Here is a 65,436-nt window from a genome sequence, read left to right as displayed (position 1 = left end):
CATGTTAACTTGAAACATAGTTTCACAAAAACTGTTTCTTCCCCATCTGTCTTGCTCTGTGCTCTGCAAGGAGTTGCATACATTAATGAGCTGGTCCTTAGTAAAAACACATGCATGTATATTCATGAAAACATTAAATATGGACTGAGGGAATTTATTTATTGCTTGGAAAATGCACATACTAACCAACTCTAGCTGTTTGTTTTGACCTCTGTCTCTCTCCTCCCACATGTTCCACTTCTCTACACTGGGGCACTCTTAAAACAGATGGCTGGCTGGTGGAAGGAGGAATTAATTGCTGGATGTTAAGACATACAGCAAGATACAATTATGACCTTGAAAAAGGTCAATACTAAGGTATAAAAAACCTTAGTTTGGACTCACATTCATATCTTCAACTTCTCCAGGTTCTTTTGTTGTCAACTCACCATTCTCTCCTGTTTTACCCCCCACATCATACAACCCTCCCCTACGCTGAGCCCTCCCTCAGCAATCTGATCTCCTTCCTTGTATTCCATTACATTTGGCCATCCTAAGAACTCTCCAACCAAATGCAAGCGTCCCGCAAGAGCAGCTTTCTCGAACCTCAGCTTTTGTTACGGAACAACCTGAGCCTGTTTCTCTCTGTCACTGCTGCAACACACTTCCAGAACATGGAGGGGAAAACCTTAGGGAAATGGAACGATTGATCTCATCCCTGGCTTTTAACCTCCCCTTCCAGTCCTTTGCCGGCTTCCCTCTGCATATCAAACAGACACATTGATTTGCCACCATCATTAAGAATTCCATCAATGTCAATTGAATTCGTCCCTACACCCGTGTTCTGTAAACTGAGTTGGCAGCGTAAACATTTCAGACCCTCAGTGTCTGTGTTTCTATCATTTCAATGTTGCTTAAAGGCAATTTTAACCAACTCTTTATTTTAATTTTCTGTCATTATTCTCCTCATATGATGAATTGACAACGCAGGGCATATACCCTCCCTATATGAATAATCAGCCTTTGGTCCAATCGGTTTTGCAGCATTGCGGTCTTGAGAAGCAGATGAAAATCAGTCTGCTGATACTGTGTTTCACTGGTTGCAGCAAAGTTGCACAATTATGTCTCTATTTGTGACCTGTCTGCCATTGAGAATATTGTTTTTCAGTCGATACAAGCTCAGTGTGCACTTACAAGGATATTTCCTTACATGCTGCCTAAATTAGATACAGTAGTTTGATCTCACCCTTTCTCTCAGACAAACCTTTGAAAAATACTGTCTCACAGTACTCTAAGCTACAGAGTGTCAAATCAGACTGTTCAGTGTGATGTTTTAATGTGGGGGTTTTGAGTTCAAAAAGTCCCACAACAGCCCGAAGATTCAGGAAACAGGCACACAGATATGAATATTGGATGTGCTATTTTAAACTGCATCCAAATTCAATATTTATGAAACATTTTGGCCCCAGTTTATTGTTCATGACAAAAGCAAACACAGGGCATCTGAAAGTCTATACGGTACTTGTATGTGTTGTAATGTAATACCCATCAGTTACACTCTTTCCTTTGCTGATGTGGAGAGATGCCTTGTTAAGGAAGGCGTGTTCTGATTCATTACATACAACCTTCCTCACACAGCCTGTCCAGAACAGCTGTGTGTTGAGTGTTGTCTGGCTCCGTGCCCGGCATGTCAGTGAGAGGTGTGGAATGTGGACCGGGTGCCAGCTTTATAATCTTATATCAGGACCCCGGCTGAGGGGTCACACTAGATATGAAAGAGGTGCCATGTCAACATACTACACATCATCTCTACCTTTTACTCTGACTCTGTGTGGCACACACACACAAATACACTCTCTCTATCCCTCTTCCTCCCCCACCCTACCTTTTGTATGTACACACATACAATTGTGTGAAATCGTGGGTTATATTTGTAATGTGTTTACCTAGTTACAAGAGTCTTTGGCACCAGTGTGTGTGGCCCTTTGCATGTGGGGGGCCAGTGCTATTGTGACAGGCCCTATCAGGTAGTCCTATGACACCTGCCCCTCTCATTGTTTGCTTCCTCCAGAGGGCTACTCAGGGGATCGCGTTGCTCCCCACTGTGCCTGTGGAGGATCAAAGTGGCGGGGGGGGGGGGGGGGGGGGGGGGAGCAGCTGTTACTAGAGAAACCTGTAGGGTAGAGTGACAGGAACAGGGGCCCCCAGGGGGGCTTTATGGTACACGGACAGGCAGCAGACACTGCCCGACTGAGCAGCCCAGACAAGGAGCAGAGGGGTCCTGAGACCGTACAAGCCTAGTTTGGTAAGTTATCTGCCAGAGACCACGGAGTGGAGGGCGATTCCCAATTTGGAAAAATGGGGTGGTGGTGGGGGCTTCTATGAGGGGTAAAGATGACAAAGGCAAGGTTGACGTGATAGTGACATAGGAATGATTTCCCCCTTTCAGCATTCACATAATGCTGACATTTATACCTAATGCACTATCATTGTTGATTGTTAAATGAATGTTAAATGAAATTGAAAAGTATGTAGCATAACTGTAATTAGAGGAGTATAGCCTTTTGTTTCAACATGTTGCCTTTGGACAGTGATTAACTCAAAACATAACCAGCATAGATATCTTATAATCTCCAAAGATACTTCCTCCTTGTTTTCCGATCAGTTTTAGGGAACTGTGTATCCGTTCTAAATTCCTTGCATGCTGTATGCTCATAAATACATGATTCATAAACTCATCCAGTGCTCCTCAAGCACTCCTCCAACCATGCAAGGTAGCAAGCAACATAGCTAGAAAGTGTCAGGGCTGTGAGAAGGTATGACCGAGCGTGACCCAATCCCTGTCAGACTACAACAATTCCTGTGGTATAGCGTTTCTGAAGGCAGGACTGGGGGGCCTTCAAAAGACCTCCCCCGCATCGAGACAAGCCCAGGTTCCAGCCTGACCATGACTTCCATCTCTCCCTCATCAGCGAACAGTCAACCTTCTATTTATACCCACATACTCACACAAACACTGGGTCACGCGGGAGGTCTGTTGCCAGGCCCCAGGGGTCCTCGGCTGAGAGGGACGCCCGCTGGCCTTGGTGTCAGGAATGTCTGGGTGTGAAACCCCATCCTGGGCATGCTCTGGGTTCAGGGCCTGGGCATGATGACGAGGTCAGACTGTAGAGCACAGAGCAGGAGAAGACACTGGGTGATTGGGTTGACAGAAGGTAAAGTTCTAACATACTCTGTTCATCTGTTGAACAGAAGATTTTAAAGGTACATTTAAGGGGTTTTATGTTTGTTTTTTTTACTATCATATTCAAAAGCGCTAGGCCTTAGCCTTTCAAGTCTTTAAATATATATATATATATATATATACAGTATATATATATTGGTTAACAGACAAAGCAACTTTACTCTTTGTTGAAATCCTTGTTACATCCAAACACTAGTTCTACCACCCACACACTGTTCAAAGTTCCACTCTGTAAACTTGTCACGCAAAGCACGAATCTCAGTGAACTGTCTACATATTTAATGTGGTTAGATTATTGAGGAGCTCGTGAGTGTTGAGCAGAGTCGCTCGGCGTGTTACAAAGAAGAATAAAACCATCAAGATTCGATACCCACATGGATTTTGACATTGTCATTGCAGTTTAACCAAACGTGGTCTAGACCTGCTGAGAAATGCTCTTCATCTGAACCCACACAACCACTCTTCAATGCTGCAGGGGAGTGACATTTTTTCCAGGCTCATAATAAATACATAAGCTCCCCCTCCCCCAAACTGTCTGATGTTATTTTAGATCTGTCTTGAAAACGAGTTCCACTAATGGTAGACAGGACCAGGATTAAAGGACCCCTGAGTTGGCCCTCAAACTTCCATCCACACAGGAAATGGTCCGACTGTGTAAACATTGAAGACTTGAAAAACCTTTTAAAGAGTGCTGGCATGTCAGGCATACCCCGAGGCTCACATGAAATAGGATTCATGCAATCGTCTGAATGTAACTAGCATGGTAGGCTGCTGACCAATGTCTGCAAAAATCCTGAATCCACAAAAATGACAAGAGGAGAAGTGCATTTTCTACTGGATACATACAGACTACGCACAAGCAGTCATGAGCAAAATACCTTTCAAGACCCCAGCTGACGAGGATGTATAATACAATACATAAAAATGGTTCGTCAGGAAAAGGCCACACCACTACTTTCATCTGCCTTGATCACACACCATATACCAGATAGTACTCAGTAGGTGAACATGAATACATCCATGCCATGTCACGTTTGATGTTGAGTGCCATCCCGTCCCCACCTCTTCTCCTCTCCAGCTCCTCTCTCTGCCATCCAGGCACGTCTTGTCAAGTTCGAAGAAGCCCAGCTGAGACCACACCAAGTGTTCTACTTGGAGCACTCGTTCAATGTCATTTCATCAGGTAAAACCACTTAATGTATTCAATTGTTTTACTTGTTCATTAAGAGGAGTGTTACAGCAGATGGCTAATATCCTCTCTCACACCCTTTATATCCTCTGACCAGACCCTGAGCATCTAACCTCTTAACAATGCCCTTATGCCACTTGACCATTGTGGTTCACCGATTAAATGAGAGTTTTTGTAGAGGTCAGGATGGGCTACTAGTGGGATTAGGTCTATGTGTACATCCACTAGGCCAATGTCAGAGATTATATTGTCTGATAATCATGCCTTGACCTATAAAATGTAGAGTTCTGATGGCAAAGGAATCAGGACAAAAAACTACTTCAAGCTAACATAACAATTACAGTACATTACACAATTAAGATAAATAAAGAATAGCGCAGACTGGACTTTAAAGCACATTTATAAAGAATACATGTCTGTATAGCATTAATCACAAGTTATTAATGTATTCTAGAGCTGTGAAGTAAAGGACTGCTTATACCTGTATCTAAATGAATATGTCATTCACAAGGTTTGGGTATAATGGCACAAACACAAATACTGCCTCTGAGATGTTCCAAAACTATAATTGGAGAGAGCCCAATGAAGATGTAAATATCATCATATTTAGATACATTTTATAAGGATTATCATCTCAAAAATGACTGAGGGGCATTAAGTCCCACAGAGTGAACAGGCTTGGACACAATATGTAAAACATGATTTACCCACATATCCCAAATCACCACAACACAGGCTTGAACAAACTGCAATAACTGTGTTTTTTTGCATCTCACACAAAAGCATCTTCAACAATCACTGAACATCAGAGATATTCAACCATCCTGTTCCGCACATTTCACCAAACCAAAATGCAACGCGTTGCTGCCATCTTGTGCAGAGTAGTTGAACTACAAACTAAACTGATGTCACAAACATGGCACTTCATAGGCAACCGTACCCTAGTTCTGTGAAAATAAACAATAGATATTGTACATTACACCAATATAAAATAGCCAATATGAAATCATCACAGTTCACAAGAGTAAGTACCTAAATATCAATTACTCTATGTACAAGCGTATTAATACTCAAATATGCTGATTAAAATGCATAGAACACACAAAAGTCTCCATCTGCTCCAGAGATATGTAGAATCAAACATATATAAAAGGCAAACCGAGATAAAGTATAAGGTTCCTAACAGTAACAGTCCAGGCATCCAGAGCAGACGCTGAGATGCTTTACTTGTGGGTCTGCAGGTGGGTCTTCAGATGACCAGACTGGGTGAAAGCCTTCTCACACACGCTACACTGAAAGGGCCTCTGGCCCGTGTGGATCAGGTAGTGTCTTTTCAATTTAGAGGGTGCCTCAAAGCTTTTATAGCAGATGGCACACTGATAGGAGCTTGAGTGTCTTTCTTTCTCTGAGGGTTTCTGGTCACACTTGTGGAGGGAGAGCTTCCTTTTGGTGGTGAAACACTGACTACAGCCTGGGCAGACATGGAGATCTTTGGGTGGGTCTGACATGTAGGCAAGATTCACCTCAGACCTTAATCTGACCTCCATCCTTTCTTCTTTAACCCCATAGTCTGTGTGACAGTACGGCGGAGTCATGGTGGACTGGTAAAGGTACAGCTTGTGATCTGAATCGTGAGGTATTTCATGAGATTCAGCCAGGCTATGGTCATTCACAAGAGGAGCATGGTGGCTAGGGATTGGATGCATATGTTCATTATGTGCCGTTTCTTGTTGACTGAAATAAGGGGTTTGAAACTGGGTATGGTGTTCCTGTTCATTGTATTCATCTGAAGGGATTTCCGCATGTTTTTCCTCTGCCATATGCCAGGTGCTCTTGTCCGATTTGGAAGTTGAGATACATTTCTGATCTGGTCTGCAGTTGCTTTCTGACTTAATGTGATTGGCATCCTCTGCCTTAGGATGGAGAGTAGAGTCATAGTCGAATGACAAATTTAAGTTATCCAAGTTGGATGGACCTGATGGGCAATACTGGGGATATGACTCATCAACACTTTGTTCGTAATGTGGACAATTCCTCTGCTGGTCGCCATATGTCTCATCAGTGCCCGCTTCGTCTTGGTGAGGAGCTGTGGGGTAATCAACATGTCTCTCTGGAACAGAGTCTTCATTGGAGGATCTCTGGTCCTGTTGAGCCAACAATGACATGTCCGCTTCGTTTGGTTGACCCTCGTGCCAAGAGCTCCTATTGTGAACCTTCTGGTGGTTCTGTAGATGGCAGAGCTGCCTGAAAGACTTACTACAAACCTGACATCTGAAGGGCTTGATGCCCATGTGGATGAGCAGATGTCTGGACAGCTTGGATGGATATTCAAACTTCTTCAAGCACAGCGCACACTGGTAGCCCCTTGATCTACTCTGTGAAGTGGACTTGACTGATTTGTTTTCCGGGCTGCTTATTGTGGCGTGACCTGTTGAAGTTGCTGGGTCTGTCGCGAGGAGGTCCTTGCCATTTGAGGAACTTTGTTCACATACAGGTTCTGTCTCTTTATCTTTCAGGGGACTAATGGAGTATTTCACATCTGTAGGACAGTGGTACTCCTCCTGACTCAGTAAAGGTTCAGTCTCTCTTTCCTCACTTAGACCGGGAGAGAATTCAGCCTCATCCCCTTCATTGTGGAAAGCCATGTGTGTCTGCAAATGAGCACTTTGCTTAAAGGTTTTGAAGCAAACAGGACACTGAAAGGACCTCTGTCCAACATGAGTCAGGGAATGCCGCCGAAGTTTGGACGGGGCGCTGAAGTGCTTTGAACATACAGGGCAACAATAACCCTGCCCCCGACCAAGAACTGGTTTGTTTTGTGAGGCAAGTTTCCTTCGCTTAGGCATTTCATGTGCAGGTCTGGCATCAAAAGCCTGGCTACTATTTCTATAGTCAGTATTTTGGACTGGCCTTTGAGAAACTAGTTCCCCAGAGAAATGTGTGTCCACAGTACTGCAGTCCAGTCCAGGCAACATATTTCCATTGTAGCTCCAGGCAGGGATTTTAGTAGCATGACTGTACAGACCTTCAGTTGAGCGCTGGTCACTGTCATGTTTTAAGTCTGTGTTGGTTTTCAGAGGTTCCGAGTCTGACTGTTGATTCTTTTTTCTCTTCATCTGAGACGCAGGTTTATTTTTCACCTGTTTTGTAAGATTGAGGCCACTTTTTAAAGTGTGAATCTTCTGGTGGTTGTGCAGGTGACAAAGCTGTCTGAAGGACTTACTACAAACTTGACATCTGAAGGGCTTGATGCCCATGTGGACAAGCAAATGTCTGGACAGCTTGGATGGATATTCAAATGTCTTCTGACACACCATGCATTGATTCACCTTGACCTTTTTTGTCAAAGAGGACGTCTGTCTTTTTTCACTGTTCTCCTTGCGATTATGCCTTGTTGTGTTCTGATGTTTCTCTGATGCGCAGTCACCTGGAGAATCATCTTTTTGTGTTTGATCACTAAGTTGCTGTGTCTCATTAGCATCCATATTAAGTATTGCAGAACTTTCAGAGTTCTGTGAATCAGACGGGACTTGAGAAGCAGTGTCTCCTTGAGCTAAAGGGTAAGGAATACATCTATCTTTCTGCTTAACAGGGTGTAAAGAGATCTCTGGAACTTTATGAGTTTGCTGGTGGACGATCAAATGTCTCATCTGTCTGTATTTCTTCCCACACATGTTGCATACATAGTTCCTTGGCCAAGTTTGAGATCTCTGGGGTTGTGCGAAAGATTTTCGTTTTGGCTGTGAAGGACTTCTCTTTTTGGCAAACACAGAGTGAACAGTAGAGTGTGCCTTCAGGTGGGAGAGCTGTCTGAAGGAACTGCAGCAAATTGTACAGTGAAATGGTCTCTGACCCGTATGAATGAGGCAGTGTCTCTTCAGTTTGGATGGAGCGCTGAAGCACTTGAAGCATTCAGGACATTGATGGACTGTCCTTGGACAGTTCGATTTCTGAACATCTTTGACAACGGTTTCATCTGGGCCAGATGTGTCCTCATCCACAGTATGTTTACAGGATACATTTGAGTCTTGGCCATTCACTGGTTCCACGTGTATGGGCAGTGACCCAAAGCTTTCCATTTCAGGATGAAGAGACGGGACTATTGGAAGATTGTGTTGACTGACATGGGAGGAACCCAGAGTACTGTCTGGCATGCTGTTGTAGCAAGCAGTTGGACTGACACTAGTAGTTGCAAATGTGTCCTCTACATTGAGTCCATTTGATGAGTCTCCGGGCAAACATGCCTCTGTCCTTTTTGGAAATACCTTCTCAGGGTCAATTCTATGCGAGTCAGAACCTGTATTAATTCTCCTTAAAGGTCTCTGAGCAAAGTGTGAGTTGATATGGAGTTTCAAGTGAGCTAATTGACGATACGCTTTTTCACAGAAGTGGCAACCGAAGGGTCTTTGTCCTGTGTGTGAGAGGATGTGTCTCCGCAGCTTGGAGGGAGCTGAGAAGCTTTTGGAACATGTTACACACTGATGAGGTCTCCTGGGAAGATTATTCTCTGTGTTCCCAAAAACCTCCTGTCTGGTTACCACTGTGCTCACTTCCGGCATTTCCACCTCCATGTCGGGTTGAAGATCCTTGGAATCAGAAGGTTGGTATGGGTGATCTATGAGTGAGCAATAATATTATGTAAGTATAGTGTTGTTTAAAAGCATTAAAAAACAAAACACACAAAAAACTAAATTAAAATAATAGCAATGTTAATCTGCGGCTAACACAAATAACTATTTAAGATAATGTTATCTGAAAAGACTGAAGAGATCTATTCAACTTATGCTTAGCTACATTAGCTTGAATGGTAATACCCGTGCGTTTGGAAACACTGTTACTCGCATACGGCAACTCTACGGCAACTCACCTCATTTATATATCTTATTGTAATAACCACACGTTAGTCATAACCAAAGTTGTAAATCAAATATAACTATGTAGTTACAGAATTTCACCAAAAACATCGAAAGCTACGAGATATATCTCCTTTCAGCAACACAAGCCGTCGTTAATTCGGCACGTCCGGAAACATTCCACAATGTCGTTAGTTCCGTCTACGCAGTGACAATGATGAATAGTCTCAGATTTTTTCAAAACGATCCACATTTATCATCAATTATATTATAATATATTTACTACGATACATTTTGGTTATAAAATTATAGATGGTGTTCATATTCTGAAGACGCATTACAAAGATGTTTAGCCTACTTATAGGCGCATCTATTCAGAGAATTTTTGCAGATTCCCACTTCTCCTTAAATGTAATTTGTCTGTGTAAGAATTTTAATATTGGAATATATATTTAACTTGATATGACTTCCCAACAACAATTTGTTATCAACTACATCCTATTCAGGATCTACCGTACAATTGAAATTAAGTTAAAATTAATTGCATCCCCAAAACTACAAAGCAATTGCTTCCTAAGGTAAATAAAAAAAAAAAAAAAGTAGAAGCAGAAACACTCGAAATGAGCTGGACAATAACCGTCGAAATCGGTTGCATAAACAGAGAGCCAAGAATGTGTCAATTTCCAAAGGGGGACTTCCCCCATTACGTTATTTACATTATATATTCAGAATGAACTTAAACAATGACTAGGCCTATGAAATACTGGAGTATTCCAATCCACATTGAGGAATTGTCATCTTTATAAAAAAATGGCAAATCAGATTAGTGTATTGTGGATGAATGGAGGAGCCTTATGACAGAATATGAAAACATACATATCAAATAGGCTAAACCAACAAGATTTGTTCCCGTTTGGCTACAAACGAAGAACATCTACCTTTTTAACAGGCAAGTGTCTGCCTCCCTTACATTTAATGTTTCTGACAAATCCAAAGTGAGATTTTTGTTTGAACTACACTCCCTCTGGAACCTGCCCGTGGGATATGACAAAGCATGGCCCCATCTCTCTCTTCGCCCGCAACTCTGTGGAATGATGCAAATGATGACAAATTCCTTCATCCCTCATCATGCATGTGCAGCTAATCGGCATAACACACAGGGATGGGCATATCTCGGCACTTAGCTGAGGGGCAAGCTGCCTGATTGAATCACTCAGAAGTGGCTCCCTCAGACGTGGCCGTATCATGCCGCTGTCAGAGTGCTGAACAGTCTCCTCGAGCGCGGCTCTATTGACTTACATTCGAAACTTCGCTCACTGCAGTCAGCGCGTGAAGAAAACACACATCCTTCTCAATTATCACAGAATCAGCTTGTCGATTCCGTTTGACTCTTTTCTCGTTGTTGACCAGCTGTCAAAATCGTGACAGGGACTGTGCACTTTACTTTCCTTTGACTACATCATGACATTGAGGGAATCAGGTGCATGGAAGCCACATTGTATTTGAACACAGTAGGCCTGAAATGCGAGTTTATGACAGAGGAGTGGGACTTGTTAACACTAGGTGGCAGTAGTAAGTCACAAAGCGATTCCCCACCATACAAATACACTGTTTTATTATAATGATAGACAAAAGTGTTTTCTGATTCTCAACACCTAAGCTACATCTAAAAAGCAACTATAATCTTAGAAAATATAGTTTTTATTAATAACATAGTCTTATACAATTGTATAACCTTTACACAGACAATGATGTGGCTGTTTAGACATTAAAAAGGTCAAAATTCAAAATGAATTATGACTACAGTTGAACCAAGAGAGTAGACTCTTGACAGCTTCTCAACTTCTACCCACCCCTCCACCCCCCCTACCCCCCACCAAAAATAAAACGAGGAAACCCAATGCAAGCTGGGGACGTTTCTTCAGCCTGGCCGCTGCATGGATCAACTCGCTCTTGTCCGTACAATTAATTCTTACCCACGACCAGTCTCATCTCTCCCGACATGGCAGGACAGGGTTGGCCGTGATGGATGTGACATTAACGGGAGATGAAGCCGGGGAGATGCGACGCCCCAGTCCAATAGTGGCATTTGTCACTGCCCTGGTCATGCAGATTGGGCCAGCCTTGCCCGCTGACTAAGATTAATGACGACGGTGGCCCTGTCTTTGTCTCTCGTGTGGCTGCCCTGCGCAAAACACAATCCCCAAACATGACCCGTCTCACATTAACCCCCACCGAGCTGCTCACAACACACATCATGATACTTCAATATTGGTCACTAATGCAGCAAATCCTCTCAATGTTAGAGGTTACATAGGAATAATAACTGAGACAATCTTTTTGATTAATAAGATAAGAAAGTCTATGCAATGAACTGTCCATATTTGTTTATCACTGTAAAACAGATAATGGACATAAAAAAATCATGAAACATAAACCAAGCTTCGCAAAACAAAATTGTTTTCTTATTATCTGCAACCTGTCCTCATTTTTTTCCCTTACAACCCAGTTACAGTAAAGCCCTGTCATTAGACACCTATATTACTCTATGGGTCTTATCTGTAGGCCATGAAGCCAGATTGTTGTGCAGTATAGTTTTGGGTGAACCAAGTATCCCAGTTTGTAATGAAGAAATGAAATAACCTTAAGCTCAATGCACTGCTGCACAGAAAATGGTTTTTCCCTGACAGATGAGGTGGCTGGGGCAGGCTCAGATGGATGGGGGATTGGGCTGCTTGTATCAGACTTCTGGGATCCAACGCGTTCCCTCGGTCATCCATCATCTGGTGACACATCCACTTATATCTGCACTGCACATACATACAGATGTAATCCTCTGTTTGATCATGGATCGGCCTATTCCTACACAATGCACGTTCTGCTGTGTTTGTGTGTGTGTGTGTGTGTGTGTGTGCGTGTGTGTGTGTTTTCTGTGTGTGTATATACTCATGTTTATACACCAGTGTGTGTGTGTGCATGTATGTGTTTGTGTCCTGTGGGCTTGTGTCTCTCCTATCTAGGAGTTTTTGTGTGTGTGTGTGTGCATGTGTGGGAGTGTATGTTTGCCTAAAATCTAAAGCAGAAATATTATAGAAATAATTTCACAGTTGATTTTATTTTAATATTACTTTACTATTGCGATCGTGCATCAGCTTTAAAAAATCCACAAAATCTACATCACACTCATTATACCAAGTTTCTACAATGAAAACAACGTTGACTGGATCTGTATGAATAAATAGCTCATTACCATCTATGCATATTTGTAAGTCTTTCATGCATTGCGCCAGCACATCCCAGATGCTGTGGAGTCATCTGTCCTCCATGCCTCCCCTGCTGTTGCCCCCTGTGGAGAGGGGAAATCAGTCTCCACACTGCTGTCACTCCCCTGCCCTCCCTCCATGGAGCAGCCTGTACGCTGGCCGTGTCCAGCCTGCTCTTGACCCTCATCCGAAGGGGGGCCGGGTCGGCCTAGCTCGCCAGGCCTGCTAGGGTGTGACAGAGAGGTGAAGCCCCCAGGAAGGGGTCTTAGGGGGTCTTGGTTCGAAATGTTTACCCCAGTGTGGTAGGTGGATCGATAGCCTGGCTTGCTCCCAGACAGAAACCCCATGCGTTTGATTTGGCCTGCCCCGTGTGGGGCTAGTGAGATGACACTGTCTCCAGTGTGTTTGGAGGAGGGTAAACAGTGGAGCCTGCCACGGTGGCCCTGGGGAAAGGCCCTAATGTGGCCGGGGTGGCGATGCAGAGCGCTGCCTCCCGTCCCAGCTCCCTAGGGGATATGAATGTTGATTAAACATGTGCTCAGCCTTGGATATTGAGTAATTGGACGTGGAGCAAATGTCAAGCGTTTGTTAATTTCGCAGTGGCGCAGGGTTTATGGTCTGTGATCAGTGGAGGGATCGAGACTGAGAGCTGATGAGGCGTGACCCAACAGCGGGGTTCAGAGGACCTGGCCGACACACCCTGCCTCTTAGACAAGGCAACATTTGGCTGTGTCATTAAAAAGAGATACCAGTATATGAGTATGTATTGTGTAGTTCAAAGTCTTAGGTCTATCCCAGTCCCACGGCTGAATCCGTAGCTGAGGAGGACCCATGGAGGAATTCTTCGCTCCTCAGTACCTTTCGATTATTGGACTACACGGTCTCCAGGTTTCCATCTCCGTGTTGTCTCTCTGCGGTGTGTTCTGAAAGTGAACCTTGGGCCTCCTTTATTTCTCCCAGTCCAATCTAATGAGCATCATCTCTGTCTCAGGATGCAGGCTGTGGCTCCCCCTCTCCTTTGTGAGGCTGGACAGGTGTCTAACTGAATGATGAATGTCCCTGTTTCTCCCCACGTAATTGGCTCCTCGCTGTTTGGCCTAAGTCTGGCGAGATGTCTGCCGGGCAGCCACCTCCATCTGTCAATCACCAACCTGCTGCTGCCTGGCTGGACCTCTGATAGCTATGCTAATGTACAGCCCCCCCTCACCCTATTGGCTGAACCTGTGCTGGTCCAAGCTAATCCATTACAGCTCTGACAGTAATAATCCCCCCCACCCCCCACCCCCACCCCCAAACACAGGGTCCCGTGTGCTAAACGTTATTTGACCGTTCCTGTCACGTTGGCGCTGCCAGGCGGACTGGCCATGGTGATGGATGACCCAGGCCAGAGCCCTCTCATTCATCACCCGCTGACTGCTGTTTGTGTGTCGTTTCTATCATTTCAGCTTTCAGTGATTTTTAGATTAGTTTTAATTAAGATGTGTCCGCCCCCTATCAAATGTACTGGGAGCTCTGTGGAAACAGACAGTGTACCTTCACTGTATGAATGTGTGTGTGTGTGCACGTTTGTGTGTGTGTGTGCAGGTGTATTTTTGTGTCTTTGTGTGTGTATGTGCATGTTTTCCCCTTTACCTGTGATGCACGGTGAAGTCCCGTCAGTGCTAAAAATTATACTTGTTTGATGAATTATCAAAAGTTGAGATCAAATGTTCTCGCTGGCAGTGGGGGCTAGTGGGCCCGTGTTTATTTTGGAGAATAATTGCAGCGGCTCACTGTGATAGATGTGATCAGAATCAAACAGTCTCACCTGACAGGGCCAAATATACAGCTCCTGCACTCTAGAGCACACCCATTAACTCATACCATTTATTTTCTTTTCTCACTCAACATCTGAGGACACTCACGCTGGTCCTCGGCTTGAATTTCAACCGAGGGAAGCCACCCCTTTGCCCAACTGCGAAAATTATATTTTAATTCGATGATGGATTAGAATGGATACATACATATGTGTATACTGTACATATACTGTATATACATACAACTATTCCTGACCTTGATCAAATAGGAAATTAACGGTGTAAGAAGAAATCATAAAAATCAACTAGAAGTAAAAATATGCCTGTGGAATAAATGCTTGGTTTGTTATGTGGGCTGTGTGCGGTGACTGTTTATGTGATTCCCCAGTGAGATTTATGTGATGCGAATGGTCTGGGCGCGTTTCCTCCCTGTGATGACCCTGTCAGATCTTGTTGCAAGCAGAGGGCAGAGGCATTTGTCACCCGTGAGAGATTCTCACTACAGGTTTTCATTCTATCCAAAATTAGACCATCAAGGGCCTAATGTTTTCTAGCATGCATTGATCTCTGATCCCTGTTGAAGAAGAACAGCATTCTCCACTACGAATGGGCAGGGTTCTTTTTCTCAAAAACAACCAAATGCTAAAATGTTTTATTCAAATGGAGCTTCTGTCTTATTCCACTTGGTTAATATCACCTATGAGAATGAGATGATTGTGAACACTACTCTAATCTCAGGGGTTAAGAGGGACAAGTTCCTGTTTATAAACACAGCCTAACTCAGTCTTCCTCGCCGTCGTGTCCCCTGCCTCAACTCGGTTCTTTCCCTGAAGAGGCCCAGCGTTACCTCTGCCTGCCCCCGACATCCGTCAGGCCTGCCCCAGACTGGGCCGGCGTAATGGAGAACCAGATGAGCTCAGCCAGGTCGCTCAGCCTATCACTCCTCTCCTACTCCCCTGTCAGATGAGTTTGACCTGAGGAGGGGGGCGATCACGGAGAGACCCTATAGGCTCATTTTGAGTTGTTGATGTTGGTTGTGTTACTGAATTCTTTACTGAGTTCTTTTCATTCATTTAGTTTCTGATGCATTTGCTGCTTTGATGAGAATTGGTGTTGTTTCTGAGCACAGGAAAACTTGTCACTGGATCAGATTCATCCTTTTCTTTTCATGAATGGATACGATGTAGGAAACATATGGAGGCACATTGTGCCATAAATCACTTTCAATGTTCTTGAACTGGTCATTGAACTGTGAGATGAAAATATATTTTTTCTTCCAACAGCAGTTCTTCCCTGTAATATTCATTTGTCTTTTCATCATCACGCCTTCGACAGTGTACTTAAACAAATCTCACTTTTATGGTTATCCAGCTCTGAATGACTGCATGATGGCTTGACTGTTTGTGACAGTTGTAGCCAAACAGTACAGCCCGCTAATCAAAGTCATGTGTGAGGTTTTAGTTTTCCATTCAACCAAGGTTGCCTGTTGGATTGGGTGCTGATTGTAACCTACTCTGAACCCATGGGAACCATTATTATTATGTTAAACTTTGGAACCTTGTGTTCCGTTTTCTGAGAAAGGTAGTCTAGTATCAAAGTAATCTTTACAAAGTCTTGCAACATTGTAATATTCAGCTATAAGAATCTTAAATTTTACTACGGTTTTTTGAATTCACAATTGCCTGTGATTTACGGACAAGATATTATATGAAAACATTTCTGGATAAAGATCCATGACTTAATGTACTTAAATGCCAGACATGAGCTGCTCCAGACAATAAAACAGGTTTTAAATGTGTCCAAATGCAGGAGGACTCACAACACCATGTGCTAACTATAGTGTGAGATCTGTCACATAGACTGGACAACAGTCCAGATAAAGTTGTCAGGTGAAAAACCTGGGACGACATGTGTCACTTTGATTCCAAAGAAATGGCCTGTGCTGCAAGTTCACTGTCCAGCGTGCCTGTCCGAATTCTCCTCTCTCTCTGGCTAATCTAAGTGAAAACACTTGTGTCCAGACCCAGATGGATGGAGCTGGAGGGAGAATAATCTTCAAATGGTGAAATTTGGGGATTTTTGTCCTCAATCTGAGAGGAACGGTCACTGCTGTTCTTAATCTATGTGCAAACAGTTGAGATATGATTATGTTGCTACACTATGTACCTCACTGTAAGCTGTTAAACATCCTTATTTTCTGAGAAGGAAAAAAGTGTGAAAACATTGGTATTGCATACCCATGAGATTTTTTTTTGTGTAACTGATCCTTTTACTTCTCACAGTGGTCTGAACTAAACATAAGATGGACAACAGTTTATTTTTCCCACGTAAAAAAGCTCTCTGCTGAGCCAAGAGGTTCCCATCTGATACAGGATGATGTCATCCCATACCCCAGCTTAATGCCATGAGGCATTTCAAGGCTGATAGAAGGAGGGAGTGTTTAGAAGACCTGACACATCAAACATCAAAGTCAACCTCCTCAAAATCCAAAATGCTGCCCAGTTGTCCTCGCCTTCAACTTTGACCCCTGAACCCATCGCATGTATTGCTGTAAATAAAACTGACGAGAGGCCTCCGTGCTGACCAGTCCCACCTGATTTTCCTTATCCCATATTTACACACCAATCGCTTCCAGCCTGGAATCCAACCTCGGAGTAAACATCCATCCATGTCACTTGGAGTCTTTGAGAGGCCAGAGTGAGATCCAGTGGGAGGAGACATACACATGTCAAATTGTGTTTGACAACCCTGATTCAGGGGTTTTGTCATGGCATGTCTGTAAGTATTACTCAGATTGTCTTACCTGGGATCAGTCGTTGGGTGAAATGATCAAGGGGCACCCAGTAAGTTGATGCTGGAAATGTGAGCATTACCAGTATTAGAGCGCAAAGGGATTTGCATGCTGGAATTAGGGACTCAAAAATGATTACCATGAAATCATCCAGAACACATTCGCTGAAGGCTTTGACGGTGTCATCAGGGTTAAACTTCAATATGTCTTCAATAGGAAGACACACAATCATCACTTCTGGGGTGAAAAGCTAGTTGTTTTCATAACCCCTGTGCATTCAATACTGGTAAAACAGTAAACGTCTCTGAAAATAACACCCACCCCCCCACACACACACCTCCCCCCAGAGGCTAAATCCATCTACACAAAGCATATTTTAAGCAATGAGCATGGCCGGAGCCTAAGACCTCCACAGACTGCTTCGGATGACGTCAGCTTTAAGTATCTGGGACATGGGTGGCTGCTTGACAGGGGGAAGACATGATTGAGAAGATGAGATGGGAGAGTATGATTTTGTTACCAGAGGGTGAAATAAAAAAACACCCGCATCACCCTCCACCTATCTCTCCATTCCTTGATTTGGGAGAGTTGAAGGGGAGGGGGACAACACAGGGGCTTTGGGAGACAACAAGATTAGAACTGGCATTTGATGTTATGAAATCAAAGTGTGTAAAGAATATACATTTCTTCAAAGATCTCTGCCCAGTATACTTTATGATTAAATTGTTAATATATGGTATCTGTACTGAATGCTATTGTCTTGCAAACTGATATGTATATATATATATATATATATATTAAGAGTATATTACAAAGTATACATAACTGTTTAGCCAATGTAGATATTTTTTTTTAAAGGTGCTGTTTTTTTTGTTTGTTGTTTAGACAGAGAAAGGAAATTGTAGCAGGCCTTCTCTCGCTGGTGCGTGAAAGAAGGCCTGAAAATAAGAGCTCGATCCACCACGTGATGTTGCTTTCTGCAGGAGGGATGACCCATATTTCATTTCGATAGGCGCTTGTTTCCGGCAGCCTTCAAAACGCATTTATTTTAACTACAGTGAGGATGGCTGGCTGCTCCACAGATCCACTCTTTATATGTACACTGTGAGAGCTGAAATATGGGATATTTTATTTACAAACAATGCCTATATTATAAACCCTTAACAGGTTTATTACACTAATACCGACATGTTATTCAAATACATGTATTGTGTTTTAAGCCTACATAATGTAAAGTTGAAAGTGGTCTAGAGTCTATATATAATAGAAGTTATACAGTTTAATATCTATTCTCATTCATATTCCATGTAGATTTTTATCTTACGTTTAGCCTCCCAGCTATTGGGTGGAGAATAAGACAATTCAGTTGCTATCCTGGTTTAAAAGGCTAGCCTCGGGCTTGCCCTGAATGCTTGACATTTTTACACGTCGATTTAACATGCTAATTGACACATTAATTAAAAACAAGAGACATTATCCATTAATGTTGTAAGTAAAACTGTCTAATAACTGTAACAAGTCACTGGCATTCAAAAGTGTGCATGGTCAGATTTTGCACATTACATTAATGATTGGATTTACTTAATAGATTAGAAAATGCAGCATGTAGCCCAATAATAGGCTAATATAATATCACAAAACGAAAATGTATGTTTTAGATTTAGATTTGAAACCATGTCGAATTTTTTAGTGAAATATACTGTTATAACGGAACTCGACGTCTACGATAAAATAATATTATTTATACAGTTATTATTATTGTTTAACAAAAACTGTAACACAAACTATAAAGCATAAGAATTGGCAGTATAATAATAACAATAATGGTGATAATAAGAATAAAAGTGATTCATTATTTTCGATAGATCACTCATGTAGTATGAACAATAGTCCTACTTAGGCTATTTCCTTCCTATGAGAAAACGCATGTTAACTCATAATTGTACATTTACCGTGTCCACGAGACTCTCCTCTCCCGTTAAAGTAATTTTCCTCATCAATACAGCAGCACACACACGATCGTTATGTGGTTGACATTGATAAATGATCCTCCAAGTTGCCTACAGCATTTTCCAGTGCTCAAACCCGGGCAATGAAAGTCAAAAAAAGGTGCAAAAATCTTTGAAACAATGAAAAGAACAAGTGTTTTCAGGTAAATCTATAGGCACAAATGTATTTCAATTCATGATCGAACTTTTAAAGCTCGCTACATTTCCTCCCTGTTTCTCTTGTGCAATAGTTCTTTTGTAAGGCATTCATATTCTTTAGTTAAAAAAATATATAACCTGGAGTTGCATGTGTTTTTTATCCCTGAATTTTGAATTGGTCATCCATCATTCCTGTCAACATAATCGAATAAAGAGAAGCGACTGCAATTTCGCCATATCGACCAAACGAGCGTGACCCGGTATATTAAAACGTATAGTTTTTGGTTATTGTTAAACCGTATAACTAGTGGACACAGGGGCCTACTGCAAAATGTTAAAAGAGCCTCTATTTACCACTACGCATCCCTCAAAGAAGTGAACAATTCAGAGTCGTCATAGATCTTTTTTTAAAATTAGTTTTTATTTTTGGTTTTTAGTGCAGAAACCATTCCCTTTTCTGTGCTATAAAACTATTTGAGCAATATCTAAATGGAAATCGGTCTATAGTGTTCTCACCATAACCTATTTCAGTATTTTTTGACAGATTCCAGGAGAACACAGAATAAAATGATGACAGAGTTAAAACTGAATTTGATTTAGTGCATGATCAACAAAAACAAACGGGCAACATTCAAAATACAGATGAAAGAGAGCTTGGTCTTTGTTGGGAGGTGAATTAAGCTGCAGTCCTGTTGCAGCACAGAGATATTTCATCTTCCACAGGATCTGTCAAACTCTCATTCTAAAAACTAGTGATCACAAGAGCAAAGATAGACACAGTCAAATGAAGAGCACATTTACACCACAACAGTTAAACTCTTAGAGTCTTCATCAACTTTTTTTTTGTTAATCCACAGTGGTTGATTTAAAATGTTTTATAAAAGATTAAGCGTCTAGAGTGTAAATATGTGTTTCTCTGTGTGTGTGTGTGTGTGTGTGTGTGTGTGTGTGTGTATGTTGCATGTGTGTGGTTGTGTGTGTACACATGTATGTACAATTTTGTGTCATTATATCTTTGGGAAGACTAAAAAGTTCTTGTTCCCATGGTCCGCCGTTGTAGAAAAATAAATAAATAATTTAAAAAAGAAAAGAAAGTCCTGTTAAACTGTAGCCGAGGTCACATCGTCTTCCGTTGTTCAGTTAGAAGTCTTTAATATTTTGGAAGACATGTCTTCTCTGTCACTGTTGATAACTTCAGCGTGTTCCTGGGTGCTCATCATCCTCCAGGCATGGGCGTTACAGAAGGTCAATGTGGGCGGAGTCTGTGCAGATGTGGGTGTTCCCAGGGTAGGTGTGGTCCTCTTTTTTTCCAGTGGGAGTTGCGTTGAAGTGGGCGTGGCCAGGTGGGTACAGGTGAGACTAGGCTGTGGCATGCTCTCACTGGACCACTGGGCTGGATGGAACTATCCCTGAGCAAACCATGGAGGCCTGGAACACACACAACAACACATGGTCAGACTCAAACATACTCATGTCCTTATGACTATGTCCGTAGTCCATCTATTGGCTGAGGGCAAGAACCCACATGGCAGGGTTTGAACTGCAGCCTACACAGAGACTGGACAGCATGGATTCAGTCATGTATTTCATAGTGCCTAAATATTATTGTTCCTCTGGCTCTGGCTTGATCATGCATAGGATATCCACATATTACTGCAAACAACCATATGTGCTGCCTGTGGTAAATTTACTGCAGCAATCAGCATACGGTCTCGTCACAGATCAAATTAGGGGAGGGCAACATGCCTCTATATTGAGCTATTACAGTAACTGGTCAATGATCACTCAATGAGAAGTAATTGGATTAAATATATAAAAAATTCTTATAGACAGCATTTTTATTCACATTGAGAATGTGATATCTCTATGCTGCTCTTTCTTTAAGAATGGCCGTTGCTATCTGCTCTTTCATTAGCAAAACCAAGGGAATGATCCCTGGGAAGGAGGCTGTGTTGGCGGAATTGGCCCCGCTGAAAAGTGAGGCAAATGCGGCTCCTATTTACATATAAAGAGCTCTATTAATCAAGGTAAGTGTCATTATAGCGTGGCTCATTGAGCAGTGGAGTGTGGGTGTTAAATAAAATTTGGTGTGCTCCAGTGCCTCCGGCGGGCGATACGTCTTGATTTGTGAACTGTCAGCAGCCAGGAGAGCTGATAGGACTGGAGGGGGTGAGGGAGTATTACCAGCCTCTTAATCAGATTGGGCCCACGGATGAAGAAGAGAGAGAGGGGGGGGGGGGGGGGCAGAGAAAAATGAAGAAAGAAAGAGAGAAGGAGTGATGGAGAGGAATAGAAGAGTATAGAGCAGGGGGGGTTGGTGGGTGAGAAATGGAGTGGAGGGGAAAGAGGTGCTACTTACATCACCCTGTTCAGTAGGTTGAGCTTCAGGGTTTACATGTAGTGCCACTGTCCATCCATGCCCATGTTCATACCCATGCCGCCCATCGGTCCTGGGGGGGAAGCAGAGGGAAGGTCAAATTAAAAGTGTGAAAATGTCTCGCTGACAACACGTTATAAATAGATGTAAAGGCAGACTGAAACAGGGTGTGTCTTGAGGGACCGTGTGCAGGAAGGAAGGTTGCTCACCTCCAGGTCGGATCCCCATGTGCTGCTGACCGTCCAGTACGAAGCCACCCATTGGCTGTCCATCAGGGCTATAGCCTGTTCCCTGACTCACTGCACAGGAATAAGACAGAAGAGTTGAGTCAGTGTACTGCACAGCTACAGCACATTCAAAATATACATATTTAAACATGTGACACCCAAGAGTTTGGAAATAGCAAAGTATCATAGATTTCCAATTTACCTGTTCTGTTAGATTGGTCAATCATAGGCTGTACTATTCTCCTTCTGGCATTGATGAACCTGGATAAACATAAAACACCTCTGTTAGAGAAGATTTGAAACATTATTTACTACATATGGTTTACTTTCAAAGATTGACATTTCAAAATGACTATTCAGTCACTTCTTGCTGAATGATGTACTCTCATTTACAATACCAAATGATTTTGCATCCATATAGACATGTCATATTCCTTAAATAGTTTGAGTGTAAATTAGGATCTTCCATGTCTTTCGGGATTAGCCCGTTAATCTGGTTTATTCCTACTGACATAATCTAGGGTATTAGGAGAAAGTCACATGGCTCAAAAATCTATTGATTTGGTTTAGCTTTTTAGCCTCAGGCTGCGATAAGGTTAACCACTTTGTCATTTTCTTTACCATGGATGTAGGACACAAATGGACAGCTAGGTGCCCTTGCCCACTTTGATAAGTACATAGAATAGAGTCATGCCTAAAATCTGGGGTGCTCTTAAATCTGTGGATTAGAGGTGCACGGCTATGTAATTGGGTCTGTTGAAAACCTGATACACTTAAAGCAGAGCCCACAACGGCTTTGGGGAGAGGATTAATGGAGTACGCCAATGTCATCACAATTAATCCAAACCTGACTCGGAGTAAGCTGCAAGTCAAATGATGCTTTTGAAGATACACCCAACTGTATCCTCCAGAAACTAAATCCTCTATCTATTCTTTTTTTGGCTGTGATCATTTCATTGGAAATTATTCCAGCCATGATCCCCCCCCCTTCACAATGGCTTAGCCATCTACAAAGGAGGCTGGGTGCCCTTCCTAAAGATGCTTTAATCCATTTTGTCATACATGTTAAAATGAGTCTGGGGGGAAGACTGGGGAGAGCGGTCATCTCCTCTAAATGTTCCAGGGTGTCCCAGACAGGGAAGATAGACGATTGACGTTACATCTACGACAGAAAAGTTCATCTTTGAGCATCCTTTCCTTTCACAAGCATGTCTGAGGACAGGAACAGGAGCTGTGCCGCAGCGACGAGGGGAAGGGGGGGTGGTGGTCGGTGTGCTACCATGTCTGTACTCACCAATTATTGACTTGGAGGATGGTGAGGCCTGTGTCTTGTGCGAGCTGCTTCTTCTGCTCCTCTGAGGGATATGGGTGCTGTGGGCGACAGAGAGATGGACAGACAAACGTCAAGACTGCAGCCAAAACCAGCGTTCCATAAGAATACATGTCTAGATTAAGGTCTTTCACATGAAGGAAAAATCCAACTCAGGAAATATAATCACGCTTTTTGACAGATGAACATACACAGGGACTACCGCCAACCTGTGCACAAGTCAGTCTCTCTAATTAGCATATTAAAAGTAAAAAAAAAACGACTGACCACTGATTGGCCCTGAACATTCTTGTCTCACAGCGTGTGGCATTGTGTGACATTATTTGACATTATTTGACATTACTTGACAAATGATCGGGTGGGATACAAAGGGACACAATGCTAGCCTTTGTCTGTGTCTGAATAGGGCAGTTCCCTGTCCTCTGCCTTTCTACAGGCTGTGTGACAGGGGGAGGAGGGTGGCAGATGGCAGACAGAGGTGACCCATGTTTTGGGTGCAGGGTCGTGGGTGCATCCCCATTTTGGCGCTGTCAAGAAAGCAGCCACCTCCTGTGGTCAGTGGTGAAGGATGAGCTTCCAAGCACTTCATTTTTTAACTGCCTTTCATCCATACACACGAACGCGTCCGACTACACATTCGGGCATATACGACCACACATATGCGTGCACACAGCACACACATACTGTACACACGCACAGAAATTCACAAAACGGACACATACATGTACAGACACTTATGACAATCACATACACACGTACACACCATACATGCATGCACACACTCAAGCACACACACACACACACATCCACACAAATACACACATGCACTGTTGTGACAAAGCCCATTGTTGCTACAAGTGATCCTCATGATCACCTCCCAGCTTGGTGGCTGACAGTCCAGTGACGGATGACTCAGTGCTCCTCCCAGAATCCACAACCCCCCTGATTTACTAAAACCCTCCTCCATCACCAGCGCCTCTGTACCAGTCCCAAATCCTACTGAGTGTTGCATCCTAGCTTGTAGCCTTTGTGTAGCGTAACACTCACTTGATGTGTTATGTTACTGGAAAACCCAATGAGCACTGCAGGAACAAGAAATACCTTTAAGGCGGTATTTCAAGATGCAACAAACTCTGTCAGTGTAATGATGCTGAATATTGCCACAAACAGCACTTTATGGAGACAGACCTCTCAATTAGCATGTAGGTGGATGTCAGCGGTGAATGCATGGAAACCAACAGTTATGACCAGGCTAATGGGCTAATAATGAATAATATAATGAATCTAAACCTTTCACAGCTGCTTTCTCTTTAGCTTTAAAAGGGGATCTTTTGAAGGGCCCAAAATGGGCCACAAAAGCAGGCGGCTAACACTAGTTACAGAGGGTAAAGCCCCCCCCTCCACCACCTACCCCCAGACTAACACCCTAGTGCACAGTGGAGTCTGACAAAACATAATTCCACTCCTTTCACACCCTCTGCGGCCTATGAATGCTTGATCGCTTGGGTGTTGCAATGGGCCTTTCACAAGCCAAACTCCCCGAACACACTTTTCAGGGGCACATCCTGCCATGGCAAACACTTGTGCTTAACAAATTAGCTTGAAAGGGGATGGGGAACAGAGAGGGGATAATTCAATTAGCCTCCTTTTTTCTGGAAAATCTAAAGGTTGGTTTGGAGGAAGGGATTACTGCCAGTACAGGACCTGTGTGGGCCTTTCACCGGCCAAACAAATAAGGAGCTAGGAAAACAACACAGAGCGGTGAGAGGAGAGAAAGAGGGAAACCAGCGGCGTCCTTTAGGGCTGCAGATAAAAGGTGAAACTCTCCTTATGGGGATTCTCTCGGACTTTGAAATAGTGGCACTCTGATGCCGAACAGAAGAGCTGAACTCTGGGAATGCCTGTCCTGTTGTGTGAAACACGGTTCACTTCTGAGTAAAGTGGCATCATTCCAAACAAGGACTGAAAGACCAAGAGGCCACGTTTGGACAACACGCTTCTCTCATGTCATTTATCAAGCTCAAAGCAGCGCCGCGGGAGGGTTTGTTGTTAGCTAACGGAAAACATCACAGGGAAACGACTGGCCGCTTTACTACAAAGCAGCCGTCCTCCATGTACAGTAGAAGTGCAAGATGCACAGAGGGAGCCTCCTTGGGCTGGCCTATCTTACCGTGAGGTGCTGGAAGAGCCAGGCTCGCATTATATTCGTGGCCACTTTAGGGAAGATGCCTCTCTTCTTCTGTCTCTTCTTGTCCTGGTCATCCTCGTCTCCTGTGCCCGGTGACGCCAGGCTGTTGTCAAGGCCGTCTCCTGAAATCAAAGGAAGAGAAGGGAAAACCGAGAGGAGTCAGGTTAACAGAGGGGCTTTAATTTAGAGCCATCACCTCCGTCCCCTGCAAACACACAGTGAAAGGTTAGCGGAGGTCTTGTGTGGACGGCTGGGGAAACCCAAGGTGGGAGTCGCACCTCCCAGCCCCTCAGCTGCAGGCTCAGGGAGAACAGAGCAGAGTGAGAGAGCTCAATATAACCTAAAGCTATTAATCCAATCTGAGCTGCACATTTGACATGAGGTAATGACTGCAGGAGCTGCTCTCTTGACACAGAATAATGAATGTAGGAGCCACAGCCCACTGGACACAGCGTGCACCACCCCTATTTAGATACTTCCTCTGCTCTACATAGACTAATGATTTGCTCATGGGAAAAAAAGAACAATAACAAAAACAAAGCTCAAGTTTGTTGAGGAATGAAAGCATAATTACCCCCTACCTTGTGAAGTGTGCAAGGTGCTCATTTGACTGTGCGTGTTTTGTGCGTGTGTGTGTGTGTGTGTGTGTGGGGGGGGGGGGTCACCACCCTTGTGCCCCCATGTGTTCACTGACCAACCCCCCAACCCCCCCACCCTCTGCCCCCCCCACCCCCACCCTCAGCCACCCCCACCCCCACCCCCACCCATCCAGACTGTCTGTGCAGGATCGTCTGCTCCGCGCAGCCGTGCATCGTGAGCTCCCCCCCCCCCCCCCCCACACCACGAGCGTGCATCCTCGTTTGATTGCGATGCGAGCCTCGCACGCATCGAGGCAGGAGGCCCCCTTTAAACTAAGGTTTCCGCCGATGCTCTTGCGCCCTTCTCAACGCAGGGGCGCTCCGCCAGCTCCCTCTCCGCCATTAATTGTGCATCGGCAGAGATGATTTACTTTTAACAGTGGTGGTTATTTTTCTTGCCCTCAGGGCAGAGATGCCTTGAAAGCCTGCCTGCAGGGCATGTGAATTATGCATCTGAGGGACTCCTCCCTCGAGGCAGGACAGGGACCCCACTTTTCTTAAGATTCTCCCTGGCACGTCTTTTTGTTTTTGGGAATGCATCAATCACAGGGCGGCCTATATGCGCCATATTCATGCATAAATATTTCAGCTAATGAATATGGACATTAAAAAGAAAGAGTTCCGGGGTCAGGGACTGGGGGGAGACGGAGTGGGTGGGGGTTGGGGTGGTGATGGGAGTTGTTACTGATGGTGTAATCCAAGTCAAGGACAGGACACTGGTGGGGTACTCTGTCTCTCCACTTAGATACTTCACTTTGGTCGTTGACTGTTTCTCAAACTCTAAACACACCGCTTCTGCCAGTCTAATGACATAAAGTTCGGTGGGAACTTGGAGATGAGCCTAGAAGTTCCCTGTCATTTCAAAGAGGGACGGTTAATATCCTGTCTCCCTGATAGGGGAAGACAGTGGAAATAGAAGGAGCAGAGTGGAAAAGTGATGCCAATCTAGCAGTTATGACTTCAAATTGTAGGGGTGAAAAAACAAACACCTTTCAGTCCTCCAACTCAGCTATCATACAAACCATATGTAAAGGATCCTTACAGTATATACAGCTACTGACATATTTTGGAGAAAGAAATCTTTATTTCTAAATGTGAATCTCATATAACACACTCAGAGTAGTAAAAAGAAAGTATGTAAGTCAGTGAGAAAGAAAGAAAGAAACTGACAGAACTCACTCGGCCTAATTATATCTAAGGAGCCCCCCTCCCCCCAGCCCCATGCCCCTCCACTCCCCATCCCTTCTTTCTTTCAGCTCCAGAGAGGGAAGGCCGCAGGGCAGATCCTCCACCACGCTAATCGCTTCTGACTGTTCCCTGGCAACTCGGCCAATCTAACCAGTGTGACGGTGCACTCTCAAAGTCGTACCCGTGGAACGCACCCATGGCCTAGCCTCCTTGCCTGCCTGCTTGGCTCTCTGCCCCAGTGTCTGCACGCGTGACACAGAGGGGGAGAGGGGGAGGAGAGTGTGTGTGTGGGGGGGAGGGGGTTGGGGGGGAGGGGAGGGGGGATTTATGCCACAGGGAAGGCTGGAGTATAGCCCCAGGCGCTTTAGGAAAAACAGCACCCTAAGATATGAAGAGAAGACAGCAGGCAACCTTGGTTCCTACATCCCTAATGCCCCTCTACCGCTTTCTTTTTTTCTCTCTCTTTCTCCTTCCTTTCTGTCCATTTATGCTTTTCCCCCACCTATTCTTATGTTATTTATTTTCTATCTCTCCCTTTCTTTTGTCTCTCTCCTTCCCCTTGGTCTCTCTCCTTCTCTCTCTTCCCCCCTCCCCTCCTCCCTCTAGGTATAACTGGGACAGCGACGGGGCTCGGCCTCGGCTGATGACATGTCCATAAGACAAAGTGCAGCCTGGCTGGCAGAACTGATTGCTGTATCCCAGTGTGCATCAGTGATGCAAACACAGTGCAGCTCGCCTAATGAGCTCAGCGGGCCCCTGATCCATCACTGGTGACACCTTTCAGGCCCGCCTGTTATTACCTATGATGCACACTGCTAAATGGAAGTGCCTGGAACGTCTCCAAGAGACGGGGATATCTCCTGAGTAGGAGATGTTGATGATGTTCTCTCAGGATGCAGAGTCCAGTCTAACCTGGCCTTGTCTAGCCTTGCCAGTGGTTAGCTATTGATCAGGGTTAGTGATAGGCTGAAAGCCGAAGGCCAGATTGAAATGAACACCCCCCCCCCCCCCCCCACTTCCCTATTTCTCCCCCCAGAGAACCCAGCTTGACAGGTTCCAGGAGGACATTAGTGTCAGTGGACTGTGATGTCATTGGCATGTCACCACTACCAGCTTCACATTCCATGTCGCTGTGTGGCTCATGATCTGTGTGACTTAGAGGGGACAGAAAAGAAATGGCACATCCTGCCAGATCTATTTAACACTGGTGTACAGGAGCTTCACAGATCAAACAGGCTCCTTTTGTTTTATTTTTGCCTTTGTAATGGACATTCCCAGCCCCCAGCCCGCCCTTTCACCAACCTCCACCCCACTCCCCCAAAAAAACATTCCTAGGATAGCTCTGCCCTTCTATCTCAGGCCCTCGGAGAAGCCTCCCTGGGGGGGGAGGTATCAAAGAGACCCCCGTGCATATCACACAGCTTACAAGCTAACAACACCACACTAGGAGCCATTGGTTAGCTGCATGTCTAATGTAGCCACAAGGCCATAACCCCACCACCGACCACCCAATCATCCGACCACCTGATCACCACATGCTCTGTCAACTGCTGTACCTGTGGTTAGGCCTGTCCGCAACCACGTGGCAACCGCTTTGCGCTTCCCGTTAGATAAGAGTGTGGATTTAAAGGCTTTCATCAGGCCAAAGAGGCATGACTAATGTCCATTAGACAATGGGACCCCCCCCTTCAAAGTAGCAGGTGCTTTGAAGAGCACTGGTAATCTGCAGGCCAGTGCCTCTGCTGCTGACGTAAGGGCCCCCGGTCCCTTCCTATGGTAAAACTGTTTGCTTGCCTCGTCCCCTTGAATGAGAAAAGACTGAAGACCAGGCAAAGGGGCCCTGGGAGAAGCAGCAGGTAGGCATGCCACAGACCCTGGACCAGCAGCTAGGCTCTGATCATTCTGGCCCTCTCTCTTCCTTTGTTCCTCACACTGCTCTGTCCTTGCAGACCCACAGGGGGCATTCTGCTCCCCCTATCCTCTATGCATTCCCCCTCCGGGTCAAAAGGGCATGGACCTCGGGTGTTCCCCCGCTGTTGTTTAAAAAAAGACACCCAAAAGAGGAAGCCATTCACACCATCCTCTTAGCTTTCTTTGTGCTGACATATAGGTTACCGAGTATGGAAGATATACTACAAGCTCAAAATAACTTTTGCGGTTTTAGACGCTTTTAAACACTGGGGTAGAATCAGAAGTGAGTGGGATTTAATCTGTGTTTCCTACGGGGCTTTCATCCTCCGCATTTCTCTTGTCTTGCAAAGCATCCTCCCATTGTTTTCATCAATAGCCTGGCCATTGATGCCTGATGGGCAGAGGGTGGAAAGTTGCTTTAAAGTCTATTCTAGTTTTACAGCAGCCATCCGAGAGAAAAACAAAAACAAGTCATAAAACCTTTATGTCCTCCACTGAGCTCATTACAGACCACATTAACAGCAGGCACACAGGAGAACGTCATGCCTTTACACTGTCAGGTCAAACCACTGACAGACAACAACATTTACAGTCAAGCTGAGATTTCACTGAACCTAGAAGTCTATCAAACGATCTACACTACCTGTATCTAAATGAATTCCACAAGCAACCATCCAAAGATATGAGAGAATTGTCGTTCAACACCAATGCCTGTTTGTATGTATCTGCCTCATCCACAAAAAGACAGCGAACAACTCTATTTTAAGTCATAGTTGGAAAAGTTCAAAGAGCTGCGTGTTAGAATAACCGTTGCCTTTGTATGGGGTCAACAGTGAGGTCACCTTTGATATGGAGCGAATTACAGGGGATCTAAGAGTCTCTTACCGAGTTCACTGCTGTTGTCCCCACTCTGGGAGACATGGCCCCCACTGGAGGGCCCCGGGGTGCCCACGGAGGGTGTGGAGTGGGCGTCATCCAGGTCTCTCCAGGATGCTGGGTTCTGGGGTTCAGAGAGAGGCCGACACATCCCCCCATTGCACCAACACACCAGGAGAGGAAGAAGAACACAGAGGGGGGAAGAGAGGAGAGAGAGAGGAAAAACATTACAGAGCAGAACATGCAGTTGGTTGATAAACACTATTGTAATCAAGCTCACACTCATTCCCATGCCTCAGATAACCCGTCCACATAACCAGGATAAGACTAAACTTGAAGATTGATAAAGAATGATTGCACAAAAAATCCCAAACACTGAAAATCCAAGTTACCATTTTCCCTGAGATGGAGTTTGAATTAGGCCTAGTCCAAAGAAAAAGAACTGAACTGGTAGCGAAGTCTATATGAAAAACAGTTGATGAGAAAGATAGAGAGAGGTCCAGAAGCATGTGAATCCTCCACTGTCTTGGCTGTTTCTGTGGGCCGCTATCTGACGGAAACCCTATTTATTGGTACGTTGGCCCAGGTACTCAGACAACCCTAAGCTGAAGCCAAACAGCAGAGCCCCCTCTTCAACCTCTTTGCGTCAGCTGTTTGCCGGATGGTGATCAGATGAAGAGCTCGGCGAATGACAAGAATAAGCACAGCAACAATGGCACAGTGTGAATGAGGCCTCTCAACCATGGACCCTTTTTTCAGGGGAACACACAGTAATTAGGACCTTTCTGTACGCAGTGCCATTCAAAGAGGTGCCATGTGTTTCCACGTTTATCAAGCTAATGAAGGACTTTTCTCCAATACCCCAGCTGTTGCAGTTCAATTACCTGTATTACAGCATTAACAATTCTTATAAATGTGTCAAGGAGCGCCAATTAATTTACAGTTTATAAACAGAGAAGCAGTGGATGGGACTTGGAAGGAACCACCAAGTGTGTGCTACAGTTCAGGTTAGGTGATTCACATACATGGATCAGAAGGTGAAGTACTCCCCAAGCCACAGCTTGATAAACCACAACATTACTGCATGAACATGGTGCAGTGCATGCACACATATAGTAGGCATGTAGTGACACTATCTCACTCTGCAAGGGAAGCACTAAGGAGGATGGGAGCTCATATTTGTATATGAGCAATAATAAATAAAATAAAAAGGTTGCTGTTTTATCACAAAGAAGAAAACTCTATTTACACTTTCCTTAACTACCCTCATTGTTAGGGTAGGTCTTCGCAATTAAACGAGTGGATATTTATAATATTTTGATAGGAAACCCATCTTGTACTGTACCACTACACTACGTCATGTAGTTATCATTGCAATCTTACAGCCTCCTGTCTTGTCAAGTGATAACTAGTTCCAACACAAATACGTTATTAGTCAGATCAGCTGTAGAGCTGCGAGTGAGTTTGAAGACGCGGAGGAATGAAGCATGTACACGATGGAGTGGTTGTTCTGTATGGAAGGTACGTCACAGAAGGAACCAGGAACTAAATATTTCTTGCGGTCAAAATTGCTCAAACATGCTCTACATGTCACAGCCACGTACCATGTACAGTTGGCATTATCATGATAGACTAGACTGCCTTCCATTCAATAAAATTATTTTGGGGGAAGCAGTGTCTTTCCTTTTGACGGTAACAAAAATTCTGCTATAGAGACAATGCGACAGGAATGCTCTGCTGTTTCTCCAGGTTCTTATGAAGAACGTTGCCACCTGAATATGCTCCATTGTAAATAAGACAGGAGCTGGGAGAGAGGAAGAGACAGTGGAGAGGTGACACCATGGCACAACAAAGTGACAAAGACCCCCCTCTTTACCAACAATAATAATCTGATGGGTTCAGCATTCAAGTGTTAATAAAACACTGAGCTTTAGAAATTTCTAAGAGGGAAAGGAGCAAACCGCACAGAGCCAGCTGCCCTCACACTGGACTCTGCAGCTGCCAGGTCCACCATCATCATCAAGAGACAGCCTCAAAAGATCGCCCACATTGTCAGAACGACAAAAATGTACATGAAGGACATTTACAATGTATATTCTTCTTTTTTTTTCTGTTTGATGAAAATACTATATTTTATACAACATAGGGGGTCTACTGCTTTAGAACCTTCTCAACAAAGTGTTTTAGTTCTTGTCTTCTCTTTTTCTATGAAGAAACTTCTATGGAACTGTGTTCTGAGGCCTTGCTACCCACAGCGCCCTCAGCAGGAAAGCATGCAGAAATCAAACGGCAGATTGGATCATAGTAACACATTAATAAATCAATATTGAGCAGTTACTAATTGATATAAATATAAACCCAATGGACAAAAATGTTCTTTTCATTTTTGTAGTTGATTTACTTTTCTTTAAGTTGAGCTCAAACATTTGTTTCAATCAGCAATAGAGATGAAAATGTTCTGAACACCATACAGACTGTTCTTGCTCAGCACAGTTTCCATTTATCAGGACCAAGGCACTCGAGGTCAAGTAAACACACACGTCATTGGGATGTCTCAATGTTCTTTCAAAAGACACTCACGTGATCTGCAAGGTTGGTTGAGGATCCAGATAGGTCGTCGAAGTCGGCTTTGACACCATCTCGATCGTCTATCACCAAGTCAATTGGCATTTTGCCTTTCAAACAACTAATGTACCGATGGCAAAAGTTGTCACACAGCTCGTGCACCTAGAAGGGAACATTTACAAACATTTGTTCATGTTATTGCATATCCACAAGCATCATATAAATTAAGGAAATTATCCTAAGCAATTAACATAGCTTATTTTTGTATTTGTGCTGGTATTGTAGACTTGCAAAAAACATAGAATATCAGACTGCATAGTGAATAATACGTTTTACAATTAATATACATTTTACCTTTTCTAATTCCAAAAGATGGAATCGTAGAACTTGAATGGCTTGGATCATCTGCAAAATAAATCAGAGGGAATGTGTTTTTATTGAGGTCTCATTCGGGCCAAACACGTCCAGAGATGCATAATACACACTCTATATGATGTGATGATCCTTACAACACTAAGACAAGTTAAAGCTTGTAATATTACTTTGAATAGAGTCGTTTCTAATTCAAATGGATGCATTAGCACAGAAAAGGTTCCTAGAGTAACTGCTTTGGGGATGCCCAAGGCAAGGACCTCGGCGGCATCCCACGGCAGAGGAACAGGAAGGGCTTTGACAGTTACAATTTGTTTTCTGTTGCCTCTTCGTTCAATACGACATTAACACACATCTATGGATACAAAACGTACTAAAATAAAAAAAATACTGAAAAAAGTTTAGTAAACCCTAATGTGGGGATAAGAAGGTTTCAAAGCTGGTGAATGCTTACCAAGTTATCCAACTCTGGGTTAGAAGAAAATAAGGGTTTCTCAGCACGTATCTTAAAAGAAAATTATTGTTAAATATTTGCTAAACATAATTTTGCATTAATTCTATTCTTTGAATGCACAGCGAAAGCCTATACATTCAAGGGTACATTAAATCATAATCATAATAAAATATACACATATCTAACAGCGGAGCCATGCAATAAATATAGTTGCCTAGAGTGTACAACAAGCCTGTAACATAAAGTCAAAATAAATAAATTAAAATTACTTGTTTTGCAAACACAGCGATGTCCTCGTTAAATGAGTCTGAGGAGCAAACATCTCCGCCCGCCACTCCAGGCTCTCTCGGCGTGCACGTCGCCAGCTCGCACTTCTCAAACACCAGTGCAAGCAATGGGAATAACGGGTGACTGTGAAGTCATGACGATAGCCATTATTTTCTTCAAACAACACATACAAACAATCTGTTTTTATAACACTGGCAACACTTCTATTTAGGGTACACTTCATGCAGTTAAGAGTATGCAGATGATAAACAACTCAAAACACAGACTTGGTAGTTTTACGGGCATGAAGGTATTTATCGAGCCTCACCGAATTACAAACTAGAGTGGCTAGCGTTATCTCAAGTTTTGATTTTTGATTGTTGATTTCTTTAAAGTCTAAAAAGGGTGGTAAACTCGATTGTTGTCCGTATGAATAGATGAGATTAGATGCGCACCCATAGATCTGATCTTTGTCTCTTTTTAGTGCGTCGTTGACAGCGCTGCCCATACTGCTGGGCATTATGTTGTGTGGTGCATGGGCTCCATAGTGCTGGGTTGCATGTGGGGGTGGACCGTGATTCAGGTGATGGACTTGCGGTAGCGGCCGAGGGGCATGCGGGTCTCCGTACATAGACGTGGGGACTCCGACCCCATCCATGCCACCGTAGTGGGCAAGCTCATCGTACTGGAGAGAGAGAGAGAAAAATATCGAGAGAGAATGACCTATTAGACACTATGCATTGAGACCTACAGTAGGCTACTTTAGACCGTTTTAATCCTCCGTAAATCATCACCAAATATTACACGTTAAGAAAATACAAGGTCAATAAAGTTTTGCACATGAATAAAATATCACTTTTGAGAGACTGTCAAATATCATTTTTGTGGCTATTATTCATGGTTTGCCTCTGAGAAAACACCACCAGGTTTGATAAAACAGCAAACCCTCTTCAAGTTTAAAATCAAAGCAAAATACACAGTTATATAAAGGAATCACAATATGAGAGACAGATACAGATTATTTAGTATGATGCATAACCTACCCTTTGCGCCATGTGGCATGCGCAATTTGAAGACACAGCACTAAAATATGTTGTTTCAATGTGGGGTTGAGGTTCAGGATATCAGTTAGATGCTTCTTTACATCCAACTAAGAATTATAATCCGCTGTTGTAGCACCATGAATAAAAGCACATGTGCATGCTAAACCTGAATACACGGTATAGCCTATTAATTGTCATACATAAATAAAAACTGACGATCGTCAGAAGTTTCCAAACAAGCGCATCGGTAACTCGCACGTATCAGTCCAACTGTCAATCAGTAAGACTGGTTGTCAAGGTAATCTCTGTGTACAGTTTTAAGATTATTAGTTCCAGTGGAAAGTCCGTTTCCAAAGCAGCAATTTCCCCTTTAGAATGGAATATAATAAGAAAGAGCGTCCCGGCAGACTACGTCGAAGTGTCTGTCCTCGTGTCCATGTATTCCCGCTCCGACATGAGAGGGTGTCAGCGAATGTTAGCAGGTTGGCTCTGAGCGCGCTTATAGGATAGACTGGCTGCGCTGATCAACGAAAGAAGGTGATGACGGAACCCGGAAAAGGGTGGGTGTGACCAGTCCTATGCAGTCAAAGAAAGGAGGATTGGAGCTATGCCAGTGACACGCCGGGAAATACTATTTGCATTGGACAAGGCAGTGGGTGACGCAAAAGAACTGTCACGTCTTGTCACCAAGGTAGTGAGAATATCAACTACAATTAACGCTCAAAACGAATCTGGCAGTTCAGCAATTTAACACCCACATCTCTATAAAGATTATAGCTGTAAATATTATTTAACGCTACATTTTTCTAAATGTGAAAATTAGATATTGTCAGATGATCAGTGCTGGAGAAGAGAAATGTCAATAGAAATGGATTTCTGAAAAACGAAATTGGGTGGTTCATATACTACGTGTGTAAAGTTGTGCATATTGTGCAATGTGCAGGGACATTTGCGTGTTTAGGCTACAGGCAAGAGGTTGATAAACTAAAAATGTATCTCAGATTGCCCTAAAAGCGTACAATCAGGACTACTGGAATTGTATTAAGACAAATATCAAGGTAGAATTACCGTGCAATTGACCACAATGACCTCACGAGTTAACCTTAAATTCATTGTCAATTAAAGGGTAGTCAATTTCTTTAGATGGAGGGGTTGACAGAACAGGTGGTAATCGTTTTGAGCACTTGGTCAAGTGTTGGGATTGGATCAGAGATGCAGCCTGAATTACATGGCTGTAGGCCTAGGGTATTTCTGGTTGTGGAAAAACTGAGGGCGTGTTGTGTGTTGAGTCCAGACTGTTAGCAATTTTCATGTGGAATATGAGCCTATTTCTTGGGCTTGTTATGAAAGAGCAACATGGACAACAAAGTGACCAGACTGATTTGATTAGCAAGAGCAACTGCAGCAAAACGTTTCCCGACTTATTTTTTCGTCGGACCAATTCACTTTTAAGGAATTTAGTACATATTAAGTTCCTACAATTGTTTCTTAATTTCATGTGAAGCATCATATTGATGTTTGAAGTAACGAGGTAACCCTTAGATAAACCCGTGTATGAGCCTATCTTCAGAAACGAGACTCATCCGTTTCAGAAGAAAAATTCGATTTGATATTTATTAGAATTGCAAGAACCTAAAACCGACTAAGATAACCATCCTTGATGTTTAAAATACAAACGAATATAGGTGGTGAAATATTGACATGTGTTAGACCTATCATGTCAGGATTGGCTACCACTGTATTCGGCTTCCAAAAAATTCTATTAACAATTTGAACATTTCACCCACAAATAATTTAAATAATGTAGCCATACTCGTTTTTTTTTAACTAAAGCATTTAATGAATTAAAATGAATTTCAGAATAATGCTGTAAGCTACTTACGTATTGGTTTAAAATAGATTTCAATTTATAATATGAATCCGAGACTTTAGGTTAGCCTATAGGCTATATAGTTAATAGTTTACAACTTTATTCTGCATTTCAACTTTGGCGTGTGGCCTTATCCTTCCTCTCATACTGTAGGATAGGCTGCATGCGACACAACTTTTTTCCCATCACATTTATCCGTGCTCTCAATAAGAAATATAAATGAAAACATTTGACATAACATTCAGGCTTTATAACCTGGATAAAGTAGCATTTGCTATCAGAAGGATACTGACCGCAATGGGGAGTTATCCATAGTAGGCTATTTGGGAATGAACAACTGCATGTATCATATCAAAACTAGTCAACATGCATTCAAGACGAAGATAATATACATCTGTACCTGTAAACTTGACACTTCATGACACCGAATCAATCTTAAACAGGCTCCTATTGAAGGGGCAGTGTCTACGTGGACAATTACTGAAATCCATTGCCATCTAGCGGCTTAAATGATTTCCTCATTTATTATTTTCACACCTCAAAATGAGAGAAAGCGATGTTTTTTTTATTTTATTTGACCAAATAAAAATGCCACTTATCTTTGGTACATATGTTGGCCGTTTTAGACTATAAATTAAATGCCTAAATCCAATAATAAGAAACTGTAACCCAGAAAAAAAAATCTGATATTTCTTTCCTTTAAATTATCAATTTTGAATCTACAACTAGCTTTTTGAAATGCAAACACACAATCGGAACCTTCCTTTCCTCTCCTTAAATGAAAGAGTATCAAAGACTTGGGGAGAAAATAAGTTAGTTATATTTTCCTTAAAAAAATGCACAACTTAATGTATTACTATTCTGTGTTCAAAAATGGTACGCACTTCCCTTTGATATGCCATGCATGTGAATTATTAAAGGCATATATTTGAATTATAAATACACTAACTATTCAGAAATAGGCAAAACATGGACCATGCCCCAGGCTAAGTTCTCCCATTGCACATTATTTCCTCGACTCTCTCTCCATTTACTCTGCTCCTCATTTCTCCTTCTTTGTGTTTACCTCCCCCCTCCCCCTCCCCCCCCCCTCTCACCCACCCAATGATCTGAATGTAGGCTGATTCACGGTGTCATGCCTGTCTTAAATGTAATAAATTACCATCTTCCTGCAGTCTGAGTACCCTCCGATGCTCCACCAGAGACTGGCCCCCTGTACCAGCATCCCTGACCCCCTCTACCCTGCACCCCCTTCTCCCCCCTCCCCCAAGCATCATCCCTGGTCTGGCTGGCTCTGTCACCCGTCATCCTGTGCCCCAGTGAGAATCATTAGCGTTGTCAGGACTGGCCCGGGAAAGGAGGCCAGCAGAGACCTGGATGGTGTGTGTCTATTTGTGTGTGTGTGTGTGTGTATGCAAGGCTGCATGCATGGCAGTGTGTGGATGGGTACAGTGTGTGTATTTATGTGTGTGTATGCATGTATGTATGTATGTATGTAAGGCAGAGGGGAATAGTAATCAGTTTTCTGTGTAGAGGGAGAGAGAGGGTGATGAATGGTAAACAGCGCACATGTGGCAGGTCTCAGTGTTTGGGTGAGTGGAGCTGTGGAAGAGAGTGTTGCTTTTTGTGTACATACTATATGTGTGATTGTGTGAATGCGTGGGAGTGTGTTTGTGTGCATGTGTGGGAGTGTGTGGTGTGTGTGCGTGGGAGTATTTGTGTGTGTCTGTGCAGGTGTGATGTCATGTCACAGTGGTGCAAAGTACCCTGGGTACAGAGGGATGAGGAGAAACAATAAAGAACAAGTATAAAGAGCAGAGGATGGAAAACAACATGATTTGTATTCCATCCTGTTTTTAGTATCGCATACATGTACACGCCTTCAATCCAAGATAATGATGAATCACAAAACATGGATGAACAAAGAAGAATGGTAAAGGCCCTTGTAGCTATCACTGGATCCCAAAGACAAAATGGATTTTGTGAGAAAAACATCTTCAGACGACCCCTCTGATTGTCATTGTTTGTGGTTGCATCCTATTTTTTTCTACCCATCCTCGCAGTGCATATCTTTCACCAGGAGTACGCATGAGGATGACGCCTTGGATGAGTGTTAAGCTCAGAGAGAAGGTATAGTTCACTATCATCATAAATCAGAATTACTTCTTATAAATCACACAACTAATGCAACCCATGCATGCCATTAATCATTCTTAGAATCAATCCCATGCATGCCATTAGTCATTAACTGGAGCAACACACTCTGTCTGCACCTCCCTGTACACAGCTAGAGCGACTGACAGAGGCCAGAGGAACGCATAGTCAAAAACATGTGTGTGAGTTCCTGAGTGTATGGTGTGTGTGCGTGTGTATGCATGTCTGTATGCCCGTGTGTGGGCCTGTGTGTGTGTTTGACATAGAGAGACCAAGAAAGTGTTATAGAGAGAGTTATGTACACATTGGGAATTTATTCATTACAGTTTGTGTGTTTTACGGTAGACATAAGATAAATACAATCATGTACAATGTATACATGCAATATGTGTGTTTGTGAGTGTGTACAGAAACATGCACACACACACACACACACACACACACACACATTTACACACATGTAAAAGCAGGGGGAAATAAAAGGATGTAATTTAGCCTCAGATGCATGCAGAGGTCATATACAGCATCATCTACTCATGAAAGCTTTGTGATCTTCTGAGTGAAGGTCCTTCCCTGACAAACAGACGAAGACACAATAAGATGCTGTGCTGTCCTCTCATGATTACCATTTCATTGTTCTGAGTGGGGCGCCAGGGTGATAGAGTCCCTTTAAGGCTTGTGTGTGTGTGTGTGTGTGTGTGTGTGTGTGTGTGTGTGCGAGTGAGGGGTTGAGACGCCCCTTGCTCATGTGTACTCTCTCTCCAGTCTGGGTGTCAGTATTAATGAGCCCAGATTTCATTTCCGATGAGCGATTATTTGACTGTTCATTTGGCTAAGATTTATGACGGGCCCTATATCTATAGCCTACAGCGCTGGTCTAGTCTTTAATAATGGGAAATGAACACATTAATCACCCTGTAGCAGTCAGCCACTGAAAGCCAACCATAGTCTCTAATCTGCAACATTGAAATAGCACCAAAAAAACACCTTATATTCCTTCACAATCCTTATCTACAACAATGGGCCTGGAAAAATTACCAGTGTAATTGAATATGATTTAACATGGTAAAATGTGAACAAGAGCCTCACACAAGACTGTGTAGAGAGAGAGCCACCTCATATGTTTAGTTCCTGGCGATGTGGTTTAAGATATCCCACTTGCTCAACCACACTCCCTGTTTTCTTGGTTGCTTATCGCTGTAGTAGAACAGCACAATAACCACAGCAGAACTGTGAGGTTTACCCAGGGAGGGTTGGGTAATAGGTGGAGCTCGGCGTCAAACAAAACTGCATGAGTCACACAGCCACCTATTGCTAGACCACACCCCACTCAGGATGTGTGGCCTGAGATCAATCGCTGTCTCCAATAGGAGCCCAGCTTGAGGTCAGTCTCCAAGAAAAAGCAAGTCCTTCCTTCATGCAGCAGCAACCCATTGGCAAGCACTAAAGTACGGTAGAGAACAAAGCCCAGATGAACATATATGGGGAAAATGCGGAATCTAATCACAGCAAGATTACATTGAGGCCATTGAGAGAAAGGCCTTGATCCATTTAAAATAAAAAGCTCATGCTGACGGTAAACACACGATAACACTTCAAAGTGCTGATGAATCCAATCCGCTCAGTTATTGGCCATTGGCTTGGATTGACATCATTCAAGCACTCACATTTAGGTTCACCTGAAATCGTCAGATATCGCTTCTTTTTCTCACTATCTTATTTGTTGTGCTAGGGGCAAGCTCATTCATATCCACTGAAAATGGTTCATCACAAGATTTCCATAAAATCCTCGTTTTTAATACAAGTGTTGCCTCCAGGTTTCACAAACACAAAAACACAACAAAAACAGAAACATATAAGCATGTTAACTACACATCTTTCATTATTTTAAGCTCCCTGTCAGTGGAGATCTGACTGGTCATTAACTATTCTCTATTTGCTGGAGTGTGTTGTTTTCCTGGTCCCTCAGGGCAATGTGGATAGAAGTCAGCCAGCTCATTATACTTCCACTGGAGCGTTTTAATTGTTTTAATCCTAAACAAAGACTTGGGTCTATGTGGCCACTTATGTTTCACCTCTCACATTTATTTCCTCCCTTGTAGAACCCCACCCCACCACGATGAGGACTGTGGGTGTGGACTGATAGTATTATACCTCTACTGGCACTCGTGGGAGAACTTTGGTCTTTTGTGCATTCGGCCAGTGAAACTGTGATGTGGTTCCTCTGGAATAGGTTTGAGTATATCATATTGTAAAGTGATTAAAAACGTCTTAGAGATGGTTAAAACATGTATGATTGAATGTCGCTCTTACAAAATAGAGCCTGGTTATCAAGTTGCATATCATGTGAATATCAAATAGATTTTTGAAAGCCTTTTGACAAAGGTCCTTTGTCAAAAAATATATAATAAAGGTGTTATATTAATTTTCCTGGTCTACTGTATTGAAAATAAGGTAACGTGATTTCAGAGTGGTCAATCATTTAGTTTCAGTTGAGAGCACTAAATGTCATGGCTTTTAAGATACACATAGTTAAAAGCCCATAATCGTTCTGAGCCTCTGGCATGGTCATGGGCATAAATTCTCTGCCTGCCATGAAAAACACACCACAGCTTAATCGGAAATACGACTGAAGATTTTTTTTTTATGACATAGTACCTCCTAGTGGTAGATCTCAGAAAGAACAACCAGCTATTTGGCAGCTCGACGTCTCTATCTACTGGCCAGACAAGGAAAGTGGAATGGAAAATCATTCCATTCCAAACAAACCAACAACTTATGTTTTAAGAAATAAAAGATTAGGACAAAACCATGACAAAACCAAATAGCTTTACAAACCAAGATCAATCACAGGCAAAACACATATTTGTTCTATACTGTCCAGACAGACCATTTCTCCAGTTCAAGACACACCTTAACGTTTTCCTCATTCAGAGATGTGGAGTTGGAGTGGAGATGTTCATCGATGATGTGACCCCTCTGACACCAGTGGGACCCAGTCTCATGTTTTGCAGCAATGCCATTGTCCGGACAGGCTTGGAGGGTGGATGTGCTGCTTGACTGGCCACACAAGGGACAGACAGATGCCCTAATTAGGTGAATGAGAAGCAGTGTCACTGCCCTGCCATGTTTAGATGCTTGGGCAAGCGTGAGTGATCTTCATGATAATATACAGTGGGAGGGTAATGTGACATAAGACTGCCTAAAGCTATGTAGTATGTGTGTTTGTTTCTGCACCGAAGAAATATGAAATAATACTATATTACTGAGGTCCTATCTTTGGTCCAATTGTGGACAGTTTACTTCAGAGTCCACGTTCTATTTGACTTTAAACAAAATGTACATTGTACTCGTTCCCGCTTATTCTCTCAAAATATGACTCTACTGGTCACTTCATTCTCAATCATTGGTGTATGTCCAGGAGATGGCGTGCGTTTTTGCTGTCTTTTGTTTTGTACTATCGGGATCACACCAGAAGGTGGGGCTACCTGACTTTCCAAAAGAAAAAGGAAAAAGGAAAAAAAAAAGAAAAACGTTCTTAAATGTCGAAATCCGTTAAAGACAGCATGAACGTAACTATCAAACACTATGCACTGTACGCTATACCACCTGTGACATTTTACAAAGGTCTAACAAAGTATTTTCTCAGTGGCGCAATTTGTATAATAGTATGATCATAACAGAAACATATTAAGTTAAATTATTTGAGGCTATATTTGAAGTCCCACATATATTAAATGCAGACTGAAAACAGTCAGAGTCACACATCAAACTCAAACGTTTTGTTCGGCTGGCTGACTTTTCATTGAAATGTCATTGTTCAGTACAGTCTTCTTTTACATATTGGTTCATAGCATCACGTTTATGGGTAAAACGATCTACTTGGCAGGGCGATACAATAAGAATCCCTAAACTGGTGACCCTGTGGCTCATCAGCACATCCATCATGATCAAAACGAGGGCCCCTGTGCTCTTCTTTTCATGAACTCCTCGGATTGGGTCGGCATTTAGGTAGCCAACTGTATGATATATTTGGTTGTTCTAAACTGTAGTCTAGGAAACGTTGTATTATGTAAGTGTGCATCGATGAAAAGACAGAATAAAGAAGTTCTAAAGTTTGAGCCTTTGAACGAGATACGCGGAGCTGTCCAAGGTGCTGAATACAAATATCACGTGTCCGCACACGCCAGATCGGACACATTAAATAGCGGCATTGTGAACAGGACCAGAGTTGGGTATTCCCTCTGTCAATTCGCCCAAGGAATTAATTGACAATCGGATTATGTATTGATCTCTGCAATGTCTTAAAAGCGACACACTCCCACCTAGTGTTCACTATGATTGTTCTTTAGAAAATGGTTGTTTACACGTCATTTATAGAAGCCTCAAGAAAGGATAATGAGCCACTTGATCACCTACGTCACGGGACAATCAGAGAGCCTCTATAGTTTCCTACGCGCCTGAAAGGGTTTTAAGTATTTTGTTGTTAGGTTATAGCATACCCCAAATGAGGTGCCCATATCTGATGAATTTAATATGCTTGGATCAAGTGTTTTGATGTTGTCATGCTATGTCCTCAGATATGATAAAGGTTTGCCGCAGGGACCACAGGACCCTAGCATCCAGTCTTCACTCCATCAGCTCCGGTCATTTTAGACAAAGCTGCAGCAATCATCGATTGGGCTTGGAGCGGGTATAAGTGAAGGTGACTATGTACGTCAAGTTCATCGAAAATGCTAGCATTTGGCCACTTCCCATCGACATTTGGATGGCATCTCCGTCTGTGATTTGGCATGCTTTAGCACTACGCAAGCTCCCGGCACCCTGTGGCATGGGAAAAGCGCGCGCCAGGGCGTGAAGAGAGCGCGAGAGCCACGCGCCATGACTATAGTTGATTGGATACCCCAACGTTGACAAGTCGCTCTGCAGAGGTATTGCATTATTGCAGCAAGTCTTGAAGATGTAAGCGTCAAGTTCTTCGCCGCTGTTGGAGCACCGACTCCGTCTGCGTCTTCCTTGTTTATCAAAACAGAGAGCACTGGCGTGGTGGTGCAACGAGCATTAGTAGCGGTGGGTGTGCACTGGTGTTTCTAGAGTGCCGCGGAAAGATAAGTAGTCATAATTACCTTTTTGCCCTAGTGTGGACCTCGCTCTCCCTGACAGGAGCAAAAGAAGACACGGATGATGTGTTTTTACTCCCTTCCGTTCTCCATCCTCTCACGGTTAAAAGCAAAGGATTCCACAAAAAGGGCTTTAAGATATTTCACATAAAGACGTTTTCTTTAAATTTGGTTGACATGGCTATAGTTTGATTCATTGTAACGAACCGAAGAAACAAGATGAAATTTCCAACGGAGAACCCAAGAAAACAAGGGAACTTGAACCCTGCACCAGGTTTGTATTGAAACATTTGTTGATTAGTAAACACAATGCATACCATTAATTTAAACTTCACAAAGTCATTTTGTTTAGTTATTTGCGTACGATTAACACTTATTGGAAAGGTAACACTGACTACAAATTGTGGGTGGAAAAAATGCAGATAATCACAAATTGGTTTGCAAATAACACCAATCCAAAGATTATGTCTGGGCTGTATCAATAGTCGTATGGCCTTAGTATGGCGCAGTCCCAAATATTTTGTTTTCCCATTTCTATAACTGTATGTATTATTCAATCTAAACTATGTTTTGATTTTTGTTGGCCCTGTTGTATTTAACAGTAGTCAGTGCAGGATATGTTATGTCGTCTGTCAAAACAATCAAATTAAGATTTCCGAGTAGATGAATTGAGTGACACGGGACGCGATGTTTCTAGATTTACTTTGATTACGTTTATGCAATCAACTTGACTTTTTTAACCTCGACGTCATTACTATTCTTATCAGTTTGGTCCAGGCACGACTCCTTGCAGTTGCCTTATTTCCCCATCACCACATGACAAGCAGAACAGAAGAACATGTGCTCCTCCTCAATCCTTACATCACGTGCATAGGCTATTGTAAGGTTACTACACTTAATAAATAGCCGCCTTAGGATATATACTGTTGAATAGGGCTTGGTTGTTGTTTGGTATGGAAAGACCGCGCATTAAATTGACTATTTGAACACTTGTAGCGTTTCTTGCTGCAGTAGACTATAGGTTTCTCTGCTTGTAGTGTTGGAGAATTACCTCATCCGTCAGTACTGTTACTGGTAGACCCCGCCAAGTTTGTATGTATGGCACGTCCAAATGGCTCCCCCGCTGACGCCATCATGTTCAGACTACCCATCCGCTCCAGCCCGTGTAGGTGTTGATTAATTTGTCTATCTGTTTTCAGCGGTATGACCTTCTAGGTAAAGCCAAGTGTATTTTATTTATGTGCAACGTGTCAAGTGTTGCTCGCACACAATTGTACTCATTTCAAAGGCTCATCAAAATTCGTTGCACCTGCTAGACTAGTGGATGCTTTTCTACATAACCGGTAACAGCCGGTAACTGGTTCCATATAGTGCATCTATGTATGGGCTTTTACCCGTGTGTTGTACATGAGTAAGATGTAACAAGCAACGATCAAGACTCTTACAAACTGCATTACATAATATAATTTAGATTAAATTGTATTTAACATTTTCCTTAGAAATTCGTGCTGTCCAGATGTTAAAAAACAACAACTGTAGGTTACATGTGTGTTTCAATTGACAATACACTATAAACCGATTTTATTTGCAGTTTGCATGGCTCAATATGATCCACCTTACATCGTTTCCCAGTGTTTTTATTAGGAACAGTAATTAATGGAGCCAACACAGAATTGGAAAAGCAGATCTGTCCTTTACCATTAAGGGGTTAGTCACAAAGCCCACAGAGCCATTAGAGTTGCACCCTCTCTCAGTCTCTCCTAGTGCTGAGGCCTCTGATAAGGTTCCATTACTACAGCACAATGTCCTTCAGCTGATAAAGGTAGACTCCTAGACTGCATTATGTCATCCATATTGGACAATAAATATATAGTAAATACACAATGCTCTCTTTCAAAAATGTATTATATATCTCAATATACAGTGTAAGTAAACACCAATATCTTTTCACATCATGCTACCCTCTGAAAAGATTTAAGTAATCTGTAACATTGATTTTGTAATTTCCCTCTTTGCAGTGGAAGTTCAAACCAACCTGGTCCCCCCTAAAAAGGTGCAGTCAGGCATGCTGCAGTCCAGCCTTGTCCAGGCCAGCGTGGCCACCATGCAGAACCCCATGGGCTGCACCATGCCCCGGCTGTCCGTGTCGTCACGGCCCGCCAGCATGGTGGCCAGCATGGAGGCGGTGGCAAGCGGTTCGGCCCTGCTCACCGTCATGAAGTGGAAGACGGTCCTGGCAGTGTTCGTCGTGGTGGTGGCCTACCTGGTCGCCGGGGGCCTGGTGTTCCGGGCCCTGGAGCAGCCCTTCGAGAGCAACCAGAAAGACTCCATCACCATGGAGAAGGCGGCGTTCCTGCAGAAGAACCCCTGTGTCTCGCCGGCTGAGCTGGAGGCACTCATCAAGGTAAGGCCGACCTGCACCCTCCGCCAGGCCAGATCAATATGCCAGCTTTCCTTCCCCCTGTAGCCAGAGTCCCTGGTGGCGTCTCAGGTCTACTGAAACCTGAGCTCCTCATCGATCCCACGCCATCACACCCCACACATACTCCGAACACTGAAACTAGATCAGAACCACAGAAGATGTCTCACTGTATAAAAATAAGTGTATAAAATGAGTCTAGCCTCCTGCCAGACAGTATTACAGGCACCCTCTCTGTGGGTGTGGCCATGGGATGGGTTGGACACATGCTACATGTGTGATGTGCAGTGTGCCCCGGCCTGTGCCCACCTGCCAGTATGTGACGTCCTGCATGCCTTGGCTGCCACAGCTAGACAGCTCCACCGTCATGCCTAATGACACTCGTTATTACTTGCACTTTACAGGGGACGTGGGCTGCATCAGAATATCTTGAAAAGATGACAGAGGAAAGCCCATTAAGAACGTTCAGATTATGCTAGTTTGAACTGCAGAATGGATGTTGGGATCTGTTCACTGTTTGAATTCAGAGGTGTGTATGAACTATGTGGTTTATGACTCATCAGAGAGTACTAGCCTTTGATTAGCAACATTTTGTAATGTTCAGGATCCTTATAGAGATTTTTTCTGTCATTTTCAGGTCTATAATTTAATTTAAGGAGGATGCCAAAAACCTATGTCAGAGCTATTTCTAAGAGCTAAGACTTTCATATCAAAGTAATTCCAGGAAACCCGTTCTTTCGGTTCTCTCATAGATTGATTTGCAGAGCTATGCTTACCAATTATTGTTCCATCCCTCCATGACTCATTTGTCTTCCATGAGACCATACCATTAGACCAAATGTAAGGAAAGCTTTTTAAAAACACAATCTAGCTCCCACAATTGCAGGTTAATCCAGGAAAAGGAAATCAAACATGATTCTAAGCTTTTCTTGGGGGAGGTTTATAAACAAAGCTTTATTGGACTGACACTGGCATCTCTCACACTGCAATCACAAAAGCTCATCATGGCCTTACAACTCGTAGTAAAAAAAGCAGAGAAACACCCAAGTGTTTTAGACAGCCAGATATTGACCCTGGGCTGCCAACAGCTGCTGTTATAATGGAGAGGCACAGTCCCCACCAGCAAGGTGAAAACAGCAGTACTGAAGCAGAGCACTGCCTCACTTGGCTGGCTCTCTCCTGCTCGTATAGCGCACAACAAAGCAAAGCATGAATTTAATTAGTTAATTAATTGGTTCTGAACCACTCCCATCACACATCACTTGAAAATGTCATCTGATTAAAAAGTGAGAGGCTCGTAGTTGTTTGTTTACCGGTAAAGCACAAATTGGTCCTTCTTGCTACTAAGGGAGAACTAAAAGAATTGGCGTAAGCGGAGCTCTATCAAGTATCGGATCAATTTCTTCCTAGAAAACACTGCTGTAGTGGTGTAGTAGTGAGAATGCAGTAGCCAAGGCTGACTGGCTTGGTACAGCCATGCTGCTGGGAACTGCACTGCTTGTAAAGCAGATGTGTCTTTTCCTGCAGAGAAGCAGAGTCAAAAAGAACCACTCGGCACTTACACTGCCTGTCTTTCAGTGAAAGCCAGTGACAAATCATCTGCAATCCGAGATAGGGATTCTGGGAAAATGCAGAATCCTATTTGGATGTTTTTCCATGGAACAGGGAGCTTGGTGGGATGTCTGTCCCCCATCACGGAACAGTAAGACTGCATTGCAGCAGTGACTATTTGTTGTCACAAAAATACGGCTAACATGGGATTTTCTCCATGCCTGGCTGCCTTTAAAAACACTCTTCAGCCGTGTTAAAGTCACCGTGGTCCATCTGATAAATGCAGTGATAATTGCCCATATTTTCATCACAGAAAGGCTGAATCAACGTCTTTAAAGTCTTAAAAGCATCTGCTGGGGAATCAATAATTCATGATGCCATCCAGTGGTAGCAGCAGCAGGACCCAGCCCTGGGATAGAACCATGGCCGATGGGAAGGGAGGTGACAGTCCCCCTGGGTCTCTGCTATGAACACTGTTGTTTGGCATGAAACTGGTTCCCTTGAGCATCTGCAGTCCCCTGTTAATCCATCCCTTGTGATGGTTTACCAAAGTTCTGCAGTGTGACACTTTTCAAAACATACTGTATGTATCTCTTTACAGATAGATAGATCTATCTATCTATCTGTCTCACATGGATTCTACACAAAATAATTATGTGTCCTGAGTCTTGAGTCATTGTGTTGGTTAAAGTTTGTTGAACTGGAGCCCCAAGGAAGCGTGTGGATACAGTGGCACACAGTGTTGTTGTCTTGCATCCCACTGGGATCCTGCCATGGTGCATCTAGTAATTACCCAACACTAGGGCCATGATTCAGAGGTGTGGAGTGTGGCCGTATGCCGTGACTCACCCACCCCGCTCACAGCATTTCTACCTCTCCTTTCCTCCACCCCGCCTCCCTCGCTCTCTTTTTCAGCTGCAAAAAAAGAAGGAAAGGCTTTTTCTAGTTTCTTTAGGGGAAAGCTGTTTTTTTTGCAGCTGCCGATAAACTCTTTGTGCTGTTGGTACAGTGATGAACATGAACTTGAGGAGGAAAGCACGCCTATATTGGCTGTAACACGACTCAAGGATTGAATGTTACAGTTTTATTTTGATCAATCTGGTCAAATTATAGTACAGTTGTTACAGATCTTGAAGAAGTGTTTACAGTTTTTACCCCGTAAGTATTACATCAACATAATCTTCTGCCCTATCACACAAGCTTTCTGCTTTTTCCCCCCCAGAGCATATTTGACACAATTTCGAATTCCAGCTGAAAGGTGATTTCTTGCTGGCAGAGAATAGGGCAAATGATAAACTGTGCCGGGAGGAGTGCCAGGGTGCTGCTCTATTGTTTTAGCTGGGAGGCGGCTACAGGCCCCCAGCCCTCAAGACAGGCCAGACAGGCAGGCTTGGATGCCTTCTCAGCCTTTATTGTACCTTATTATGGACATTGCTAACCTCCAGTAAAAACCTCAGAACCATTTTCCTTTCACCTACATGTTGGTGAATTAAAACCCTAGGAGTTTACGTGTACCCCTTTTGCCAATACTTTACCCCCAACCTATTCTATTTCATTAAAGAGATGACAGTGATTTTTATTTGGAAGACATTGAGTGTCCTGAAGTGCAAACCTCAAACCGCAAAAAATGCTGATATGTCTTTTGTTGTTCTCGAGTAACTCACAGTGCTGGGGGGAACATTTTGTCCTAAGTTCATTAGGTCGTAACATTCTTAGTCAGGCTTTGAGGTTACACAATTCCCACACAAACAAAGCCTGGAGCCTTTTGGTTCATTTCAACGCAGTACTTGTGCCCGTCAACTTAGAGTTGTGATTGGGCTGTTTGTCGCACAGAGGCCCTAGTATGGTCCATGGTCTGTTACATGCAGCCATCCCAGTGTTCTGAGGAGATCAGACAGACAGGATAAGGTCCTTGTTAAACGTGGTGTGCGGGAGTTCTACCTTCTGGGTTATGGAGGCCTGTGGCATGCCCTTGTTGACTTGCCCTTCAGCCGACTGCACACCTATCCCTCACACCCTTAGACAGATCCTGCCAGATCACTGCTTCGCTTCCCCATCTGCTGTGGTGGACTCTCGCTGGGCGTACGGGCGCAGAGCGTTAGGGGCTGCTCCGGGCACCAGCCCCGCCCCGGCCGGCAGGCCTCTCCCAGCAGCCTCTCTGCTTCTCTGTCAGGGTGATTCACTATAGAGGCAGTATTATCAGTGTCGAGGTAGTCACATGCAACTGAATCCTGGATCTCGTGACGCGTGTTTGCTATATCCTTCAGCGTGAGCCCCCAGAAAACAAAAACTGCCGTTGACGAACATTTTCCTCGACACGGCGGCACAGCCATTCGGGATGGAAACGATCGTGTTTTACAGTGTTAAACGTTCGCAAGATACCTTGTCAGCAAAATTGTACGTGCATTCACAATCCATTCTGACTACATCAACCGTGATTCAAACATCCTTCCCCATGACATGTTATACTTGAATGATGTGGTAGCATCCTCTCTGGCTTCTCTTCCAGCACTCTGTGGATGCTGTGAATGCTGGGGTCAGTCCAATAGGAGACACATCCTATAACTCCAGTCACTGGGACCTGGGCAGTGCCTTCTTCTTTGCCGGGACTGTCATCACAACCATAGGTACCTGAAAATGTTCTCTATTCTCGATGTACTGCTCTTACAACTTACATCATCATTGATCACCAATTCATTGACTCACTGGATGCGATGATGTTATATGTCTTGCACTCGAGAATACATGTAGTGCAATCCTGTCGCAGTCACCTTGCACTTCATTTCAGTTCAATCGATTGTTTTAATGCACGCTGACTTTCTAACTGTTGTCAATAGTAGCCCAGTCAATGCTAGCAGCAGTGGCAGTGGTCTAGGCTTCTCCACAGTTGGGTTGTAAATATTAGTCATTTGTGAGATTAAATGAATGGTGCTGCTCCACTCCAGGGAGTAATGGGCTGTCAGATTGAGAGATGTCCTACATTATCTCCCTTATGACTTACTGTATGCAACAACAGACACAACCAACCTGATATTATGTTTCATTTAAAGGAAGGTTTGGAAGTACAAATGGTTGGTGTGACAACTAGGCACTGGACAGGACATTTGCTATCAGAGAAAATATGAAGATCATTTGTTGTAGCAGTGGGGAGATGAGGAAATAGATCATGCCATTGTCTACTAAAGAACTTCCAGAGTCCTTATTGCTCCTGACTGTTGAATGTCGCTCATTTTGAAGGATGAGTGAAAGAAGCTTTTCCACACCACTGGCTAAAGATTGTCTCTGCAATTAATAGAACCTGCTTTCCCTTGTGACTCTTAGTAGAAACTGACATTGTATAACCTACGGTTAGCTGCCAGATGTTTGAACAAAACAATTTAATGAGCTAATTTTTATGTATGTCCAGCCTAACTCCTCTCTGTCTGTTTCTCTCATAGGGTATGGTAACATTGCCCCCAGTACAGAAGGAGGAAAGATCTTCTGTATCCTGTATGCAATCTTCGGCATTCCCCTTTTCGGGTTTCTTCTAGCAGGAGTGGGGGACCAGCTGGGGACTATATTTGTGAAAAGTATCGCCAAGGTGGAGAAAACGTTCAGGGTGAGTCGAGATTACGGAAAAATAAAAATGTATACTGGTTAGGTATTTGAGAGTTTCTCTAACACGAACACAGCTCTTTAGAAGACACAAGATCAGTGATTTGATAAGTGATTTGAGAGTTCTGCCAGTGGAAGCACAAAGTGTGCAGTGCTAAGCAAGGTGTAGTTCTCTGTTAATGAACTCTGGGAGAGCATTAGAGCATGCAAATGAGCATGGGGTGCACCGCCGTGTTTCATTTTGATTGGCTCAGCAGTTCGTCCTAAACATTCAGCTCTGGCCTATTTGTGGGGCAGCCGACAAACCATGACACCTGTGGAGAGCGAGGCACAGCGCTGATGGTCAACTATGTCAGCAGACACACTCACAGTCACCATCAGTGTTGTGTCTCATTTAAGATAATCTACCCTAATCAAGTAGTGGTTCAGCACATTAATAAATTCACCTTGTTAGACTCAGTGTCCTGTGTCAGAGAATAGGAGTCTACCCCTTGGCATCCTGTGAAGACTACCTCGTCATGTTGCCCTCTGTCACTCATACTCTACGTGTGGGCATGTGTGTGTGCTTGGATGTGTGTGGGCATGTGTGTGTGTGTGATTGCGTGTGTGTGGGCATGTGTGTGTGTGTGCTTGCGAGTGTGTTCTTCATCCTACAGCGTAAACACAACCAGATCAGTCAAACCAAGATTCGCGTGGCGTCCACCTTGCTCTTCATCCTCGCTGGCTGCATCCTCTTCGTCACCATCCCAGCTGTCATTTTTAAACACATTGAAGGATGGACGGCCCTGGAGGCCATCTATTTTGTTGTCATCACTCTGACCACCGTTGGAATTGGGGACTATGTGGCAGGTGAGAACACGTTGATTAGCAAGGTTTTCTGCCGCTAAATACCACAGCAATTGTCTTTATGATTGAAGTCAAAATTGTCATTTTGGTTATGGTGGGTAACATTTGCTGCACATATTTGATCATTCACACTCCTTGATTCGAGTTGGATGCACTTATCTGTACAGTATGGCTTTACTTCATTGCTGAAACAAGTGTAAACCTTTAGCTGGAGTTATCAGTGATGGATGGGAGCCTCTGTGTACACCAGACGGGCTGGTAATTTGAAAAGCTATGCTTTATTGCCTTAGTGAAATAAAATCCATTAATGGACCTGCATAAGCTTGATCTCACTGACAGGACTGCCACCTCGCCAATGATTTCCATCCCAATCCCTTTCCAGCACACAAACACTTGATTGAGTGAGAGGGGAAAATAGACACTGAATTGACTTTCTGAGAAAATTAGCTTTTGTTGTCAGTCTGAGGGCCACCGCACAGCAGACAACATCCAGGTCATAATAGTTGAATAGACCCATTGTGACACGTAGTCCAGGTTGAAATATTTGAACGCCTGGGAATTATATAATGATGGCCATATTACGGTTTTAAATATCTTATGATTTGTTGCAGGAGGAGACCGGAGAATTGAGTATCGTAAATGGTACCGTCCGCTGGTATGGTTCTGGATCCTGGTGGGTCTGGCCTATTTCGCTGCTGTCCTGAGCATGATTGGTGATTGGTTGAGGGTGCTTTCCAAGAAGACAAAAGAAGAGGTAGGATCATTTCTGTGTGGATTTATAGGACTGTTATAGCAGTGGACTGTAAATAACATACAGTATATTCATCAAACTTGTTATAAAAGAAATACATATATATTAAAATATATAAAATCCAACTAAAGCTGACTATAAGGCCAGATTGTACTGGGCTGCGTTTCCCGATAATGATGGATCTTAGCAACGATCGAGCAAAAAACGAAACCATCGATATTTCTTACGTGCGTTTCCCAAACATGCTCGTAAGGAGTAGGCTAATCTATGCACTTTCAAGAGTTACGAATTTTCAAGAGACACTTCAGCTACGATGTCTTTAGGAACGGCCCGTAAAACTAAGATTCGTCCTACGATGGATTCTACGATCAACTTAGGCTGACGACGCTTTCGGGAAACGCACCCCTGGTCAATTAAGTGCAATATGACAGACGAGTTGTGTTCAATGTATGTGATGGATTACACATTCACTTGCATTTGGATGTGGATGCACTATTTGTATGTTGCTTTGGATAAAAGCATCTGCTACATTAAAACATTTGTAAAATGTAAATGTATCTAAGTGCAGAATAATGAGCACAAAAATGACTTCCTTGGTGTCATAAAATGTGAGAACATCCGGTCTGGGACTTCTTTCCAGGTGGGGGAGATCAAAGCTCACGCGGCCGAGTGGAAGGCCAACGTGCGGGCCGAGTTCCGGGAGACTCGGCGGCGTCTGAGCGTGGAGGTCCACGACAAACTCCAGCGAGCCGCCACCATCCGCAGCATGGAGCGCCGTCAGCTGGGCCTGGACCAGCGGGCCGTGTCTCTGGACATGCTGTCACCGGAACGGCGGGCCGTCTTCAACAGCCTGGACACCAAAAGCTACAAGACCTCCTCCCAGGAGAGCATCGACACCAAGCTGAACAACCTGCGGCTGCGACTGGGCGCCGAGGGCTGCGAGCGCCGGCCCGACTCCCAGACCTCCTCCGAGGACAACATCTTCAACCGCCTGGGCTCCGTCACCAAGATGGCCAAGCGCAGTAAGAACCGCGAGCTGAAGAAGAACATCCCCCACGAGGCGCGTCGCCCCCACAGCGAGGCCTACGGCTGCAGCACGCCCACCATGGACGAGGGGAAGGGCAAGGAGGACGGGGATGAGGACGAGGAGGAGGTGGATAAGGAGTTCAACACCAGCCTGTCTGACTTGCCGCTGTTTGTGGAGGTTTGCAATCCCCAGAATGGCTTCATCCCAACGGAGACCAAAGAAAACGAGAGCGAGAAAACACTTGAAGACAAAGAGCTGCATATTCAGATGGCTCCTTAGACTGTCCATAACTCCTTGTAGGATCAGAGGTTTGAACACCACCATACGTGCCTTAACTGTATCTCTGTCAGACTCTCTCTTTCTGCCTCTCTTACTCTTTCCCCTCCTCTCTCTCTCTTTCCCCTGTGTGCTTAACAGGGGGCACTGCTGTGTGTGTCCCTGTGTGCTATGATGTTAAATAATTCACTGTGCCCTAATGACCCAAGAAAAAGGACTTTGTCTAGATCTAATCTGGTAGGAGATGGTGAGGATTGGTTCTTAAGGTTGAACACGGTACGGCACGGTACAACCAAATCAACCAACACGCTCTGAAGGGAGAAGAGAAAGATGGCTGCTAATAAGACGAGTCATAATTAAGACTAAACCACTTAAGAGGCGGCAGTCGACTGATGCGAGGAATCTACAGACTTTTATGCACATGGACCTCGTTGAGGTGGTCTTTAGTTTATCGTTGAGGTTAGAAAAGAACAAAAGCTGCTTAGGAATAGAGAAAACGAGTAGGACTGGGACTGAGTTGTTGTGAAATGTGAGACTTTCACTATGTGTTTGTACACATCAATGTTTTACATTATGATCCAAGAAGCTATACACTTTGCAAATGCATTTAAACTTGAATGAAACATTTATTTAAAATAACAAAAAACATGTCACATGTTGTCTGTGCATGGTCCCTGAGCTAAGTTGTTGTCTAAGTACAGTGTATGATAACGCTACCCAAGTTCATGACCTTGAACCCTCCAATCTCAGGGCTTGCAGTCCTTTTGTTGTCATTAAAATGTATATTGCTGATGAATGCTGCATTCACACTTTGAAAATACGAGGGCCTTGTGCTTTCTGAAGATGACAGCTTATGACAATAGAGTGGAAGATAAGCCATAATGCAAAGAAGGTTAGTATCTGAAAATGCTAAGGGGATACCAACATACACAATATTTCAGGAAGGGATCATAGAAAAGGATGGTGAAGTGTGGGGGTTGCAAATTATCCATTTTGAGAGACGGTATAGTTGATTGAGATATCGCTACACTGATGAGCTTGAATACTGTGGGTTAAGCTGCCATCTTTATTATACTTGACTTACCATGTCATTTGTAAAGTACTAGACATTTACGTTACATTAATACTTTCTTGTTTGTGTTCACAAACAATACACTAGTAATGTCCATACAAACCTGAGGGTTTATATCACACAAACACACCAACTTCAGCCACATTCTGTACCTACACCAAAAACTTCACATTTGAACACTCTCTCTGTTCCTTTGGTTTGCATTGATATACAGTAGGTACAATGTTAGCCTAGTGTGAATGCAGCAAAGGACTCAATGTTTGTTACGCTACAAAGAAATAATAATTCAAGCTTAAAATAAAGCAACTTTAAGTCTTGGAACAGAAAAGCATGCTATGTGAAATATACTATCATGATAAATGGTATTGATTGTACCATCACATGCTTCAGAGAACAATGCTTGTCATAGCATTTTTTAAATGTCCATGCTGAAACGGCATGGGCAGCACATGCTCAGTATTTGGAAGCTGTTCACGGTATTACTTGTGCAACCATTACAAACAATGTAGTGAGTGCCTTTTGGAAATAAATCTAACTGAATGAAGTGCTTCTCTGGTGTGCTTGTGTCTCAGTGTTCTTTGGTCACAGTAGCACGTCTCCATGTGCTGCATTTATCTGAGGTTTCTATCTACCCGAAGAAGAGGATCACTTTCGTAGTCTCTGGCTATGACCTCTGACAATGAAACAATCCCCCTCTTTCGACTATTTGCTTTCCTGTGTCTGCCTCCGGCAACCCCCCTGGAGATTTCACAGAACTGTTTCACCTTCACATCTGCATCCTGACACCCCCCTGGATCCACCCACTCTCAGATCAACTTATCAACACCTTTCTCTGTGGGGGAGGTTGCGATTCATTATTAACTAGAAAAGCTTTGTACAAGTTTAGTTTTGCACTTCTACAGCATTACCTTACGTAATTTAATTGGTTAATTTCAATATTATACTTAGGACATGCAATATGAGATTCTCGTTGTACAGTATTTGGAGATCCAATCTTTTTAGAGATTGGACGTTCATGTAACCCGCCTGGTTGGACATTGAATGCCGTCCGGTAAAGAAAACCTACCGTTTATGCAGATCAATGAGAAGCTAATTGAGGAGGTGGGGTGCCAAAGCTGGATAGAATGTTCAGTGCCTTCTCCCTAAGAAACACCTGAACAACAAACACGGCTCCGATAGCTGTCTTGGCAGCCTACACTGCTGCCTGTGAGCGGTGTTGACAACCAGGACCACTGGTGAATGTGAATGAAATGGTAATGGAGACGTGCAACTATATCCTCTCACAGCCAGCCTGGCAGCTGAGTCTGTCCACAGGTTCAAAATTCAAACAATACCGAGAGTTAAGTTTCTTCAAAAACCTTTAAGGTCACCTGGGGTTGACATCTGTACACTGTCATGTAAAATGGTTTTGTTCTTGTTTCCAGGAAATGACACCTAATGTAGGCAGTGTTTGCTTGTCTCACGTTAATAAACACCTTTGAAACCTTTGGCAACACCAGTTTCTTTCGCATTATTTTCAATCTCACTTGTTTATCAAGACAATAACTTGTGTTTCTTATCCTTTAAAGGAACTGTTAACTTAATTAAATGGATCACTGTGAGTTGAGCATGACGCAATAACTAGAATGGCTCCCAGCCAATGAGAAGGACACACCCATGCTGCCTAACCAAAGGGATGATTCCCCCCTGCAGGTCACAGAGAGTGCGTTACCCTCATTCACCAGAGTCCTCAGCAGGCCCTGTCAGATTGTCAGTATCTGTGTCTGTGTGAGGTACGAGTTAACTCTTGTGACCTCAGTGCCCCCCAGGGGTCTGTGCAAGGGCGTATGGTGACACCAGGGCTGAACCTCCACCTGTCACACTGAGATTAAGCCGACAAGACTGAAACAAAGCCTCCAAGGATGACAGTGGGTATTTCTGATCTCACGCACCCACCTACACACTCCCACATTAACAGGCATATGCATAAGTACTCCCATGTGCACACATTCGTGAAGACATAAACACATACACATGCCCAGGCACATGTGAAGGCACACCCATGACGGTCTATGTTCCATGTCACTCCAGATGTCCTCTATTTGAGCTCAGTCCCACATACTCGTCCTTGCATAAACACATGCACACATTGGTCTGCTTTGAAAAGTCAACCTCTCAGGATGTCACGATGCTTGATGAAGCAGGCACAGGTGAGAAGATGACAAATAGATCTCTCGCTGTGAAAAACATTTGCATCCAAATCAGCAACACATCACAGCAAAAGTTTCACGCTGCTGGGGTTTTGTTTGAGTGACGGAAAGAGGGAATGACTGAAAGTACCAGCGGTGGCTTCGAAAGTCAAGAAGTTTTGAAGGAAGAAGTCGATCCAAACTTCTTTGGGCCAGACCGTCTCTCCCGACCCTCGGTCACCGTGGCCCAGTGCCGAGTGCCAGCCTGGCAGACTGAAGCCCAGCTGTGTTTGGCCACAGTGCCATATGGCCAACACAGACACCAGACTCCAGTGATACCTCAAGTTTGATAGAGACGAACAAATTATTATCTCAGCCTCTCTGCATTTGGTGCTTCCGCTTTGATCAAACCCCATGGTTTCTGTCATGGTCGGGGACAGTTGAGAGGCAATGATGGGCATCTTAGTGTAAAGTTAAGCCAGTGTTGAGTGTTTAAATATCATTCAGCAAACACTGCAGTAGTGGAAGTCTGTCATGTATATGGTTGATATGTGACAGCATCAGTCAGAAGAAAATGACTACTTAGGCCATGTGTCAGCAGTGGGATTGTATTTATACAAGCACAAAGTTAGGGGCTACAGTGCATCCAAGATGTGTGTCTGCATGTATGTTTCTGAACGCCTGCAGACACACATCTTCTACACGGTCATTCCTAGCGTTCTTGCGTGTATGTGTGTGTGTATGTGTGCACACACCCACACATAGAGAGAGACACGCACACACACACACATACACGCAAGAACGCTAGGAATGACCGTGGAGAAGATGCACCAAACAAATCAAACAATGTGTGAGACAGGAGTGCGGTTGCCATGGCAACCACTGCTTGTGTAATATCTCCTCATGTATGTCTCCGCCAATTAGGCTCTGTGAGTTTCCTATTTTCTATAGGCTGACAAACTGGAAATCCACCTCTTCAAACACTCTACTCCACAACTGTTTCTTTTTTCATCACACCACATCAGGGCCACATCATGACACTGGAAACGACGCAGGCCCACAAGACACAGCAGCTGTATTGCGCCGCGTGTGACTCTGAGAAGACACAACGTTCTGTGCGGTTGTGGAGGGACGTCTCAGCTCCTTCCGGGCTCCCAGGCCTGTCTAAGCAGACTAGCATGTGTTAGCTGATGTGACGTGGGGCTATTTCATGACAATGTGAAAGACTGGACGAGAGAAGATGAAAAGAGTTAAAGAGCCCCCCCCCACTCCCACACACACACATACTTCTCCCTCTGCCACACACACACACATTTCTCTCTCTCAGCTTTTGGATGTTGCAGTGGAGGCCTGCTGGATAAGATCCCCACTTACTGAATTAGCAGGGGAGCTATGTCACAGTACACAGCCATAAGTATTAAGTTAACACAGCTCTCCTGGATTACTGTGAACTATGGTTCAAAGAGAGAGGTCAAGATTACTAATATGCTGTATAGAAAGGGTTAACCCTAACCCAAGCTGAAGAAACATAGGTAAAGAACTAAACTGACTTATCTACAGTAAATGCCTCAGCAGAGAGGTGGTGGTGGGAAATAAACCACAATTATGTAGACACATTGAAGATCCCTATCTTCAATCTTTGACTGTGGTTGTCCTTCCAATTTCTTGTCCAATCGCAAAATGTAAACTGACCAACCGCATGTTTTGGATGATGTCATCCTATTCTAAGACTGTGTTCTAAGCTATGAGAGCAGCTACTATCTGCTAAAAGGTAGACTATTGTACTGTAAATATTTTAGAAGTTCATGAATCATTTAACTTGAATTTGCTTTTGGAAGACCCAAATGCAGGTTGCTCAAATGCAACCTTTTTAGCAGATCATGTTCAGAACGGTAAACGTGCACTCACACATACACACATACACACACATACACACACACACACACACACACACACACACACACACACACACACACACACACACACACACACACACACACACACACACACACAAGGGTACACCATGACAGCTTAGGATGGGTTACCTTAAAAGACAATCATGTTCATAATAAACCCAGGTAAAACAAGATTCAATGTCTAGTCTTCTAATGTTTATAGAGGGATTATAGTGCACTGGCCTTTTATGCGGCCATTTTCTAGGTTTGGATGTGTGCCCGGGCCATATTTTTCATATAGGGAATCCAATAAGTGAGGACAATCCACTTGGATATATTAGGTTGCAGATAATCAGATAGCGTGCCAGCTTGCATTACTGTGCTCTCCTGATGAATGTGGTCAAGCTCAGATAATTAGATTTGATCAATCTGTCCCCGCAGCTCCGTCTCTTTGAAGTGAGGGGATAGTTTCTCCCTTAAAAAAGAAAGAAAAGACCTTCGGCTTTGAAACAAATGAACCAATCCTCCCTCCAAACCTGCCTTAGCCTCTGTATTGATTGAGAATGCAGTGAGTTGCACGAAGCATGAAGCATGAAAAAAACACCCCCCTCCCAAACGCAGTCCAGGTCTTCATACTCTACAACTCTGTTCACAGTGTGTGTTGTGGTGCTAGTCACTGTATACCTGGGCTCTGTACTCTTGGGGGGCAGGATTAGGTTGCATTGTTGTCTGATGGTGGCTGAGTGACTGTGTGTGTATGTGTGTGTTGTGTGTGTGTATGTGTGCGTCCGTGCACGTGTATACGTGCGTGTTTTAAAAGCCCACCATGCAACAGACTCCATCTGTTCCCAGCTGAGTCTGCCTGGGGTTAGGATGAATTGCCCATCATGACTCATGCTGTCATGAAAACAAACTAAAAACAGCTCAAAGAACGTGTAGATACATATTAATAGCGATGTCTATCCTGACTAGCTCTGGACATACACACCACAGTGCATTAATGAAGGCACTGGATGCGCAGGGGATGTGTTTCAAAATGGTTAATATGAAGGTTTTGTCTGCAATATTGCTTCAGATAGGCAACAAGCCTATGCTTTCTGTCCACTGAAATTATTATCATTTTTAAACACAACCAAGAGAGAATACCCCTCTGGGCTTCTTATCCCAAGATACACATCCTGTTGTGGCAAACATTTTTATACATGGATTGATTCGCAAGACTAAAAAATAGAGAACGGATTGCATGTTATTCCTCCTGTTTTTGCTGTGGGGTCAGATACTTGTAAAAACCCCAAGGACGGTGAATAAATCAATAGGGGAAACTCTCACAGCGAGGAAATCTTTTCATGGTGATCCGCCAGACGTCTGTGTATTGTTGCCAAGGCAACAGACACCAAAAATATGGCAGCAATATTATACCTCTCAAGTCCATCCGTCTGACTCCAGAGAAATGCTATTATTACAGACACATACAGACGCAATTTTGCAGCAAAGATAAAACAAACAACAAAAAGACTGAAATTATTCATTATTTAAAAAAATACATTGTTCCTCTAAATCTCTACGAGTGATACAAACGTGCGAAACTTCAGCTATTTAAAGATTGTATTACCCTAATTGCTCGCTGTCTGTGCATTTATCCACTAGAAGACGTTGTATGATTTCTAATGCAATCCTCAATCGGGCCACCTGTTGGAGTTGAGCCTACTTGAGTCAACAAATGCATGTTCCAGACATTGAAGTCCATAACATGGATTAATTGGATGAAGGTAATGAAGAAAAAAAGTGATTAAAAAAAAGAAAAAAAAAGTGATATGATTCTCAAAAAACTCTCAATTTGACCACATAATTGTTGTAAGTTTTTTATTTATGCTATTTTGTTTACATTTACACTGTCATAATATAGGCTACCACAGCATAACTGAGATGTCCAGAGAGTCTACTGTGATTACAGATTTTGCAAATCAGTGTGATTTGTGGTGGAATACTGCAACCTGCTGGTTGACTTTAATAATGCTCTTGTGGTAAATCCTCAAACAGGCATTTGACTTCCCTGTGGGAACACATTTATGAACATATTACCCACCATCCATACGATAAACCAAATAGTTTCTGAGAATTGTGAGCCCCTAACCCGGAGCACAATGTGGTTGGCTTCCTTTTAAGTGGCACATTACCTCGAATGGCTGGATCATGGAAGCTTCTCAAATGTAATTTCCACGATCCAATAAAGGCCGGTATGTAGCCCTGGGGATCATGTGAGGAATAACGTACGGTCCACAATGGTGGTTCCTGTCAGAGATGACAACAGACCAATCAGGGCCACATAACTCTACACATCAAATCACCTTTGAGATGCATAGAGACTGGAGTGCCTGTTTAGAACAGCTAGTGTAGTGCCCGTGCCCATGATGCCTGTACTCGCAGTGCAGCTGCTGATTAAGATGTTGATGAGTTGATTCCCTGTTAACTTGGAGTTTGTGCACGTTGACAGAAGAGGGGCGCTTTTGGCAACGAAGGCAGAGTTTTTGTATAATGACTTGTGCCTGGGTTTTCCCCCAGAAGAATCAACACTGATAGTCAGGATGTGAGGAGTTTAAAGAAAGATTAATGACACGATGAGAACATTTAACGTTACTGCCATCAAACATCCGAAATGATAGGCAGGGGAAGTCTCAAGGCCTTTCTCAACTTTGAGTTTGCAATGTCTAGACCTGTTTAGAGTTGTTTTCTTTCAGAATTTTATGCACACTCACACATGATAATCTTAAACTCCAGTCGGCATTCTTACAGTGACTCTAATGGCTGTCTATTATGGAGTCCATTTAACAGCGAGCCCCGCTGACCCACAGCAGAACAGTTCCACCTGTCTGAGAGCCAAACTGTGCATACAGACTCTGCCTGTAGGACAACAGAGAGAAGGACCTTTCTAGTAATTACTCCCTGACCCCTTTCAAACCGCTTTCAGCTTACTCCGAGCACAGTGATATGTTTCTACAAAGGTGATGGAGGAGAGGGGAATTGGTTTCAGAAGTCTTTGCACGCACCCTGAATTTTGCCTGAGAATACGTCCAGCTATGTCCAGCTGCCAATCCCAATCCTAGATTCCAAACTTTACTCTTGGTATAGGTTTTTAGAGGGGAGATACATCCAGGAATACTGAAGAAGAGGTATATAACTGCTGGAGTCATTTAGTATAATTTATTTGAACTTTTTAAAGGACATGAATACAATATTTTATGCTTCAATTAGCACATCGAGCAATGAATCCCATTCACAATGCAGGGCTCATCATCCTCCCTCATATTGGCTCACTCCATCAAAGTTAGAAAAAGCTCAATGTCAATAAAATACTTCATACATCACATTTGGACTAATCTTCAGCACTGGACAGTGGCTACTTAGTGCATACATAACGTCATAAATCTTCAAAAGTGTGCATCTGAGATTGTGTAACAGAGTCTGGAGAGGAAAAGTATCTTCTAAACACAATAACAAAAAGATGACAATGTATCATGGCTCTGGAAAGGAGGTAGACTATTGTAGAACACCAAATGGGCTATTTGCTTTGAGAAACCTCTTTGCAATACGGAACCAGATGGACTCGTAATTCCAGTCTAACAAAGACAAAAGTCATCTGGATGTCCCTGATTACTGGTACATTTAATTATTTCTCAAACAAAATACGGAGATCAATTATATCACAAGATCATTTCTTTTTCTCACAATAAATAAAAGCAAATGGGAAAGAATACTTTCTGCATTTTCTCTGTTCAGTCACCTAACTGTTTGCTTTTCAAGTTGGTTGCAGGATATCCTTCGAGTATCAATAGACCTACCAATGGAGGTGAAATTGACAGTCATGAAAGTTTGGTTTCTCAAGGATGGGTTCAAGATTATCTTAAATACCTCTTTAGCCCTTTTCCTGAATTGTTTCCCCACTATCACATAGAGGAAAGGGTTGACTGAGCTGTTGGTGTATGCCAGGTAGGTAGACAGCTGGATCCCAATGTCCAGGAAGTGACCCCACAGGCACCCCGGAGTGAGCTGGAAGTAATCCAGAGTGTCCAGGAAAACAAACATCTGGAAAGGAGTCCAGCTAATTAGAAAGACCACAAGGACAGCAAGCACCAGGTATGTGGCCTTTCTCTCTGCTCTCACTCCTGGAAGTTTTTTAGTTTGACCTTCCTTAAGGGCCTTGATGATGTGCCGACTGCAGTAGGTGACCACCGACACTGGGACCAGGAAGCCCAGGATGTTCCTGGTGAGGTTGTGTTGGACCGTCCAGCTTGGGTGAGGGTAGGCCAGGAAGCAGGCGTCCACCCCTGGGTCTGACACGTAGCTGACCTTACGGAACAGCAGCACGGGGAAGCTTAGCAGGAAGCCTAGGACCCAGATGCCTGGGCAGATGCGCTTGGCCCAGACAGCCCTCCTCAGTCTGCTGGGAGACATTGGGCACACTAGAGCCAGATAGCGATCCACACTGACCAAGACTAGGAACAGCACACTGCAGTAGTAGTTCATGGAGATGGCCACATTGACCAGCTTGCAGAGCGCCTCACCAAAGGTCCAGTGGTAGCCATGAGCGATGGTGTCTGCCCAGAAGGGCAAACAGGAGACCATAACCAGATCTGCAGTGGCCAGGTTTCCCAGATAAATATCAGCTACGGTGCAGGGTTTTCTCTGCAGGCACAGGACACAGAGGACCAGACCGTTTCCCACCACCCCCACCACACAGATCAGTACTATGTACGCTGGCTGCATGGAGTGGAGCCACAGCCAGGCTGCAGTGTAGTTACTGCAGGGGTCCACATCTGGATTCAACGTGGGGAACATCGACATCGTCATGTTCAGAGCCATGGGAAAACTGTAGGATTTAATGACAATATCTTGTTATTTTCATAATAGCCCACCACAAATAATTTTTTTATAAATCAAATTCTAAACTAAATGAATGACTGACACCCTCAGAGGAAAATACACAACTGATGGAAGGTTCTCCACTGGGCTAATAGGTGAGGCTAATAAGTTACGGGTGGGATGTTGTCAGACGATATGTTCACGGAAAGGGAATGTGAAACATTGTGATAATAATGACGAACAGACACCACTAGAGTGAATCACTGGAGGCCAAGAGTCATATTTATTGCCAAATCTGGATTATCCACTGATAAATAACGTCCATTCCGTGATGAATCAAGTTGGAGTAACCTCAGCATGAACTCCATTCAGTTCAAATGTATGTTAAAACTAGATATTTAGGTGTGTGTTCCTAATTTAGCCCCCAAAATGAATTAATCAAGATTTAAGATTTACAACGATTTACATTTGACTTCACTTTAATCCCTTATCCTTAGGCTTTGTTTTAGCCGTTAAAAATAACAAAAAAAAATATTTGGCCTACACCCCCCATAGGTCCAAAATACACATCAATGGAACACAGACTAGAGATCTCCACTTTCTACATCTAACAAAATTATGATGCCAGTTGGCTTGAAACCACTCACCTTATCACCAGCTATGTGCTCTCGGGCCAGATGTGCTCTATGTCGGCTCCAGATGTACTATCATGGCAGTCCTGCCTCTTCTGAACAGTGTGCTGTGGGAGGGGATCCTGTTTTATAGGAGTAACCCAGAGATCAGTCCTGCCTCTTCTGAACAGTGTACTTTGGGAGGGGATCCTGTTTTATAGGAGTAGTGTCGTTACTGAGCAACACAGATCTGTTTTTCCCCTACTTACTTCTTTTGGCTCAACCAAATGGTATTCACTATCCACAGTTTTTTTCCCCTTAGCTACAATAAATTAAAGAGAACACATTTATCCTGGACTGTAGGACAATGCTTACAAATGGAATATTGTCATAGATCTGTTCCAGAAATCCTGTAATGAAAACACATATGTAAGATACCAAAATAAAGGTCATTCATATTTTTTATTTTTGTTAATTTCCAGCATTTCCATGAGTTAAATGTATTTTTCAAATTATTTTCAGAC

At 43.5% G+C, this 65,436-nt stretch overlaps 4 protein-coding genes across 7 annotated transcripts; 1 reads left to right on the top strand and 3 right to left on the bottom strand.

Annotated features, from left to right (window-relative positions):
- Nucleotides 1–4,812: 4,812 nt before the first annotated feature.
- Nucleotides 4,813–9,409, bottom strand: LOC136947433 (zinc finger protein 770-like). The gene is made up of 2 exons (XM_067241514.1): nucleotides 9,280–9,409; nucleotides 4,813–9,027 (listed from the first exon to the last, which is right to left on the bottom strand). The coding sequence occupies exon 2, from the start codon at nucleotides 8,981–8,983 to the stop codon at nucleotides 5,636–5,638; it is 3,348 nt and encodes a 1,115-aa protein (XP_067097615.1). The 5' UTR covers nucleotides 8,984–9,027; nucleotides 9,280–9,409; the 3' UTR covers nucleotides 4,813–5,635.
- A 12,244-nt stretch (nucleotides 9,410–21,653) lies between these two features.
- Nucleotides 21,654–34,794, bottom strand: meis2b (Meis homeobox 2b). Of its 4 annotated transcripts, none has more exons than XM_067241718.1 (12): nucleotides 34,699–34,794; nucleotides 34,111–34,340; nucleotides 33,658–33,799; nucleotides 33,389–33,439; nucleotides 32,917–32,967; nucleotides 32,574–32,724; nucleotides 30,007–30,114; nucleotides 25,367–25,506; nucleotides 23,161–23,237; nucleotides 22,069–22,127; nucleotides 21,849–21,938; nucleotides 21,654–21,712 (listed from the first exon to the last, which is right to left on the bottom strand). In XM_067241718.1, the coding sequence occupies exons 1-12, from the start codon at nucleotides 34,708–34,710 to the stop codon at nucleotides 21,654–21,656; spliced, it is 1,170 nt and encodes a 389-aa protein (XP_067097819.1). In that variant the 5' UTR covers nucleotides 34,711–34,794. The 4 variants fall into 4 exon arrangements, with proteins under 4 accessions (XP_067097819.1, XP_067097817.1, XP_067097818.1 ...); XM_067241716.1 differs by having other exon boundaries at nucleotides 21,849–21,961; nucleotides 22,065–22,127; nucleotides 30,007–30,121; nucleotides 32,578–32,724; XM_067241717.1 differs by having other exon boundaries at nucleotides 30,007–30,121; nucleotides 32,578–32,724.
- Nucleotides 34,795–44,061: 9,267 nt separating this feature from the next.
- Nucleotides 44,062–54,309, top strand: kcnk10a (potassium channel, subfamily K, member 10a). The gene is made up of 7 exons (XM_067242186.1): nucleotides 44,062–44,116; nucleotides 45,861–46,246; nucleotides 50,322–50,439; nucleotides 51,250–51,410; nucleotides 52,063–52,255; nucleotides 52,864–53,006; nucleotides 53,644–54,309. Exons 1-7 carry the CDS (start codon nucleotides 44,062–44,064, stop codon nucleotides 54,307–54,309), a joined length of 1,722 nt encoding a protein of 573 aa, XP_067098287.1.
- Nucleotides 54,310–61,695: 7,386 nt separating this feature from the next.
- si:dkey-63b1.1 (B2 bradykinin receptor) lies at nucleotides 61,696–64,283 on the bottom strand. Its single transcript, XM_067241681.1, has 2 exons — nucleotides 63,281–64,283; nucleotides 61,696–61,733 (listed from the first exon to the last, which is right to left on the bottom strand). The coding sequence occupies exons 1-2, from the start codon at nucleotides 64,281–64,283 to the stop codon at nucleotides 61,696–61,698; spliced, it is 1,041 nt and encodes a 346-aa protein (XP_067097782.1).
- Between the last annotated feature and the right edge of the window lie 1,153 nt (nucleotides 64,284–65,436).

This window comes from Osmerus mordax, chromosome 8, assembly GCF_038355195.1.
Source record: "Osmerus mordax isolate fOsmMor3 chromosome 8, fOsmMor3.pri, whole genome shotgun sequence".
In the NCBI taxonomy this organism is placed as follows: domain Eukaryota; kingdom Metazoa; phylum Chordata; class Actinopteri; order Osmeriformes; family Osmeridae; genus Osmerus; species Osmerus mordax.
This window is presented reverse-complemented; position numbering and strand designations above follow the sequence as displayed.

Excerpts from the sequence above, each read along its gene's own strand:
- LOC136947433 (XM_067241514.1), bottom strand. The coding sequence starts at position 8,983 with ATGGAGGTGGAAATGCCGGAAGTGAGCACAGTGGTAACCAGACAGGAG.
- si:dkey-63b1.1 (XM_067241681.1), bottom strand. The coding sequence starts at position 64,283 with ATGTCGATGTTCCCCACGTTGAATCCAGATGTGGACCCCTGCAGTAAC. Across the intron at positions 61,734-63,280 it reads TGTCAATTTCACCTCCATTG|GAACCACCATTGTGGACCGT; the intron begins GTAGGTCTATTG and ends CATCTCTGACAG.
- kcnk10a (XM_067242186.1), top strand. The coding sequence starts at position 44,062 with ATGAAATTTCCAACGGAGAACCCAAGAAAACAAGGGAACTTGAACCCT. Across the intron at positions 46,247-50,321 it reads AGCTGGAGGCACTCATCAAG|CACTCTGTGGATGCTGTGAA; the intron begins GTAAGGCCGACC and ends CTTCTCTTCCAG. Across the intron at positions 53,007-53,643 it reads CCAAGAAGACAAAAGAAGAG|GTGGGGGAGATCAAAGCTCA; the intron begins GTAGGATCATTT and ends ACTTCTTTCCAG.
- meis2b (XM_067241716.1), bottom strand. Across the intron at positions 23,238-25,366 it reads GGCTCTTCCAGCACCTCACG|CACCCATATCCCTCAGAGGA; the intron begins GTAAGATAGGCC and ends TGTCGCCCACAG. Across the intron at positions 21,962-22,064 it reads CAATCTAACAGAACAGGTAA|TCTTCTGTCTTATTCCTGTG; the intron begins ATTGGAAATCTA and ends CACTGACTCAAC.